Genomic DNA, 70,039 nt, shown 5'->3' with positions numbered 1-70,039 from the left:
GCAAGACTCAGTTCTGGCGGTTTTGGGGTAGGCTGAGAGCTGCCCGGTCCCTAAGATGGAGCTTCCTGTCCTGCCGCGCCCTCACAGGGCAGAGGGGGGGCCACGGAGGGCTGGGAGGGGGTACGAGGGGGCCACGGAGGGCTGGGAGGGGGTACGAGGGGGCCACAGAGGGCTGGGAGGGGGTACGAGGGGGCCGCAGGGGGCCGCATCCCCAGCACCGGCACGCTGGGTGACAGGCTCAGACCATGGCAGGTCTCCTTAGTTTTGCTCCTTGGGGTTGACCCTGGCCAAGGATTGGTTAGGGTGACGTTCTGGTAGGGTCATGGATAGCCATCAGTTGTGGCAGCGGAAGCCTGGAGTGTTCCAAATCCCAGGAGATCCTGAGAGATTTCAACCTGAAGTGAGGGCCGAGAGATGAGTGTTCTGAGTGGCTCTAAAGGCCGGGGGCAACACAGGCACACTCGCGTTGGTCTGCTCCAACGCTGGTCTCCGCACGAGCGGCTGGATTTCCCGAAGCCAGGCAGCTCCTCGGCACCCTTCGCGTTGCTTCCAGGCTCCAAAGTGGAACCAGGACGGCGAAGACTTGCTGTGTCTAAGGGGCCTTGTTTCAGCGTCTTCAGTGCACAGGCCAAGACCAGACAACCAAAGTCCCTTGGCCAGCTTCCCGCGGGAACTGAGTGACAGTGGCTGGAGGGGCCGTGGCCTGGCGCTTTTCCATCCAGCATTTTCCAGCTCTCTGTCCTGGGTCACCAGCAGGACTCTGTCCTCACAGTAAGTGCCAGCAGGTGTGTGCATCCCCCAAGGCTTCATTCCAGACACGCGTGGAATCACACCCAACCACGCCAACTCCATGTGATTGACATGCTTGGGCAAAGGGCACAGATCGTAGCCAAAGAGTGGTTTCTGGAGCTATTCCCGTGAGGCCAAGCTTCTCCACGCCCTTCCCGGGATCTCAACAACGGGAATTTCTTCATCCCAGCTACTCCAAGAAATTATTTTCAAATCATTTCCCCAAACACCTGTTCTTGATTCTGAAGGTTTATACCTTTTCTTTAAAAACCAGTGTTGTAATTCGATTATTACGTTTCCTCTACTTAATTCACAAGGAAACTCAGGAGGGAACAAAAGACAGTGTTTCCAGAGTTTAATGTGGGAGAGCATCTTTTCCTCTGGGTGTTTTAATGGGGCTTCACAGTACGCATCACGTGGGGGCACGTGTCCCAGTACCTAGAATTCTGAGATGTGTGAGTGAAGGCTCGGGCACAGTCTCCCAGTGGACACACACGTGGTCAAGGTCCCAGCTCCATTCATCGTCCCTGTTGTGACGCAGGCGCTGGGGGCAGGGCTGCCCCCACTCAGCTGTGAGCCACGTGGGCGTCCTGCCTCTGTTTCTGCCCCCAGCCCTGGAGGCACCTCGGTGGTGACAAATCACGAGGGAGAAGTTTCAAAGCAGGAGCAAAGCAGCTTTGAGAACAACAGGGATCGGCCGCGGTGTGGTCAAAGCCATCCCGATGTCACTTCCGAGGCCAGAGAGGCCCCGTGCCACCTGAGCAAAGAGGGAGCCCCTCTGGCCGTGGCCATCAGCCTCTGCCCTGGACGCTGGCTCCCTCTCTTCAGTGGCAGCCCCGGGGAGCCTCTGGCCCTCCGCTGGCTTCTGGTCACTTGTGAATCGAGGTGCTGAGGCCGTGACCTGAGGGTTTGAGCACCAGTATCTCGTGTTTCTGTGTCACAGATAAAAAGCATACTCCTTGGGGCCAGTGCTGTGGCGTAGCAGGTAAAGCCCCCACCTGCGGCACCAGCATCCCATATGCGCACCAGTTCAAGTCCCGGCTGCGCCTCTTCTGATCCAGCTCTCTGCTATGGCCTGGGAAAGCAGTAGAAGATGACCCAAGTCCTTAGGCCCCTGCATCTACGTGGGAGACCTGGAAGAAGCTCCTGGCTCCTGGCTCTGGATCAGCGCAGTTCCAGCCGTTGCGGCCATCTGGGGAGTGAACCAGTGGATGGAAAACCTCTCTCTCTGTCTCTCCTTTTCACTGTAACTCTACCTCTCAAATAAAATAAATTTTTTTAAAAAAGCATACTCCTTTCCACAGAATGTGATTCTAGAACCAGGTCCCTCTGGCATCAGCTGCCGTGTGTCCTACTGAAACCGCAGGATTCCTTACGATGTGCCCAGCGTGTTTCAGCCGGCGCACGTGTGGGAAATTCCACTTCTCTGGGTGAGACGTACACTGAGTCTCTTTAACCCAGGGGGGCTTAGCTCTCCACTCGGAATCTACATCCTCAAGTCCCAGCTCCCCTTCAAGGCCTGCGTCCTGCTCGCGTGCAGCCGGGGCACACTGGTGATCGCTCCAGCGGCCGAGTCCCCGGCTCCCGCGCGGGGCCCTGACTCGCTTCCCAGCTCGCGGCTTCAGCCTGGCCAGCACTGGCTGTTGCAGCCTTTTGGAGAGCGAACCAGCAGATAGACGTTCTCTCTGCCTTCCAAGTCAATATTTGTAAAAGTCTCTTAAAGGCACTCACGCCAACCTCAGTGTTTCCATCTCAGGGTCCCATTTTATCCCGAATGGTGGCGCTGAAGTTTAATTATAAACATTGCCAGTGAAAACACACACACCCAGTGACAATGCAGGTCTGTAACAACGCTCAAACAATGCAGCTCAGGTACAATCCATAGGCACCCATCTCAGCGCTTTGGAAATTGGTGGGGTGACTTTTTTCGTGGAAAAGCCAGTGCGAGCCGAGGTCTTTGTAATAAGCTCGATTCCTCTTTGACAGGGTCCAGCGCAGCAGCAGGGTCCCTGTCATTGTCCTCACGGTTGGGCACGTGACAGCTGACTTGCAGGTAGCCAGGGACACAGCCTGATGGGTATGTTGTTTGCATGAGCCATGGCCCTCCCTGGGGAGGGGCACCTTCTTGTCAAGGTCACCCCCAGTCTTCCTGCCCCTCACAATTCCAGCGGCTCCAGGAATGTCCATTCTGAGCCAAAGGCGTCCCTGGAAAAACACCAGTTAAACCCCAGCCAGCTGCTACGGGGCCGTGACGCGACTCAGCACCACAGCACCGCAGCAGACAAAGCCGAGCCAGGCGGGAGCCGCGGGTGCTGGGACAAAGGCCCCAGGGAGCTGCTCCGCTTCTCAGAGGCCCCTCCTGGTGCACCTCGCACCCTCCTCTTCTCCCTGCACCCGCCCTGCGCTCTGCACTCCTGGGATTCTGTTCTCCATTAGGAATGGGATCGAGGGAGGAGGCAGCATTTACTCTAAGGTCAGCCCAGAAAACTCTGGGGAGAGAGCCGGTCGTCACAGGGCAGGAGAGCGTGTGTTTTCTGAGGAAGAAATGGATAGCATGCTGGCCAGCCCCTGCACCCTGCCCCACACAGCGCCCTCTGCAGGCTGCTCTGCCTGCCCGCACCACCTTCCCGGCTCCCAGGACACAGCAGGCTGATAACACTGTTGATTTTTCCAAAACTCCAGTGGGAAGACAAGCTTGGGCTTTGATGAGATCATTCCCAGCACAGGTAGCCGGAACACTGATAAAGGCGCGCAGTGGACACGCTGTTCTTTGAACTATGGCCCTCACACAGAAGGCCCGATAGCACTTTAAAGGCACAAGGGTGCCTCTGGACAAGTCCTCGAGAGTGACGGCGTAGTAAACTGTCTCTGTAAGAGGCGTCGGATCGCGACAGCCAGGGCTGGGGGAGGAGAGCCATCTAAGTGTGACAGGTAAGCTGAATGTACGGCATTGGGAAGACGGCGCTTCTGCACGGCTGCTCTAATTACAGCTCAGAAGACGAGCTTGTCAGCTCCACCTTCGTGAACCTGTCTGGAGACGTCTCCATTAATTTTCATGATCGACGCCTCTCCAGGGAGCTCCAGTGCCCTGACATCACCCAGGCCCGCTGTGAGGCCATGGGTGGGGACAGAGCCCACCTGCCCCCACAGTGCTCAGTGGCCGGGGAGGGTCTCCAAATGAGGACTGAGGTCAATGGACATCTGCTCAGGCTCAGTGGCTCCACCTCTTGCCTGTGCCAGGCGCGCCATCTGCCCCAGGCCATGTCCGCAGCACCGGGCACCTGGGCACCGATCCCCGACATACATCGCTGTTGAGCTAGAGCCGTCTGACTCACTGATGCCTTTGTCATCTGATGCTTGCAAAGGACTACGTGCAGGGAACATTTGGACACACCTCTCAGAAAAGCCCAATAATACATGCAAATACATCCCCTCTGCCAGGTAGGGCCTGGCCCCACCCTGCCCCGTCCATTGTGGGCTCAGCGAGTGCCCCTCTTCCAAAGGGCAGCGCATGGACAGGGAAGGTAGTGACGTCACAATGGAAACCTGGCAGCCACCCCCAAGCCCAGCAATGTCACCGTGACTCCATGGCCCCCTGACCTGATGGAAAGGAACCTACCTTTGTGGTCGTCCTTCCAACAAATCCTCTGAAGCCCAGTGTGCACCAGAGGACAACAACAGAGAAGCAGATGAAGGGCCATTTATAAAGTCTCTACCCAGCATTCCCCCGACCTGCCCAGAGCAGGAGAAACGACAGGACAGAGAAGCCAGATGAAGGGCCATTTACGAAGTCTCTACCCAGCATTCCCCCGACCTGCCCAGAGCAGGAGAAACGACAGGACAGAGGAGACCAAGGGGACGCGGGGACGACACACCTGTGGCACCCCAGACAGGCCTCTATGCCAGACGTCAGCAGGAAAACTGGCGAAATCCCAAGAAAGGCTGGTGTCTGACTGTTGGTGACGTCTTAGCTCTGACCTCCGGACCATGGCCGGGTAAGGTATCAACACGCCCGGAAACTGCTGGGAGGGCAACGGAACAGAGCGAGGCGAGCGAGGAGAGCAAGGCATGGAGGGCGCCGCGTAAGGAGGTGCCTCTTTCCAGGATCCTGCCCCCTCCCAGCCCCGCAAGGACCCTGTCACCCTCTTTGGGTACAAAACAAATACCTTCTCGGCAAGAGGAAGAGGGTTGGCCACCTGCTGTCCCGTGAGCGGAGAGGGGCCGGGCAGGTGCACACAGACCTGCAGGCCAATGTGCAGCTTGCGTCACGATGCTGCCTGGGCCCCACATCAGAATCTCGGGTGCAGCTCGAGTAGGAGTTTCCCAGCTAAGGCTCTCATGTTTGAAATCAGCCACAGCAGGAGTCCTGCACTGGAGTCTTCTGTGCCCAACCAAAGCACCTGGGTATTCAGACTGTATGCACCGCCCCCCCCAGCCCCGGGTGATCACTGTGAGCTCAGGTTACAACTGCCGTTTTCTCCTGCTTCAAGGGGTACCCAAGCCCCACATCAGACACACAGCACCCAGTCAGGTCCTGTTTGGGAGGCCCACTGGTTTCACGGGGTCTGGGCCGGCTAGGCTGGCACCATTGCTCCCCATGGGACCCCCTGCCTACACAGCGGGACCACCCTCGTGATGCACCAGGCACAGCAGGGCTCTCTCCCTTCTCGCCCCACCTGCTCTTGCATCTTTCTGGGGACTGTGTTGTCCCCTCCACCGTGTCCTGAACACACCGCGAGCAGGCATGGGGCTCGCCGGAGAGGCAGGGAGAGGGGAGGGAGGAAGAGGAACCACCTCCTACTTGAGAGCGAAGACCGAGTTCTCCAGTGTGTGCCACACCACACAACTTCCAGTGCCATGGCACCCAGCACCCACACACGGAAAACACAGCTGCCCGTTCCTCCTCCACGGCCCAGCACTGGGAGCCAGGGCGCCAGTCACCCTGGGAGCAGCAGTGCCAACGTCCACGTGGACTTCACGTGGACTTCACGTGAACACAGAAGCGTGTTTGAAAATAGACGAGGTGCAAGAAGACTTTGGGTGGGCAAAGCGTGTCTTTGAGAAGCTGGATGTCGGCGAGGAGAAAGAACACTGAATAAACCGAAAATACATCTCAGGAACCCCCCAAAAACGCAAAACGCCTTCCGCGTGACGGCACATCTCTCTCTGCTAGAGCTGCCAGTTTTGAGTTTCTCACTATTTTTATTTTCTTGAGAAATGATCATTTTTATAAATAGCCTTTTAAATGTCAGACTCACTGGTTGAATAATTTCTCCCTACTCCTCATCCTGAGTAACTTAAACTGTGCTTCGTCTTCCGGGTGAAGCGAAAGGACCAGGGGAGGGGTCTCGGAAGGAAGCACGCGGACTAAAGCATGTGACACGCCCTCCTGCCGCTGCTGGTCCCCACTTCCGTGTCCTGTGTCTGCTTGCCTCTGGTCACAGTCCACGGTCGAGGTCAATGCAGACGAAGCACCGGGAAGCGACTCACCAGGGGCCCTGGGGGCCATAGCACGGCCTCAACTCTCACCCCGCAGAGCAGCAGGAGGCACCTCCGGGTGCACCTGCCCAGAGAGTGGTCAGGGCAGATACCTGCCCTCCTGCAGGCTCTGGACGCATTTCTCAGAACCAGCCGCGGGCTGAAGGGACCAGGAGGCTTAGGCTGGCCTGGGCCACACCACCGGCATGAGCAGGGACCCTGGGAAAGCGCAGAGTCTCGGGACCCCCTCCAGACCTGGTGGCCATCGGTGACAGAGCAAACCCTCCAGGCAGCTCCAACACACCCCCAAAGGCCAGAACCCCAGGACTACGTCCCCGGTTCCCAAACTTGGCAGCTCATTAAAACAATGCCGTCACCACCATCACCCGAGATTTTGACTCAGTGGATGGGATGTGGTGTGGATGTCCCTGATGGACAACATGAGCCTGACACCTCCCGCAACTCTGAGCCAGGTCCACCCCAGCGCCCGCACCTTGCTGACTTCTGGTCCCAAATGCTTTTCTTCTCTCTGAAGGCGCTAGATAAGGTTCACTGCTCTAGCTGCGCCCTGCGCAACCCAGGGAGACTGTGTCTTGTCTTTTCCGTGGGTGTTTTTAATCCTTATTTCCCGGGTGATCCAAGTGTGCCACCACGGGAGCAGTCAGGGTCTCCCCGGTGCCTATTCCCAGGTGGGGAGACTTTCTCCTCTCCCAGCAAGACCCCAGATTATCTCAGAGAATACCCAGGGGTTGCCAGTGCCACTCGTGGGCTGTCTGGGTCCAGGTCCTCATGGCTGATGTGTCCAGTGAGCCCCTGGCCCCGAGAACTCAGTCCCAGTGAACGGGGCCCTGTGGGGAACCCCTCCAGGCATATGCGGCCTTGACACCCCCCCCCCCCACGGAAAACTCCCTGCTCTCTCCTAGGGCCTGACTCCTCCAAGCACAGCAGGAGGAGCCTCCGCCCTGTTTGTAAGCAGGAACAACCTGGAGGGGGTAATTTTATGAAAATCCTCAAAATAAACAATCCCAGTCAGTTTCACTGTAATTAAGGGGTTCTGGTAGATGTGGATCACCTAGGGAGAAGTGAGTCCTGCTTAACTTTCTAAAGCAATCATGCACGTTCTTTTTAAATGTTTATTTGAAAAGGAGAGAGAGAGAGAGAGATCTTCCATTCACTGGTTTACTCCCCAGTGACTGAAAGAGCCACGGCTGGGCCAGGCCAAAGTCGGGAGCCAGGAACCCGTCCACATCTGCCCTGTGGGAGACAGGGACGCAAGCCCCTGGCCGCCCTCCTCTGCTGTCCAGGGCACATCAGCAGGGAGCTGGGCAGAAGCAGAGCAGCCGGTCTCCGACCCAGCACTCTGATTCGCTTAATCTGCGCTGGCCCCGCGAGTCCTTATTTAAAAGCTTCTCAGCCCAGCTCTCACCTCCACCAGGAAGCCCTCCCCAAACTCCAAGTCGATAAAACTTGTGGTGGAAGGCCTCCAGCTCTGGGGGCCTTTCCTCCTGTAGCCTGGAGGCATGGTGACCAGATTCCTCTCTGTCCCAGGGCAGGGTCTGGCCACGTGGCTCCCTGTGTTTGGGCAGAGCTTGGCCCAGTGGCGGGCACGGCTGTCATACAAGCAAAGGGCCATGCCTCCTGCCCCCGGGAGAAGGGAGCCTCCCTCCCTTCCCGACAGCTTGCCCTGCGAGGAGGAATGGCTGCACGTGACGCAGGGGAGCGTTCGGCCTCCCCGCGGGAATTGAACCCAGGACAGCCCTGCACCACGGGGCTGCTGGGGGTGTTTGCCCTGAGGGTCATGCTTGCTCAGGATGGCCTGGCACAAGGCAGGGAGCAGCAGTGGGGACAAGTCAGAGAGAGGCTGGGTGGGAGTGGCCGCGGCCCTCCGGATGGAAACGTGAGCGCTCTCTCTCTCTCTCTCAAATAAGTAAGTAAATAAATAAATACTTAAAATTTTTAGGGGTTGGCCCTGTGGCTTAGCGGGTAAAGCTGCCGCCTGCAGTGCCGACATCCCATATGGGCACCAGTTTGAATCCTGGGTGCTCCTCTTCTGATCAAGCTCTCTACTATGGCCTGGGAAAGCAGTAGAAGATGTCCCAAGTCCTTGGGCCCCTGCACCCGCGTGGGAGACCTGGAAGAAGCTCCTGGCTCCTGGCTTTGGTTCGGTGCAGCTCTGGCCATTGCAGCCAACTGGGGAGTGAACCAGTGATGGAAGATATCTCTCTCTCTCTCTCTCTCTCTCTATATATATATATATATATATATGTATACACACCTCTATAACTCATCTTTCAAATAAATAAAATAAATATTTTTTAAAAAAATTTTAAATCCTGCTGGTACATCAAAGTTATGGATGGTGGTACTAGCACTTGGGCACGATTTTCACCTTCTAAATTGATAACTATGGGGGTTGGTGCTGTGGTGCTATGGGTTAAACCGCTGCCTGCAATGCCAGCATCCCATGTCGGAGTGATGCTCTGAGTCCCGGCCGCCCTGCTTCCGATCCAGCTACGGGCTGGTTAGGTGAGCCCCTCTCCTGAGACTCCTCCATCCGCACACCAAGGCCAGGCCTGGAGCCCCGCCTTTGCCTGGGGCTGCAGCCGCCTGGAGCTCACTGTGTGCACGGCTGTGCTGAGCACCCGAGGAGCTGCCAGTCCCTTTGTCTGTCTTGCCTGGGGGAGAAGCTCTTATTCCTTTGAGAAAACAGGGGCACAAGGCGGACCATGGGGTCTGGCCCTCCTTCCACTGTAACCAGCTGTGGCACCCGGGAGACACCGAGCTCGCGAGGACAGCCAGTGTGGGGCCTTTCCCCCTGCCTCTTTCCTTCCAGCAGTCACACCGGTGAGGCCGGGGTCAGAGGTCAAAGCCTGGCCCTGGAGTTAAGCTGCTGCAGAGACCTGGGCCCAGGCAGCTCATGGCTCCAGGTCTTCATCTAAAACCCAGCGAAATGCAGATGATGTCCCAGGCCCCTTGGCAAGTGCAGCTCCGGTGCCCGGAGGCCCTTCCCAGAGGACCCCCAGGCAGGAGGCCGTCCTTGGGGTCCCTGGACAAGGAAGGCTGGCTCCAGCAGGGAGGGGTGTCTCCCAAGATGCACTTGGGAAAGTGGATCCTGGGGAGGTGGGGGTTCTGCAGGAGGACGGGCACTCATGGCTGCAGAGGGGTCGGCACAGGAAGGCAGCGTGAGTGGGCCACGGAGTTGCTGTCACACAGGCCAGGTGTCCACAGAGGAGGCTCCCACAGACCCTGCAGCCCTGGCGAGCCTGAAGAGCCACACTGTGGGCAGGACTCGGGTTCTGGGAAATGTCAGGCAGGTTCTCTGACCCCACTGCCCACTTACAGGAAAGCGAAAGGCAGGCACCCTGGGCAAAATAGGCTATTCGAGGATTTGCGCAGCACCCCAGTAGTCTCCTTCGGTGGCTCTGGGGGCAAGAGGAAAGGCAGGTGCAGGTGACAAAGCCATTGGTGGGGCCCAAGGCTTAGCTTCTGCATTGTCAGGATGCTTTCAAGCCCCACAAGCGTGGCCCTAGACCCAAGAGGACGCGCTGACGTATTTAAATGATTACCCGACTGAGTCTGTTTAAAACAAAGTCCGTGGGAGAAAGCAGAAAGGAAGGAAACCAGTAATCATTACCTCTCCAGTCAGCACTCGATAAAATTGGACAATCAATCTTATCACAACGCGGCGTAAATAAAAAATGAGGTCCCCAAGAAAAGGAGTGTTCTTCCGACTCCGGCTTGTCACCTTGGCACACCGTGACACGTCTTCCATCAGCAGCCGTGGCGAGAGCCCAGACATTCGCGCGGTAAACACGTCAGCCGATGGAGAGGCCCCTAATTACCCCAGGCAGGAGACCGGGCTGACCAAATTACATGTTTCCCAGCTCTGCATTTTAGGATTTCCTATCCGCTCCTGCGATGGCACACAAGCTCCGCTCTCTGCGGGTTTTTCAGCGACCAGGCTGCACCCAAATTCTCCCCCAAGCTTCGAGACGCCTCGTCTTTTCCTTTTTTTTTTTTCTTTTTTTCATAGCTCTAGCTAATAAAAATAGAGAGGGAAACAGCGCGGCTGCTGCTGTAAAGGGCACCTTCCCGTGGAATGTTTGCACATCCGCTGGCCTGTGACTGCCGCCACCTTGGCAGGGCTGAGAGCCTTGTGCCAGGCCTGGGCGGGACCCACAGAGAGGACAGCCCGGCTGGGGGTGCACCCCGGAAGCTGCGTCCCAGGTCCGCACTTCGCAGCCATGCCATGGACCTGCAGCGCGGGACTTGAGCATGGTCCTGGGGTCTGGACACTTGAAACCAGGGGTGAGAAGGACCCCGGCCCCTCTCAGGTTTCGAGGGAGCCCCATAGCCCAGCGTGCAGATGCCTCTGTCCCTGCCTCCTCCTCCCTCGTGTCTGGACACAGTGCACATTCCCCAGTGGAACCCCACGGCACAGGTTAAAAGCGCTCCCATTCGTCTCCAAGGACATGATCGGTCCACACAGCCAGGAGCTGTAGAACTAGGAAAATGGGGCCAGCACTGTGGCGCAGTGGGTTAACGCCCTGGATTGAAGCACCGGCATCCCATATGGGCGCAGGTTCAAGTCCCAGCTGTTCCACTTCCAATCCAGCTCTCTGTTATGGCCTGGGAAAGCAGTAGAAGATGGCCCAAGTCCTTGGGCCCCTGCACCTGCGTGGGAGACCCAGAAAAAGATCCTGGCTCCTGGCTCCTGGCTCCTGGCTCCTGGCTTCGGATCGGTGCAATTCTGGCCATTGCAGCCAACTGGGGAGTGAACCATCGGATGGAAGACCTCTTTCTCTCTGCCTCTCCTCTTTGTGTAACTCTGACTTTCAAATAAAATAAATAAACCTTAAAAAAAAAAAAAAAAGGAAAAAGACGGCATCTGCCCGATTCTTAAGCTCAAGCCCTTCCCAGCCCAACCTGCGCTTCCTCCTGCTTGGCTTTATCCTGTAATTACAGTAAATCCGCCTTAATTTATCTCTGATAAGCATCTGAGAGCTTCCAGAGCCGGCCAGGAACCCGTAGTGTCACAGATGTGCCTTCCAGAAGCTTCCTTTTTCAGTTTTGCACTTTTAACTTCAGGCCAAGCATTACCTTGAGTTATCTTACTAAATCCCATTAGGACGGGATTAGAGATTCTGTGTCTGATTGTCTTCTGGCTTTGTTAAGGGCAGAATTCCTCGCCTTCGGAGCAGGGGGTGGCGTGGCACTCACTGCTGAATCTCGGGGACTCCCAGGCCTGGGGCAGCCGTGCGGTGCCCGCCCGACTTGGAAGTGCAAACCCCAGATGAAGTCATCGCCTGCTCCCCGCGTGGCTTCTGCTCACCTTGACCCAGTTCCCCTGACCGTCCGAGCAAAACTCCACCTGGAAGACAGACCTGTCCGTGTAGATTCGGTCAGCCACACAACACCACGTGCACACGTGAGACAGCGTGGGATTGGAAACCAGGGCGGGGAGGGCTGGCAGGAGTCGGCGTCTCCGCCCAGCAGAGGGCCTCACTGTCCCCTGAGAGCTCCCTAATGCTGCTCCCCACCCTCCCCTTCCCAGTCCCTCCTCTGCAGGCCACCACGCCAATAAGATTCTTTTATTTCTCTTCCCCTGATGGGTTGAAGTGTGTCCTGTCCCCCTGCCACCCCCACCCTAAAATATATGCTGAAGTCTTAACCCCTGGCACGTGTGTGAACGTGGCCTCCTTTGGGTCTTTGCTGATGACGTCATGTGAAGACAGGGTGGCCTCCAATGCCATGACAAGAAGTCAGGGACACGGGGAAGAAGGTCACGTGGACAGCAGGGCTTGGAATGCAGCAGGTGAAAGAGAGCCGCTGGACCCCTGGGAGCCAGGCTCTGCACCCACCTTGTTCCCGGACTTCCAGTCCCCGGGCCTGGGGGAGGATCCATCCCCACCACCTGTAGGCAGCCCCGGGAGCCTCTCCTGTCTGCCTTGATCACCCTCCGTGGCAAGATTCCGCCCCTGCAGTGGTGAGGTGCGCGCAAACCCACTTCCAGGGGAAGGGGCGAGCAGTTCTCTGAGGGGGGAGGTGCCTGCTTTTGTCCTTTCCTGGTCTCTCCCACTGTTGTGATTTTCCACGTGGAGCTGCGATTGGGTGGGGCTCGAGGCCACGTGGTCCCAGGGACAGCCCTCAGGACCTCCATCAACGCCCCTGGCCTGGGAAGACCCCCAGGAGCCACCTGCCCTCAGGGGTAGGAGGTGACAGGGCGTTGTCCCAGGTGACAGGGCCAGGCGGAAACCCTGGATCAGCAGAGATGCAGGGACGCCCGTGCCCAGCCAGGCGCCTCTGGTGGGGGCAGTGTCCACACAGGGACCCCTCAAACCACCCACCCTGATCACGGAGGCCACATCACGGCCACGCAGGAGGCTCATGCGACGTGAGCACGTGCAGGCGTGCGTGTGGAAGGGCTGTGGCTCACTAAACAGGGGCCACGTGGGCTGTGAGAGGCCCTCCCTCGCCCTCCCCTGAGCGCCCGGCCCTCGGCACATCACAGAGGGAGATCTGCTTACTGCCTGTCTCACCAGCCCGGCCCCACTGTCCTCTAAGCCTGGGGACATCTCCCATCACCCATGCCTGAGCCTCACCCGGGAGCTCCTGCTTAACGGGCCCTCAGGGGCCAGGCAGCTCCAAGATGGCCCCACACTTGTGCAGACCCAAGCCCCAGCTCGCGGGAGCAGATGAAAGCCGGCGAGCAGGAGCGAGGGTGTGGAACACGATGCCTGGGAGTGGCGCGGCCAGCGCAGGGGCTGTGGGCCAGGCGCGGTGGGACGGGGTCCTGGCCCTTTCCCACTCTTTGTGCAGGAAGGGTGGTGGCTGGAGGACTTAGGTGTCCAGCGTCACACAATGGCATCTCACAAAATGCACACAGAAAGGACCTTCCTGGGAGCCAGAGAAGTGAGCCTGAAAGGGGTAAGCAGGGAATGAAGGAAGTGAGAGCGGATCGATGAGCTCGGCCGGGAGGCAGCCCCACGCTCCGCTTGGAGGACCCAGCAAGAGCACAGGAGAGGACAGACAGTGCCACTGCGCAAACAGGCCCCCCACTCACCTGAGTTCTCTTACGGAGACAGCAAGGTGGGGCTACCCATCCGTCCTGTTCCTTCACAGAAAGCTACGTATTCAACAATGTTCTTAGGGTCAGCTGCTCTCTTTGTTGGAGATACGCTGTAGGTCTACACTATGCGCCACTGGATTAAAATGTCTTCCTTCCTAGTATGTTCTGTGCCCAATGCCATTTTACCTAGAGTGTCTGATCTAAATTATATCATTTGTGATAATATACAATGTGTGTGTGTGTTATGTAAATAGCCTTGTATATTACAGAACTATGGACACTTAAAGATGTGTAATCTTTGAAGGGTGATCATATTGGGGCTCTAAGTCTGTCTGCACTTGACTAAGACACATTTAGCCTTGGTCTTGTAAAACAGGTCATCCCAGAGGGCCTTGACAGAGGGATGGATGAGTGGGTGGGAGGGTGGGTGGGTGGATGGATGGAATGGATGGAAGGGTGGATGGATGGATGAGTGGATGGATGGATGGGTGGGTGGGTGGGTGGGTGGGTGGGTGCAAGGAAAATTACTCCATATTCACAAAAAGCTAACACAGCTAAGAATAAATAAAGCCACAAACAAACAAAAAAATCACAAATAATGTTCCCAATGTCGTTGTCATGGGCAAACAGACTCTCTGGGGGACAGTGATGACCCTGACCTCAAGAACAACCATTCTTTTTTTTTTTTTTTTTTTTTTTTTGACAGGCAGAGTGGACAGTGAGAGAGAGAGAGACAGAGAGAAAGGTTTTCCTTTACCGTTGGTTCACCCTCCAATGGCTGCTGTGGCCAGCGCGCTGCGGCCGGCGCATCATGCTGATCTGAAGCCAGGAGCCAGGTGCTTTTCCTGGTCTCCCATGGGGTGCAGGGCCCAAGCACTTGGGCCATCCTCCACTGCACTCCCTGGCCACAGCAGAGAGCTGGCCTGGAAGAGGGGCAACCAGGACAGAATCCGGTGCCCCTACCGGGACTAGAACCCAGGGTGCCAGCACCGTCGGTGGAGGATCAGCCTAGTGAGCCGCGATGCCAGCCAAGAACAACCAGTCTTCTGAAACCACCTCCAGAGCAGGTCTGGCCTTACACTCAATAGTCCTATAGTCAATAGTCAATCAATCACTGTCCAGTTAATCTGAAGTTCCGGTTCTTTGGTCAAAAACAAAATTAGGTTGAATGGGTCAATGGGTTTTTCCAGGTTTGGCTGGGGAAAGAAGGGAGGGAGGGAGGGAGGGAGGGAGGGAGGAAGGGACAGAGGGAGGAAATTAAATTAAGCTGATTGCAGCTGAGTTAATCTAGGGGCGCTAGGACACTGGGCACTCACATCGGGAATAAGTCAGCAAGTCTCCTGCGGCATTTCTGGAAGCCTCCTTCAGACCAGGCACTTTTCCAAGGCTGTCGCCATTATTGCTAGTTCAATGCCATGTTCAAATCGGAATATTCTGATACTTTTCCCAAATGTGCCTATTTATAGACTGCACTGTTTCGTGAAACCCAGCAGATGCTGGGCCTTTAAATGATCAGCCTCCCTTGTGTCCTCACAGCCTGGGACTCGGTGACGGCTGCGCGTCGTCACAAGGTGCATCTTCCTGCTGCACTCGGACTCCGTCTGTGTCACCGCAGAGCTCTTATGCACATCTTTCTAAAATAGCCCACTTGGGTTCCAAGCCTGAGCTGGCTTGTCACTGCGCCTGCATCGCCTTGGAGAGCTTCCCAGGCTGGAGGCAGTGGCGACGTGCAGGGCCCTGCGGCACCCGGCCAGACGGAGCCCACGCGGGCTCAGGGGTGCTGCTGTCGGCCAGGGGACCCGGGCACCGCTTCTGCGGCAGCCTCCCAGGCCGATCTCGGGCCAGAATTGTTCCTTAGGAGCCTTAGATCCAGGCGGCAGGGGTGGGGGGCTCCTCCAGCTGTGAGACGGGGAGCAGCCAGCTCCCAGCCTCAGGGCTGATTCTCCAGGCACAGGAGTTCCCTGTTGAGCACCCATGGGTGCCAGGCACTCTGCTGGGCACTGGGGGGTGCAGGCAGTGCATAGCCCACTTGGGGGCAGAGAAAGAACAACAAAGTAGTTGTTGAACAACGGATGCTGCCGCCCCTTCCCGGGTCCCCTCTCGTGTTGGCCCCACGGCCTGGGACGTGCCCGGGGAAGTTGGCAGCAGCGGCAACCCAACAGAAAGTAGGGCAGCGCCTGAGACGGAGAGAGTGCGCAGAGCAGCCAGGACGCGACTCCACGTCTCCGCGTCTGAAAAGCTGCTGTGCGCAGTCTCGGGCTGTTACGTGTGACAGGACACAGCCGTGAGCTCTCTAACAGACGTTAGAGCTAACCTGGGCGACGCAGCGCTTCGCAAAGTCGGGTCCACCTGTCCTGTGTGCCGTTTGCCACACCAGCCGGGTAGGAAGGCTCCAGGTGTTTGCAGAAGCCTCAGCCGTCCAGAGTTAGCGAGGAGTCCACGTCAAACACCAAACGCCGCTTGGGTTCAAAGACGCCTTTGGGGGCAGAATGAGTCTGCTCAGGCTGCCACGCAAGTGCCCAGCCTGCGGCTGAGACCTCGGAATTCACCGTCTCGCAGCTCCAGGGGCCGGCGTCCAAGCTCAAGTGTGGACAGGCGGTTCTCCCCCCACCTCTCTCCGGGGCCTGCCTTCTTCCTTGTCCTCACCCGGTCGGCCCTGTGTGTGCCTGTGCCCTAACCCCTCTTACAGGTGTCACAGAGGGGGAGGGTCCAGCTTCAGGACCTGGCTTACCCCCTCAAGGCCCTGTCTGCAGACACAGCCACATTCTGACACAGTGGGCTTTAGGATTTCAGCACATGGAGTCGGGAACATCTATTGCTGCATCTGTGCTGTCCTAACACCTGGCCCTGGACACTTTATAAAGAAAAGAGGCTCCCTCAGCTCCATCCTGGTGGCTTCAAAGTCAAGAGCAGGCAGCCCCTTCTGTTCTGAGGGCCCCTGGCCACGTGACACCATGATGGGGAAGCTGAAATGGAACGGCCGTGTGTGCAAGCTGCTGCGGGGACAGAGGTAGGCAGGGAGGAGATGAGGTGTGCCGTCTCCTTGCTGACCTGCACAACAGCACTGGCTGGTGACTGACGGCTCCAGCCAAGCTGCAGCTGGACAGCTCCTTGCTGGCCCTAGAGACTGGGAGGCTCTGTGATTGACAGCTCAGGCAATTCGCATTTTGACAGCCACAGCTGGACCTGCCACAGGACAGCTGTCGCCCACCCATGCATCACCCAACCTTTCTTCCCTGCCTGGGCACAGGCCAAGCCTCCTTTCTGTGCCCAGGGCAGGCCCAGCCCCCTGCACCAGCTAGCTGTATCCCCTCCCCTTTTCCCAGGAGCAGAAGCCACACATTCCACAATGCTGGGACCGTGGAACCAGCACTAGCTGGAATTATCCAACATGGCTGCGGGATGCATCCCCCACAACCTTTGGGCCATTATAATGTCATTATAATAAAATTACCATGAGGCACACCCACTCCCATCATGCACCTGGTGCCATGACACTTCCTAAAAAGGACACAGATAAGGTTGGTGCTTGAGCCCTGGCCCAGACTCCGCCCCCTTCTCAATATGACCACCAGACTCCGCCCTTTCTCAATATGACCACCGGCTAAGCCTCAGTGGCCACAAAGGGAAGGCCCAAGCTTGTCGGACGTTTTTCCCTGGGGCGTTTGTTTGCCTTTGTGGCTGTTTGCTCTCGCGTGACATGGTTCCTGAGCTTGCACTCTGTTTCGCTCTGAATGAATCCTGCTGTCCTGCACCTCTCTGGGCCTCACCACACACGGAGAGAAGGGCCTGCAGTGACACCAAGCCAGGAGTTCCCAGCCTGCGACAGGGGACCATGGGCGTGGGTCCAGCTCCCTGCTAATGTGCCCAGGAAAGCCATGGAAGATGGCCCACGTACCTGGGCCCCTGCCCACCAAGTGGGATGCCCAGATGGTGTTCTGGGCTCCTGTCTTGGGCCTGAGCTAGCACTGGCTATTGCGGCCATTTGGGGAGTGAAACAGTAGGTGGAATCTACCTGTGAACCCTCTGCTGAGGGTTTCTCAGCCCTGAGAGCCCTGGCAGCTCCCACCTCTTACAGCTTCCAGCACACAAAGCTTTAAGGGACACAAGCAAACCACATGCAGACCGCAGCTGTGGGGACACGGCTCATCCCACCACAGGGGAAACTGTGCACACGTGTCTAGTATGTGTGTGTGGGGGGAGAGAGACACATCACCCCACTCCACGCGTGCTCCTTTAAACAGATAACTGGCACTCCTGTAGACCAGAGGAAACCAGGGAAGGCCAGCCAAAGACAACCTGGGGACAGGCGCAGGTCTCGACTTGAGGAATGAGGGGAACATTTGCAAGACCAGAGGACGGGAGCTAGGCAGGGGACAGATAGACAGACAGTGGGGGTGTACGGAGCAGCCCGACAGGAGGGAACAGTGGGGACAAGAGGTGGCAGTGAGGCCTGGGCCCCACACTGCTCCTGGAGCCCAAGTCGGCCCAGGTGTGTAGAGGCAGCAGGCGGCTCACCACGTGCACCGGATGTGAGTACGGAGGTGACCGGGATGGAAAAGGACCCGGCTTCCCACTGGAGACGCTCCTCCACCTCTCAGAGCCCGCCTCTCTGCAAGACGGTGCTCCACACCCCACATTTCTCCCGCTAGAACCAGAGTGCTGTTTACATAATGAGCTGGAAAATAAAAGGAAAATATTAGAAGAGGTTCTTCCTGAATTCTGATCAGGATATTATTCTGTTCCGAGGCACCCTAATTATAAAACCACACAATAAACCTCAATTCCAGCAGAGTTCTTCTCTATCAGGCAGATGGTAATTGCTTTAAAAAAATATATGTGCACAACTCATGTCTTATCTGTTGAAGTTATAGGTTTGGGGAAGTAATATCTATCTTTTTAAATTGCCTAACTTTTTTTTACTCTGCACAGGCTAACTCTGAATAAAATCTCTTTTCAGAAAAATATTGCTGGCCTAGGCAAAAAAGCAGCACTTTAAAAACAAAGGAATATTTTCTCGGAAAAGATGAGATTGCAAAGCACTAAGGCTCAGGGGGAAGTACTGCAAATGTTTGCTCCTCAGCTACTTGAGAAGGCACAGAGCAAAACAGGGCGTCGGGGCCGGCCGGGGCCAGCCGGGGCCAGACGGGGCCGGCTGGGGCCGGCAGGGCGGGCGAGGGAGAGGAATGACGCCCTGTGCCTGTTCCCACTGCGTGACCGGCACCATTCCCTTCCTACGCATCAGAGCCCAGAACGACGCCTTCGTGCCGACACACGGATATTGTGTGATGTGGGGGGGACAGGAGGCTGTTTTTATTGGAGGAAGATGATGCAGTAGGATTTCAACACGGCAGATCACACCCTAATAGAAGGCAGCAAATTACCAAGTCAGCATTTTCTTAAAACTGTGATGTTAGAACACCAGGACTGGATTAGGATAGGACAAATGAAAGAAGCCCAGTGCTTTTTTAAAATTTAATTCATAGTTTTAAATACTGGATTAACATGTAATACTTGTGTATTTTTGTAGGACACAGTGCAAGATTTCAACACTTATACACAGCATAAGCCAGTCCTACCAGACAATTAGCCTTTATGGCAAGTAAAATAAGCTAGACAGTAGGAAGACAAATACCGCGTGTAGAAGCTAAAAAAAAAAAAAAAAAAGAATTAGTCCACCTGAACATCAAATAGTGATTCCTAGAGGCTGGGAGGGTGGGTGGGGGCACTGGGGCCAGGCTGGACCCTGGGGATCAGAATGTACCCAGGTGGAAGGGACGGGTCCCAGCGTTCCTCAGTGCAGCAGGGTGACTGCGTCCACAGCGATGCATTCTGTTCCACGTAGCCAGCTGCACAGGGGGAGCTGGCAGGCTCCAACCCGCAGGAAAAGATCAGGAAATCACACAGTGCTGTGCTCGTGGGGAGGGAGGCAGCTGGTGTGAGGCTTTCAGGATCAGATACCGCACTCGGCTGTTCACTCACCCAACGCAGAGGTGGTCAATTTCACCTCCAGGCTGATCTGTGCCAAGACAACGCACACAGGAAGACCTGGAGGGTGGCTTAGAGGAGCAAGCGCCGCATCCCAGGGACCAGGAAGCTCCGTGGGAAGGGACGCACAGGACCAGAGGGCGAGACACAGAGCCCCTGCTTGGGTGGGTGCAGCAGGAGCAGCAGGCAGGCCAACTCAGCCTTGTTGTTGTCTCGGGAGCTGCTTCCAACAACGAGTGAAGCAAGGATGAAGCAGAGGAAGAAGGAGCAGCGTGGCACCCATGTGCCCTGAAATATGTATCTTTTCAAAACCGGAAATGAGGCATTGCAGCCATTTTCAGAGTCTGCTTACTTTTTCTTTAAGATTTATTTTATTTATTTGAAAGCTGGAGTTACAGAGAGAGAGATCTTCCACCCACTGGTTCACCCCCCAAAAGGCCACAGCAGCTGGTGCTGGTCCAGGTGGAAGCCATGAGCTCCTTCTGGGTCTCCCATGTGGGTGCAGGGACCATCTTCTGCTGCTTTCCCAGGCCATTAGCAGGGAGCTGGATCAAAAGCGGAGCAGCCGGGACTTGAACAGGTGCCCATATGTGATGCCGGCACTGAGGTAGCGGCTTTACCAGCTATACCACCATGCCATCCCCTCGATTCCATTTACTTCTGGTGAAATGCAATTGATTTCTGTTTCCCTGGTGCCTGTGGATGCTACAGCCCACACCCATACTCCTAGAGTCCAAAAATTACATAAAACCCTTGCAGAAAGGTATACAGCTAAAATTCCGACTTCTAACAGAATCAAAGGTGAAATGAAACTCCAATACGGGGGTGCAGAGGTAAAGAGGCAATGGGAGGCCATTCAGACAACCCAAATCTTTTACTTCTGGGGGAAATGTCTGGGTTCTGCAGCCACCAGCATCCGCCAGCCCCAGAGAGCCAGCTTCCACCGTAGAACAGCTACCCTCGCACTTGGGTGAGACAGGAAGAGCCGACAGCCTTAATCATGACTCTGTGCACCGCCGGAGTCACAAGTACATTTGATGCGTTCGGCTTTGCGCACATATTCCTCCTTAGTTAACATTTCATCTAGATTAAGCCAGACTTCAGTTTATTGCTCTCCAGCCTCAGCCCTGTCGCTGTATTGGGAAGGATTCAGCGCTGTCCTGCAGGCTGACGTGTCCATCGGAAGCGGCTCTACTGCACCCCAAGGACAAAGCCCTATTCTAGACCCTGTGTCGGGGGCTCTGGGAGAACAGAGCTCGGGAAAGCTGTGACATTGCGAGGTCTTTGGTGCCAAGTGGCAGGCACGGCTCGTTCCACCCCGGGACAATCAGGTGGCTTCCCTGCCCCATACTGCCTGTTAAAGGTCCAGCTGCCTGTGCGGAGACCATGGAGTCTCCCTCCCTAGGAAGCCGCTACAGGGGACCGCGTGGGCCTTGCAGCTGAAATGCCAGCCACAGCAAAGCAGGGCTCCAGTGAGTGAGGACTCACACAGGAAAAGCTGCCGATACGTCCCCCAAGGTGGTGTCGCCAGTGAGGACGGCTCTGCTCGGGACACAGCAACTTCTCCCCCATACTCATTCCAGGGTTAATTCACCCATGCAAGCATTCAACCAGTCATATGTATGTCTCCAGAAATGCTAGGCACTGAAACGGAACAGGCTCAAGTTCACCGCAATCTTTCGCGAAGATATTCACTGTGTACAGGAATACTCTCCCCCATTCCCCTCTCTCTCCACAGCTTCCTTCCCTGCTGCTCTGGTTAGCGATACTTTCCTGGTGCTGTGTCTCCTGTGATCGCAGTCTGCTTCCGAAGGTGGAATTAAATCTGAGCTTACTGTGGTGCACAAACATGTTGAAATTCGTGCGCTTTTCCCAGAGCACATATTCACGAACTTGTGGCAGACCCGTCCTATTGGACTGTCTGGGAATCTGCCCACAGTGGCTGGAGACTGCTTCTGTGATGGGGGATGGGAAGAAAGAACGGCTACTCCACACCTGGGTGGGAGTGTCCACTCCACAGTGCAGTCTCCAGATGCAGCGCCCCATCTGTCCACTGTGGGCACAGCAGGCAGCACCTTGGAGACGGCAGTCCCTGTCCTGTCCCTGTCCCTGTCCCTGTCCCGGTCTTTACCCCCACTCGCTCTGGGACAGCCCCGACCTCTCCTGCAGCACACACTCAGGACGGCTGTCTCTGGCTGTCAGCTCCATCTGCTATTGTCTTCTGGACCCCTTCCAAATGTCAGGTCCACAGGAGGCCCTCTTGCTTGTTTTCATGCAGCTTTGCTGGTGGAAAAAAGAGCGTGGATACTTCTTACAACTTAGAATAAGTGTCCAGCCTTTGATTCAGTCATTCTGCGCCCTAGCACTTATCCAAGGACATACACACGTGTGTCCTGAAAGACTTGCCGGTGAGTGTTCACAGAAGCTCCATGTACAACACCCCAAACCCGACGCCACCCAAATGTCCTTGGATCACCGTGCTTTCATACAATGCACACGACACAAAATCAAAGGGCCGACACACCTGGCCACCTGAACCAGAATCACCAGGTGATACATATAAATTCAAAGGCATTGGATATAAAAGAACACACTGTGTCATCACATTTGGGTACAGCTGGAAAACCAGCAAAAACGAATCGTGACAGAAATCAAAACGGAGAGCGCGTGTGGTGGGGGGCTGGGGTGGATTCCACTGGAAAGAAACGTGGGGGAGCTTCCTGGAGGGCTGAAAACATTGCACACTCCACAGAGGTGTAAGTCAAGTCACACACAAGTTTCAAAACCCGTTGAGTGTTTACTTAGGATCTGTGCAGTACACACCACATCAAACTTAAAATAGGCTTAAAAATTGGTACTATTTTTAAGCAGTGAAGTTGCAGAATTTTTTTAAATTACATTTTTCAAAGCTGACATTGGAGCAATAAGACATTTACTGTCATACACTTCTGGTAGGATTAATAGCAAAAAGATTACATTCGAATACCTGGAAAACTCATAATATACACATAATGCATGCTCTCAGTTTCAACTAATTATAATATTTCACTCAGCACCCTTGAGCTGAGCCAGGAAGTAGGATTGACTTTCTCTTGTCAGAACACCACATTTGGACCTATATTTAGACCTAATATTTAAGGCAGCAGTGAATAGAGACACCACCTTGACATACAATATCAGCTGTCATTTCACACTTCCACCCAACCAGAAAGTAACTGTCTTTGCCTCAAGCAAAGATGAAAAGGACAGGAAAAGTGAGATTATTATCTCTGGGAACCTCTTTAGGACCAGGAAGTCTCTTCTTGAGAGAAGAATGGGTGACTCATCTCATCACTCAAGAACTCCTTCAACTGCCAGAGAAAAATCTATATTCCAGCATTAGAGCAGCCGCCACAGGTCCCTGCTTCTCTGCTCCAATGGCCAAGCACAGCCCAGGAGGAGCCAGCCCACACAGGTCTTCCGGGGGCCCACCACCCTCTCCGCTTGCACGTTCCCGCTAGCTCCTGGCAGCTGGCAGTGAAGCCACTGTGGACTCAAGAGCCCCTGGTGACAACGCCTCTGGGGCTGCCGCGGCGCTGACAATCAGGGGCCGCCTTGCACTCTGGGAGGTCCTGGCGTGAAATCACAACGTCCCTCAACCTCCGTCCATCAGCACTACATTCCACAGTTCTTCTTTGGGGCCCGCTGAAACCCTTCTGTTGAAGCATCCAGCGCATGTCTGTGGTCTTGATTGGACCCGGACTAATCCAGGACTCAGTGCCAGGAGTGGGGTCAACGATTGGGAGGACTGGCTCGTCCACTTCGACCTTGAACCCTGTAATGGTGTCAGTGGAAAAGCTGCAGAGTGGTGGAAAGCGTGAAGCAGCATCCCACCTCCCGCTGTGGCTGCCTGGGAGAAGGACACCCCGAGAGGGAAGCTTGGGGAGAGCAGGCCCTGCTGCTCGTGGTGTTGATCTCACTGGCAGGAGCCTTGTGTCCTGCGGGGTGGCAGAGTGGAGGATTATTCCTGTGCGCAACAGACAATGCCGAATCAAGAGTGCGTCATCTCCAGCCCTTCATGTCACAGCTTGGCTTTCTGAAATCCAGCCACTAAAACAGTCCACCTAGGACAGGCATTTAGCATAGGGGTTAGGATGCCAGTCAAGATGCCAGCATTCCACATCAGGGTGCCTGGGTTTAAATCCTGGCTCTGGGTTCTAACTCCAGCTTCCTGCTAATGTGCCAAGACACAGTGAGTGATGGCTCCAGATCCCACTAAGCCAATCCATCACTACCCCTCACCTTATCTCAGCAACTATTTGTCCCACCTTAGCAACTGTCAACAGAGCTGCTGACGACCCTAAGACTCACCTTACGTGGTACCTGCCACGGCTCGGCCATCAGGTTTGCCCAAACAGCTTGTCTAGACCTCTCTGTCGTAACCTGTCCTTTGTTCTCCGGACATACCAGGAGCTGCCCCAGTCCGTGCACGCATCTCCCCAGTCACCACCTAGTCTTTGTTCCCAAACCAAGTCTCCCATACTGGAAATCCACCTCTCCAGGTCTGTCTGGATTTGGCAGAGGACAGCTTGCTGTGCCCCACAGTGACCGGAGCCTCCGCTGGCAGCCTCAAAGGCCGGCAGCAGAAACCATCAGAAGTTTTGATCCCTTGTGTGTCTACAGGGTGTCTGCAAAGACCTCAGCTGGGCTGACCGCCAGGACAGGCACACACGCTACTTGGGCTTCCTCACAACATGGCATCTGGGCTGCCCTGAGACCAGGCCAGTGGCAGCCACGTCTGTTGTTGACCTAACCTCCCAATGCACAGGGCATTCCAGCACCTCTGTACCCCACTGATTGGGGCAGCAGGAAACCACCCACCTCTCTGAGAGAGGAGTGACACTCAAAGCATATGGGATTGGATCAATGAGTTGGCGTGGCCACTTTTGGTAAGTACAACCTGCCCCGGGGGTGATTCTCCAAGCACACGAAGGGGGCACTATGATGGGCATGGGCCAGGGGCGGGACAAAGCCCTCCACCATGCAGCCCAGGTTGGCAGCTCTCTCCCACCCTGCCTGGCTTTCCCCTCCCAGATCCTCCTCCCCGCCTCTTCCTGTCCTTCTGCCCTTCACCCCTAGAGGGGGCTCAGGAGCTTGTGCAATTGCTTGGTGGGAACAGCCAGGGGAAAGGCAGCAGGATTCAGGGGTCCAGGCTCCCTCTCCCAAGATCTCTGCACGACTCCAAGAAGGTCACTGACTGCTGCCAGCTCAGAGGCCGGCACTGGGCTTCCAGTTCAGCCAGGGCAGATGCGGGTGTCCGTCCTGAGCAAATGCGGGGTGAGTGGGGCACGTGCCCTGCTGTCCGCCAGCTCGTGCTTCAGCGTCTGTAGAGCGATTATCTACAGCACAATTAGAGCGTAATAAAGATGTCCCTCTGGAAGCTCAGCGCCCCGGGGACGCGGCTTCCCTCGCGGAGGTCTCTGCAGGGACTGCCTGCCGGGCTGCTCACGGGGCAACAGTCATAAGCACCACCCGGAGCCGCAGCTCCGCGTTTGAATCTTGACTCTGCAGACTACTCACCCATTGCATTGGGCCAGGTCCTTAACTGCTCTGTGCCTCAGCTTACTCATCCATAAAGTAGGAATAAACAAGAGTGCGTGCTTGACAGTCCTGCTGTGAAAATCAAACAGATGGCACATATAAGATACGGGGAGCGCCATCTAAACGCTAGCTTTGCAGGCGGGGGAATCATGGCACGATAGGCGTGTGACCTGGTGAAATGGACATCGCAGAGCCGCGGCTCGCTGCTGCACAGGGAGTTCCCCTGGTAGACAGCGTGGTTCCGTCTCCACGGAGCTTCACACCCTGGGGAAGAGAGGAGGCCAGCATCACGCACGAGTGTGGGGCAGGTGCTCAGTGGTGGTGCCGTCCCTGTCTGGGTGACTGCAGATCGGGAGAGGGAACGGAAAAGGTCGGGAGGCAAAGAACAAATGGGAACCCCAGTTCTGTGCCTCTGTGAGAGGTGGCAGCTATTGGCTGCCGGCGCCATTCTCAGGTGTTAGGTACGGTGATGACCTGGGTGATGACCTGGGTGATGACCTGGGTGATGACCTGGGTCCCTCTCCCTCCTCTCAGGCTGGGCTGGCTCAGGGTCTCCAGCCATTTCCTTACCTTACCCCATCATCGCTGAGAATACAGGAGGAGCCAGAGACTCAAGATTTCCTTAGATTATTTTCTTTAACTAACGCACTCAAACTATCCCACTGTTGTACGCTTAATCTTCAACAATGTTTTTTTAAATTTGGTAGCTATTTTTTTTTGCTGTAACTACAATATACTCCTTTTCAGAATGTCTGAATATCACATAAAAGGGGGTGACCCTAACAGCAAAAGGCACCTTCTAGACCGCTACATTCTCCTGGTGAGGGGGACATTCTAGAATCTTCCGGGGGCAGGTTTATAAACCACTCAAGTCCCTCCTCCCACACCTGAACTTACTGTCCCATTATGCATCGATGTTTGGATCCATGGGCTGCAGAGGGTGAGAAAGTGGAGAAAATCCACCTGTGCTAACGCAACAACCAGCACCCTCACAACTCACCTTCCGGTCTTTCTCCTATGTATGCTGTAGTCTCATCTGGTTGTACCTACAGTGTAGACACACTGTAGTCTCGTCTGGTTGTATCTACAGTGCAGACACGCTGTAATCTCATCTGGTTGTATCTACAGCACAGACACACAGTAGTCTCGTCTAGTTGTACCTACAGCATAGACACACTGTAGTCTCATCTGGTTGTACCTACAGCGTAGGCACACTGTGGCCTAATCTGGTTGTACCTACAGCGTAGACACCCTGTAGTCTCATCCAGTTGTACCTACAGCATAGACACGCTGTAGTCTCATCTGGTTGTACCTACAGTGCAGACACACTGTAGTCTCATCTGATTGTACCTACAGCTTAGACACGCTGTAGTCTGATCTGGTTGTACCTGCAGCGTAGACACACTGTAGTCTGATCTGGTTGTACCTGCAGCGTAGGCACACTGTAGTCTCATCTGGTTGTACCTACAGCTTAGACACGCTGTAGTCTGATCTGGTTGTACCTGCAGCGTAGACACACTGTAGTCTGATCTGGTTGTACCTGCAGCGTAGGCACACTGTAGTCTCATCTGGTTGTACCTACAGCATAGACACACTGTAGTCTCATCTGGTTGTACCTACAGTGTAGACACAATTTTGCACTTTGCCTGGTCACTTAAAATTATTATGTGGCTCATAAATATATCCACTTGGCTATAGAATATTCACAAGTATAATGTTATTGCTGCATAATACACTCTCAGGTAGATTTGGCATAATTCACTCAACCCTTGCCCTCTTGTTGTCAATTTAGGTTGTTTCTAATTGAACCTAAATTTTTTTAAAGCTTTGCATGTTAATTTTGTTTACTTATTTGAGGGGCAGAGAGAGACAGAGAGTGCCCAGCCTCTGGCTCACTTCCTCAGTGACTGGGCCGGGCTGAAGCTGGGGCTGGGACCCTACTCCAGGTCTCCCACCTGGGTGGCAGAAACCCCACTACTTGCGCCATCTCCACAGCCTCCCAGGGTCTGCATTGGCAGGAAGCTGGAGTCAGTAGCCAGAACTGGGAATCAAACCCAGGCACTCTTATGTGGACGTGGGTATCCCAGGTGGCATCTTAGCTCTAGGCCAAATGGTAGCCCCTGAATCTACTTTGTAACTAACATTTGGCTTTAGCTTTGCCAGCAGTGGAGCCAAATGCTCTAAGTGTGGTGGAAAAAGGACAGGTGAGGCGACCACCATCTCAGGTTGACCTGTTGTCCCAACCGCAGTACTAATCACTGCCTTTTCCCTCTCAAAAACCACACTCACAATCAGATAGTGAGTTATGCAATCACCAACAAAAGCCCCAGCGGCAGCTGCCTGGGGTTTCGGCTAAGCCATTCCCAAGCCGTCTCGGTGGCACCCTGGTCTGTGGCACCCTGCTTCAGGGGAGTGGGCACCATCGCCGCCACAAAAAGCCCCTGGGAGGCACACAGAGTCAGCTGGTCCTGAGACCCAGGTAGCAATGCCCGCAGGCGGGGGCTGACCCTGCACCTGGGGGTCTGAGGCTGGCCTGGCGGCACTGGCCTAGAGGCACAGGGTCCTAGCGAAGGCCTGGACCCCAGCTGGGCCTCCCTTCTGAGCACCGAAGCCCTGGGCCGAGCCTCACTGGAACCAGGCTCTTCGCCAATAAAATGGGTCGGATAACACCTGGGAAGTTAAAAATTTAAACACCGAACCCCAGCCCCTCCTCCTTCAAGGTCAGCGTTCCACCTTCGTAGGCCCACAGCTCCCTGCAGGTAAATGACCCCACGAGGACACAGTGCCACCTCCCTTTTCTGGCTATCTTGAAAAAACAAAACACAGCCAGGCGGACAGAAGCGAACTGCGAGGGCAAACGAGAGACCAGGACAAGCATGTCTTCATTCTGCTGCAGCAGGCCCCTCGTCGCCAGCCTGCGGGGTGGGGTGGGAGGAGGCAGGTGCGCGGGCACCTCCTTCTCTTTCCACACTCGCTCTCCTGCTGGACGACGCCCCCAGACCCAACCCCTGGCCCCCCGAGGCCTCATGTGAACGTCAATCCCTCATCATCGGGGAAAGTGGAAGTGATAAAAAGATACCAGAAACAAGAGGCCGCCCTGCGCGCGCGCGTCACCGCCAACCTCAAAGGGCAGCAGCCAGGGGCTCCCCGCGAACGCCGCAGCCTCGCGGCGCCCGGCTCCTTCCAGTCCTTGGGGTCGGGCCTGGCTTTTTACCTGAAATTCCACCAGACTAAAATATGAGAGTTTGCACGGGTAAAGGGAGGAGGGGGTGGGAGATGAGAACTCCCGGCCGAGGGCGACCCCTGCCCTTCCGCTGGCGGTACCCGGGGGCGTGCGTCACCGGGAGGGGTCCGCGGACCGCAGCCCCGGCTGGCGAGGGCGATCGGCGAGCGAAGGGCACCGCATTCAGCCTTCGAGCAGTCATGGCCCTGGAGAGGTCTTGCGGCGGGCTCACTTCCCGCACCCCCTCCGCAAGACGGCCCCGCAGCCAAACGCTGCCGTGCGGGTACGCTGGGTCCCAACGCGCCCCGAACGAGTCAATCAACAGCCCCCTGGGATTGTCCCAACGAGGTTAAGTGGGGTCCGGGCCCAGGACCGGGCCGCGCACAGGGGCCCAGCATCTCCAAGCCCCCGCCCCACCACTGGTGCCCGCAGGCACAGCCCGGTCTCTGCCCCGCGTGGCGTGCGGCGCCCCCGCAGCCTCGGCGCCCGGCTGGCCCGGCGCGCGCCGCTGTCTCCCCCCAGCGGCCGAGCGCGGGGCGCCGCGGGAGCCGGGCGGCGGGGGCGGCGCGGCGCAGGCCAGCTCGCGGCTCCGCCCCGCGCGCCCCCCCTCCCGGCCGGCAGGGCCGCCCCCTCCGCGCCGCGCTCGGCTCAGACGGAGCAGCCGCCTCTGCAATGTCAGCAGCTGCAGCGGCCCGGGCCCCGCGGTAGCCGCCGGAGCCGCACGGCCCGGCAGACGCGCCCCGCGCCACACCGCCGCCGCCTCGCTGCCTCCGGGCGCTGCGCGCGGCTCTGCGAGCCCCGGCGCGCCGCTCGGTCTCGGGGCCGGCTCGGCCGCGGCCGCGCACAAAGAACCGCGGACAGCGGCGCTCCCGGGGCTGCGCCGAGGGACCGGCCGGGGACCGGCCGCGCCGCACCGCGCCTCCTCCGCGCCCGTCCTGCCGGGGCGGCCAGAGCCCAAGCGGGCCCCGTCCTAGGACGGCGGCCACGCTGCAGCCGGCGAGCGCGCGTGCTGCCCGCTCCGCTGCGCCACGGCCGCCGGCGGTGGCCCTCGCCGCGCCCCGCTGAGCCGCCGCCGCCCCGCGTCCCTGCCGAGGGGAGCCCCCGGCCGGCGCCGCGCCTAACATGGCCACGCTGCTCCGCAAAATCGGGCTGATCCGCCTGCACAACCGGGACACGGAGGACCCCAAACACCCGCACCACCACCGCGGCGGCGGCGGCCAGCAGAGCGCGTCGCTGCGCTTGGGCAAGGGCGCCAAAAGCGGCGGGCACAAGCCCCCACCGCAGCCGCAGCAGCAGCCGGGGGGCGCGGGCGACGCGAGCCCCGGGCCCGGCAAGGGCCGGCGCGCGGCGGAGCCGGCCCCGCAGCCGGCGGCGGGCGCGGCGGGCGCGGCGGGCGCGGCGGGCAGCGGGGGCCCCCGGGAGCGCGCGGCGGGCGCCAGGGCGGGGCCGGGCCCCGCGGCGGCGGCGGCGGCGGCGGCGGCGGCGGCCTCGGGCGGCAGCCTGGTGCCCGCCGCGCGCCAGCAGCACTGCACGCAGGTGCGCAGCCGGCGGCTCATGAAGGAGCTGCAGGACATCGCGCGCCTCAGCGACCGCTTCATCTCCGTGGAGCTGGTGGACGAGAGCCTGTTCGACTGGAACGTGAAGCTGCACCAGGTGGACAAGGACTCGGTGCTGTGGCAGGACATGAAAGAGACCAACACCGAGTTCATCCTGCTCAACCTCACCTTCCCCGACAACTTCCCCTTCTCGCCGCCCTTCATGCGGGTGCTCAGCCCGCGCCTCGAGAACGGCTACGTGCTGGACGGCGGCGCCATCTGCATGGAGCTGCTCACGCCGCGCGGCTGGTCCAGCGCCTACACCGTGGAGGCCGTCATGCGCCAGTTCGCCGCCAGCCTGGTCAAGGGCCAGGTAAGGCCGGCGGGCCGCCCAGGGGGCCCCGGGCGCGCGAGGAGCCGGCGCCGCCGCTCCGGGGCCTTTCCCTGCCTCTCCAGCCGGAACCCAGGCGAGCGCGTCTCGCTCTGCCGGCCTCTGGGGTCCCCGGCTTGCCCCCTTCCCGGGTCCAGTTCCCTCTCCGCCTCCTCCCCAGCCTCCTTCCGTCCTATCTCCCCTCTCTCCTCGCCCTGCCCCCTCTCCCCTCTTCTCCACCCCCACACCCCCCCCACCCCGGTTTCTGCCCCTCTCCCTCTCGCCTCCACTGCCTGTCTTGCGTCCCTGGGGTCTCCGTGAAGGCGGAGACTTCCCTCCAGCCTCGGGGCCGAGGGGCGCCACTCAGCGCATCCCTCCCACCCTGGCAGGCACCCTGAGCTCTGCTTCTGGGCCGGGGTGGGCTGCAGATGGGCGCTGTGCGCGGGGCCCTGCGCTCTCCTCTGAGGCGCACCTGTCCCTTGTCGGTGACATCTCGCTCTTGAGAACTCTCTAGAGGGTCACAGTGTGGTCTCAGTGGCAAGGCCAGACCCTGTCAAGGCGGTGCCTGTTAGCCCTCAGCGCGCTCCTCCCTCTGCCTTCCAGACTAACAGGTTTCTTTTTGCCCCTATCTTCCCCTCTTCGGGGGAGTTAAATCCTTTATCAGAGCTAAAAACCCCGCCTGAGCCTTCTCGCCTACTGCACCAGGTGGCGGCACAGAAACCGGGAGTATGTGAGGGCAGGGCATGGATGCATGGACGCTGTGGTCCCACAAGGGCCCTATAAAATCTTCCCCCAGGATACCGCCTTGGCCGTGTTCACCTTCCCTGGTGTTCTAATCAGTGTTAAACGTTACTCACTTATGGGCATCTTCCAGATTTATTTCAGTGTTTTCTGTAGAAGGCCCTGAATGACCTGGGCCAGCAGAGCAGAAGGGGTTGATTCTTCCCTGCCGCCTGCTGGCGTCTCCTACACTGCAGGACGTGGTGGGGGTGGCACCCCGGGACTCCAGACAGACAGCATCCCAACCCGGCAGAGGAGGCCTTGTCACCCGCGGTCCGCCCAGCGCACTTTGCTGGGTTAGAGTTGGGTGGGTGGAACAGCCCTGGAAGACATCTCTGTGTGAGGTTGAAGCCTTGAACACCAGCGGTTCTGCCCTTGACCCTGCAGGGGCACCCTGGCTCCGACGCAAGGTGCCAGTGAGGGGTGGGTGAGGGCTCAGTCGCTTTTCTAACCAGGATTTATGCAAATGAGGAGGGAGGCTGTTGTGTGGAATGTCTTGGTTGCTTGTTTCTTAGGTCATTGCCTAAGCACTGGGTGGCACTGGCTCTTGCTTCACAGGAAAGATGAGTTTGGGGCTGGGGGCTGGGGAGGGTCACTGTGCCTGCCTGTGGAACCACAGAATCATAGCATTTTACACTTGGGGGAGACTCAGGGCGTGCGAGGGGCACAGCCTTTATTGTGAAAGGTGCAGAAATGTAAAGATTTCAAATGAGGAGTGAGGAGATTCCTTTTAAAAAGAGAAACACCTTAGTACTTGCGGTGTTCTCTGTATTCGCGTTACTGCTATGAATCCTAATAGTTCTGCGGGTGTACCTGTGCTTCTGTTCAAACAGGTCCTGGGGTTGCACACTGCTTTTCTTTGTCGTCAAAACTGAGAGTGTGACATAGAGTGTGCACGTCAGGGGCTTCGTTTATCGATTTGATAAAATCTTAATGAAACTCCCTGCCCGCTACCTTGTGTATTGTATTATAGTATCTGCCCAGTATCTGAAATGAAAATTAAAAAAAAAAAAAAAAGTAGCACTTGTTCAAATACCGGTCCAGTCCCTTTGCGTTTTCCGTGCTGGCTTCAACATGCAGCTCTCGAAAAGGAAGCCGTGCATAACGCACATGAAATATTCAACATGCAGTGAAAGACTTGAAGCAGTGGGCAGCCATGCGCGGTCTAGGGTTCTGTGCGTGGAAGGGCGCTGGTGGTGTTGCAGGTAACCCGAGTGTGATCGTGCCTTTTTGTGTTGTTGTTCAGGGTGCACACGGCACTTATCCAATTATTTCCATAGTTAAAGGTAATATGCTTTGGGCAGGCAATCAAAATGCCTGATTAGACATTCAAAGAGAACTGGCACTGCTACCAAGCCAATAATTGCTTTGAAGGAAACAGTGGCTGTGTTGGAGCTCCGCTCCTCTGTTTATCGGGATTCCTTCGCTGAGATTCCTCTCCTTGAGCCACAAAGCTGGGAAGAGCTGGTTTGGCTCTTGCCTTACAGGGAAGCACTTACTAGCTGGTGTGGCGCTCTGAGTGGGGGGCGCAGTGGGTCTACAGCTTTAGAACATACTAGAGCGGTTTGCGGAGCTGTGTGTGTAATAGCGTGAGAAACCTGTGTGACAGCTTTGGGCACAGCCCATAAAGTTTAGGTTTGTCCCAGGGTAGGACAGATTCGGTCCCTTACTCGGGCTTGTACCAGACTGAACATCTGCCCTTGGTACCAGAATCTCTGGCGTATTATATTATGAATCGTGGTTGGTTTAAATTAATATTTAGATTTCTTGCCGAATACAGAGAGGATTAAAAATGGGCGGGGGGTGGAATTAATAGACAATGTGCATGTCCATGAGCTGCTGGACGCCTCTTGTAGTCTATGTAGAACTAGTGGCTCACATCTCTGCCTTATTTGCCTCTTACTACACCCTCTTTTGCTGAAACAGAGGCACTTGGGTGATCCTTTGGGTTCTCTGTAATTGAGTGGAAATTTTCTGTGCTTCAGAAACTAACTGGTTTCACATCATGGTTTGTATGTCTTATCATTCAGCCAAGTGAATGCAGTCTGTAGCTCCAGTGTAGCGTCTGTCTGTCTCTCGGCATTCCAAAGCTGTGAGATGTTGCTCTTGAAACCAAAGTAAACCCCTGTGCTGGCACTGTCCCTGGCCAGCGACTACAGAGAACAGACTCTGTGAGTCTTGCTGAGCGGCGTGCTAGCGTGCAGGGCCTAGCCATGGAGAACCTCGGAGCTCACCAGTTTCTGCTCTTGGGTGGAGCCCGAGACGGTTGTAGCTGGTGGAGTCCCTGTTCCTGCAACCCTGTGAGCAGCAGGGTCCCCAAAAGCCTTGGTGTGCCCCTTTGAATGACTTGGCCACCGCCAGGGGCAGGGAACCAGACTGCTCCTCCTGCCGCTCAGAGCCCACCACCCAGCTAGGCATGAAAATGACGTTGAAGTACTGACAGCATCAGCAGTTAGCATTTCCTGTTTGCTTGTGCCTAGCGCTGGGCTGGCTGTGCACACGGGATGTGCAGCCTCACTGGGTTCTCTGCGGCCGGCGGTCACTGCACAGATGAGGAAGCTGCCGCTCCCTGCCGTGGGGTTGAACTCACCCTGCACAGCTTCAGGCCTCGCGATAGCCACACCTGCTGGCATGAGGGCACCAGGCCTGGGGCCACCGAGGCACGCTGCTGTTTCCAGCAGCTGTGGATTCGTCTCGATCTGCACAAGAATCGCTTGTGTCTATGCAGAAGGGGTAGAGAAGCAGCCAGGAGCAGGAGACTCACACAGCGGCAGGCTCGTGTCTTCGTGTTTGGTGAGCAGTAGAAGACAGCATGTTTTAGCTGGCACTGCGGCTCAATAGGCTAATCCTCCATCTTGCGGCGCCGGCACACCGGGTTCTAGTCCCAGTCAGGGCGCCAGATTCTGTCCTGGTTGCCCCTCTTCCAGGCCAGCTCTCTGCTGTGGCCCAGGAAGGCAGTGGAGGATGGCCCAAGTACTTGGGCCCTGCACCCCATGGGAGACTAGGAGAAGCATCTGGCTCCTGGCTATGGATCAGCACGGTGCACCGGCTGCAGCACGCCAGCCGTGGCGGCCATTGGAGGGTGAACCAACGGCAAAGGAAGACCTTTCTCTCTGTCTCTCTCTCTCTCACTATCCACTCTGCCTGTCAAAAAAAAAAAAAAAAAGACAGCATGTTTGCCTGGTGGTGCTGGTTCCTGGGATCTCTTTGATAAAAGATAACTGGCCAATGTCACCGCCAGTCTGGGTATAACACAGAAGTGTGGGCTTTTCTGTAGCTTGGCTTGGGTCAATGATACGCATCACTAAGACCCACTCTCGGGCTTCAGGGGTCCACACCATGGCATCCCTGAGATGTACACAAGCACATGTGTGCATGATCATGTGTGCACACACACATGCTTTCACAAGGGTGTCAGTCCAGCCCAACTTCCAAGCAGCTTCCAAAGCCTTAGGCCTAGAAACAGCATTTGACTTATGACATTATGACTTATGACTGCTAGGTCTCACCAGGAAGTGACAGAGATGAGAAGCCCTCTCAGCTCCTGAAACCATGGGTTTCTCACCTACTGTAAAACACAACATGTTTTTTGTTTTGTTTTGTTTGACAGGCAGAATTAGACAGTGAGAGAGAGAGAGACAGAGAGAAAAGTCTTCCTTCCGTTGGTTCACCCCCCAAATGGCCACTACAGCGGGCGCTGCGCTGATCCAAAGCCAGGAGCCAGGTGCTTCCTCCTGGTCTCCCATGCGGGTGCAGGGCCCAAGCACTTGGGCCATCCTCCACTGCACTCCGGGGCCACAGCAGAGAGCTAGACTGGAAGAGGAGCAACCGGGACAGAATCCAGCGCCCCAACCAGGACTAGAACCCGGGGTTCTCTGCCATAGGTAGAGGATTAGCCTAGTGAGCCGTGGCACCGGCCAAAACACAACATTTGTAAAAGCAGGCTGCGCGGTGACGTGTCACGGATGGACTGTCTCGTGGTTCTGGAAGCTGCAGGGCGAAGTTCAAGGTGTCTGAAGGCTTGCTTGCTCCTGCAGCCTCCCTCCTCGGTTTCTGCACATTGCCCTCTCCAGGTGTCCTCCTGGAGTGGTCCCTCTGCCCAGTGGTCCCTGTGTCCCAGTCTCTTACAGACTCACCCATCATGGAGCATTAGGGCCCCCACCCCTGCCATGACCTCATTTAAACTTGTCCCCTCCTGGAGGCCCTTTCTCCAAGTAAGGCCACACTCTGGGGTGCTGAGGTTTAGGAGCTCAGCATAGAAACGGGGAGATGGCAGGGACCCCGTTCAACCCATGACAAGCCCAGACAGAGTTATGGACCAGTTCAAAGTTTGTTGGTCTATAGGTTGCTGGGTTTAGAGCAGCTTAAGCGAAACCACACAGAGGAAGGCACAGGATGACAAAGGTCACCTACAGCTTGAATGGAGAAACAGCCACTCATTGGAGGGGACCTGGGAGACGCTGGGGCGTAGCCAGTGCTGAGCAGGCAGCATAAGCCATCCGATTCACCAGGGATGGGGTGCAGGGTAGGGTTCCCGCACGTCACCGTGCACTGTGCCCAGGGCTGCGTGGAGGGCACAGAGATAATTAGCACTGGCAATGACGCTGCAGCCAGAGGTATCGATACGCCTGACTGCTCCCAGAAAAAAATAGCTACTTGCCCTTCCACCAAGTAGGACAGGCGGGAGGAGCAGGCAGGACTCTGAGTCCTAAAAATAGCCCCCCAGTGGAGCCCAGCGGCTCTCGCCGGTGAGGGCTGGCGTCCCATGGTCCAGCTGACAGTGCCCAGACTCTGAGCTTGCAAGATGTGGCTGCAAATGGGATTTTGTTTACTTTTCTGGTCTATGGAGGGGTTTGCTTTCATTTTAAGGTCTGGTGTGGGTTTGCTGCTTCATAGGACGTGTCCAGGTGCCCCGGAAGTTGAAGTTCCTAGGAAAGCCTGGCCCCTACAATCCCAAGTCTCCCTGCTTTTCCTCGGGGCCAGGCTCAGCTGGCTCCAGATGTAGAAGTGAGGGGAGAGACCAGGAAGCAGCTAGACGGTGGTTCTCTGTGCCACGCTCAGGTCTCTCGCTGCCCTAGACACGTCGACCAGGTGGAGGGGAGGGGTGGTGAGGGTGGGCGATGCAGGTGTTAGCCCTGTCCCCTGTGCCAGTGGTTCCCAGTGTTAATTAGGTGCCCTGGGGAGCCTGCCAGTTATCCCAGCACCAGGGCCCTGTGGGCGGAGAGCCAGACTTCACGGCCTAGGGCCCGCCTCTGGCAGGGGCTTATTGGAAAAGCTCCTTGGTGTTCCAGTGGGCAGCCAGGTTGGAAGGGCTGCCCTGTGCCACTCAGGGCACCTTTGTCCTCTGCTCCAGCAGTGCAGGTATAGCCTGACCGCCGGCCCTCCCCCACCTTGACCCCACCCACTGCCCTGGGTGCACCTTGCTCTGCAGCCCAGCTGTCTTTGGTGCAGAAGGCCATCCCGAAACCCAGCCTTCCCACCTGGGCCACTGTTCATATGAGAAAGGAAGTGGCCTCAGCCAAGGGGCCGGGCCACCCGGGCTGTCACAGGGCCATCCGTCGCTGAGCTCGGCACAGGGACCCAGGGCCCACCCCACCCAGGACCTTCCTAGGCAGCCATGGTGGGCAGGTGCGGCTGGTAGGACAGTGCACAGCCCACTCTCGTTGGTCTCTGCCTGCTGGGCAGCTCCGCAGTGACGTTCTCGTCACTCCCTGGTGACGTGCTCTTTCCTCAGCTGTCCGTCACCCCAGCAGTTGACAGAGGCCTGGGCGAGCACCGAGAAGACTTGGGTGAGGTGGGGTCCCTCTGCTCCACGGTGGGCTTCACTCATCCTCATGGGGGATGGTCAGGTGCTTTTCTGAACAGTGTCGCATTGTTAGTGAGAGGACAGGTGTGTCCCAGCACCCACCACGAAGCTGTCGTGATGGTGGGAGAGTGACCACAGTTTCCCACCTACCGAGTCAGGAAGGAGGACTTCATTAAGCCAGGGCCAGACTGCACGGCACAGTGCTCCTGCGTTGCCCCACAGCTCGGTCACCCGTTCATCCAGCCCCTCCTGTGGGGTCCACCCGTGATCCGAGTGCAGCAGCGCCCCCCTCAGAAAGCCCGTGGCCGTGCTTCCCTGTTCTGGGTCCTGTCCCTCGCCCAGTGGTCAGCTGAGGCCGGAGGGAAACAGGATGAGCGGGAAGACCCAGGCCCCGGAGTGGGAAGGCGGGGGAGGAAGCCGATTTGGGAGCAGCCAGGTGGCAACAGACGGGGAGATGAGGGCGGGTGGACTGAACAAGAGCCGGGCCAGGTGTGGGGAGGAGCTGGTGTGCACAGAGACTGTGCCGTGCACGCCCTCACCTGGTGTGCACCGAGACTGTGCCGTGCACGCCCTCACCTGGTGTGCACAGAGACTGTGCCGTGCACGCCCTCGCCTGGTGTGCACAGAGACTGTGCCGTGCACGCCCTCGCCTGGTGTGCACAGAGACTGTGCCGTGCACGCCCTCGCCTGGTGTGCACAGAGACTGTGCCGTGCACGCCCTCGCCTGGTGTGCACAGAGACTGTGCCGTGCACGTCCTCACCTGGTGTGCACAGAGACTGTGCCGTGCACGCCCTCGCCTGGTGTGCACAGAGACTGTGCCGTGCACGCCCTCGCCTGGTGTGCACAGAGACTGTGCCGTGCACGCCCTCGCCTGGTGTGCACAGAGACTGTGCCGTGCACGTCCTCACCTGGTGTGCACAGAGACTGTGCCGTGCACGTCCTCACCTGGTGTGCACAGAGACTGTGCCGTGCACGCCCTCGCCTGGTGTGCACAGAGACTGTGCCGTGCACGCCCTCGCCTGGTGTGCACAGAGACTGTGCCGTGCACGTCCTCGCCTGGTGTGCACAGAGACTGTGCCGTGCACGCCCTCGCCTGGTGTGCACAGAGACTGTGCCGTGCACGCCCTCGCCTGGTGTGCACAGAGACTGTGCCGTGCACGTCCTCACCTGGTGTGCACAGAGACTGTGCCGTGCACGCCCTCACCTGGTGTGCACAGAGACTGTGCCGTGCACGCCCTCGCCTGGTGTGCACAGAGACTGTGCCGTGCACGCCCTCGCCTGGTGTGCACAGAGACTGTGCCGTGCACGCCCTTGCCTGGTGTGCACAGAGACTGTGCCGTGCATGCCCCTGCCTGGTGTGCACCGAGGCTGTGCCATGCACGCCCTCGCCTGGTGTGCACAGAGACTGCCGTGCACGCCCTCGCCTGGTGTGCACAGAGACTGTGCTGTGCACGTCCCCTGCCTGGTGTGCACAGAGTGTGCCGTGCACGGCCCTCGCCTGGTGTGCACAGAGACTGTGCCGTGCACACACACCCCCCCCCCCCGGCGCTGCCACCTCCCCCTCTGCTGGCCATCTGCCTGGCTTCCAGCAATGCCCTCCCCCAGACCCCCGTCCCTTCCCTGCTGTTCCACTAAAATGCACACCTGGCTTTCTCACACTCCTGACCGTGAGCCGTACAGAGCAGGGCTGTGTACCCCAGCACAGCCCACCCATGACACCCCTCCATCTGCCAGGACCCCTGCACAGCTCCTCTCCCAGCAGCCCTGCCTGGAAGGCCCTCCCGCTCCTGCTCCCCAGGGCTGGGAGGCCTGGCCATCAATCAGAGCCCTGCCAGGACTCCCAAGCCCTCTGCAAGTGGCCCTCTCCTGCCCCTGTAGCTGGGTCAGCCACTTCCTCCTGGAAGCCCTCCTTCTGCGCATATCCTGCCAGCCTGCATTTACGTGTTAACAACACCATAGCCCCTTCTCTGCACCAGACACAAGATGGGTTTATCTGAGCAGACGCCACTCCCGTTTGCCTTGCCCCTTCCATCAGTGCCGCGTGAGAGTTGGAGGCGTGGATCTGATGCTTACTGTGGGCCAGCAGCTGGGCTGCAAGCTTCGCGCCCATCAGCTGATTCCATCCTTGCAGGAGCCTGGGAGGTGGGTGCTGCCATTACCCCCATTTCTCAGGAAAGGAAACAAGCTCACTGAGGTCGAAACACATGCCAGAGACACACGAGTAGCGAGAAGCCCGCCTGAGCACTGCCAAGCAGTCCAGTGCCAGGGCCCCCAGGTCCAGGGAGCTGTCTCGCTGGCAAGTAGAAGCCCCTCCCCGCCAACCCCATCCCCTAACCAAGTGTGGTGCAGCCTGGTTGTTCCCTGCAGGTACCCCTGGGTGTCAGGAGCATCTTGGTGGCCACAGTAGGCATTCAGGCACCTGGAGAGACGTCCACATCCATCAAGCCTAATGTGGTGCTCCGTGCTCAGCCAAGCTGGGCAAATGTCTCGGTCCAAACTCAGCACCGGCTCATTGTGTCTGTCGAGTAAAGGAAAGGAGGTTTTAATTCTTTCAGACTGTAGGGGAGGGATAATTATTGCTGTTTTTTTTTCTCCCATACACAAAAGGGAAAAGCATTTTAAAGATTCTGAAAATAACTCGAGAGATAAATGCTTGTTGAGCATAATTATTACATTGGTAGAATCACTCAGATTGAAGAAATTACTACTTTAAAAATAATTTCTGGAAAATAAATACTAGTTCTCCATCACAATATTTGGCAAGCATTGCTGAGGTTTTGTTTTTTTTTTTTTTTTTTTATCGAGTCCTTTGATGAAGGAGATAAGGCAATACTGTTTCCTCAAGGACCAGCTTGCTTGGGAATTGAAGGGAACTTTTCCGGAAAGACATTGTAAGGAAGCCTCCCGATTTTTGATCTGGAAAATCGGACATTTCCAAATATTAGGGTATGGAGTATGGGGTTCGTTATTTTCTTGTTACAGGGAAAGGTGGCTGCTAGTACTGGTTTAACGTGGATGTCCAGTGATGCTGGACCTACCCGTACTCACACACAGGGGCGGCGTTTGAAGTCAGGCTGGGGCCCTCGCTGCTCCCCAAGAGCTGCCCGTCAGGAATGAGCTGTAATTGTGCTAAATGGATATCATCGCCACAAGGGTTCTTCTGTGCTGGGGTCCTCTGTGATGGATGCATGCCCTACTCAACTCTGCTTCCCAGGGAGGAAAGAGTAGGATACCACAGGAGAAACCTAACCAGAGTCGAATTTGTTGCAAGCTTCGTGTAATCGGAAGTAGCTGGATATGGCAAGCCTGTAAACTGTTACCTTTTGAGAGTCATGAGAACACTCAGAACACTCAGTGAGTCCCCAGGGTTTGTTTGTTTGTTTGTTTGTTTTGGACAGGCAGAGTGGATAGTGAGAGAGAGAGACAGAGAGAAAGGTCTTCCTTTGCTGTTAGTTCACCCTCCAATGGCCGCCACGGCTGGTGCGCTGCGGCCGGCGCACCATGCTGATCCAAACGCAGGAGCCAGGTGCTTCTCCTGGTCTCCCATGGGGTGCAGGGCCCAAGCACTTGGGCCATCCTCCACTGCACTCCCTGGCCACAGCAGAGAGCTGGCCTGGAAGAGGGGCAACCGGGACAGAATCCGGCGCCCCGACCGGGACTAGAACCTGGTGTGCCGGCGCCGCTAGGCGGAGGATTAGCCTAGTGAGCCGCGGCGCCGGTCCTTGAGAGTCATGAGAACACTCAGTGAGTGCCCAGGTCTTTAACCTCAGGGTTTGCAGGGAGGACCTTCTTCCTCAAAGCCTTCCCTGTAGCTCAGGTGTGCACCTGCCCCGCCCCTCCTCACCCTCCACCCCCAGGTTGAGTGTGCAGCCAGGAGCCGCGCCCACAGTGGCAGGGCAGGGTCTTCCAGGGAGGACGCCCTCCTGTGATTCCAGCAATGCCTAAAGCCAGCTCAGGCTCGCTGCCCAGAGTGGCATCTGTGAGCCTGCCCCTCGGGACCTGCCGCCTGAGCACCTCTGAGCACTTCCAATGCACGTTGTGAAACGTCTGAATCTTAGAGAATGCCTGGGAGGTTGTTACTCTAACCATTGAGGATCAACCAGTGAAATTAGATAAAGCTTAAAAGACATTATCATGATTCATAAATAAAACTAATCCAATAAAAAGTGAGTTTGAACTCTGCTGAATCGAATTAGGGTGATGAGTTTATTAGTAATTTTATTTAAAGGGGGATTCTGGCATCTGCCTTTTCATAAGTTAGAGAGATGGAGAACTGTAGTTATTCTTGGAAGATCAAAGAGCAGTGGGAGCCCCAGGAGCCCCTTCCTGCTCTGTCTGACCCCCATCCGGCCACCCTCCTGGGACCTGGGACACCTGTGGACAACCTCTTCAGAGCAGTGCTTTTAATGCACAAAATACAATGCACAGGACTCCAAAGGAAAGCAATTAGACAAGTTCAGTTATCACATTTCTTAAAATGTGACAAAAAGAAATGTGATCATAAAAACACCTCATTAACACACTAAATGTCGAGATCTAGGATCAAGGCTAACAACTCCCCTGACCTGGCAGTAATGAGCAGCAGTGCCATTTCAGAATGTCTGCCGCTAGGATGTGACTTCCTAAAATCTGGATTCCTACTGGAGACGAAGCCCAGGCACTATTAAAACTGCCGTTTGTTGACTCTCAGTCACACTTAAAGGAAGTGCTAAACTGCAGTTGGAGGTGAGTGACAATAAAGACTTTTTTCCAATCCAAATTTACGGTCTCCTGCAGGTGCGTGGGTCCTAGGTTGGGACAGCAGGTGGCGCATGGCTCAGAATGTTGGCGGGTGTCTTGGGAAAGATCTTAAAGCTTATTCTGCGCTCACGGCCAGACCCTCTGGGAATAAGCTCTAGGAGCCCAGTGGGGTCTCGGTTCTGCCGTGTGTCTGATGGGGAGTGCGTGGGGCTGGAGGCAGAAGCAGGGCTCCTGTCCTGTTCCTCCCCCCGAGCGTGGCTCCCTGCTGGTGCCTCAGCTGAACACGAGGAGCACAGGCCCCACCGCACAGGTGAAGCGTCATGCACAAAGGAAGTGGCATGCGCAGCTTCCTTGCACGGAGGAGCTGCGACAGCTAGTCCTTCCTTTAAAGAAGTGGAACGTTATTGAAATAACCATGTAAGTCCTCCTGCAGTGCCGACATCCCACGTGGGTGCCAATTCGAGTCCTGGCTGCTCCTGTTACAAGCCAGCTCCTTGCTAATGGCCTGGGAAAGCAGTAGAAGATGGCCTCAGTGCTTGGACCCCTGCATCCGTGTGAGAGACCCAGATGAAGCTCCTGGCTCCTGGCTTCTGATCAGCCCAGCTCTGGCCATTGTGGCCATTTGGGGAGTGAACCAGTGGATGGAAGACTCTCTCTCTCTGACTGTAACTCTGCCTCTTAAATAAATATTTTAAAAATATTTCATTTATTTAAAAAAAGAAATAGCTATAAGGGAGTATGACCCAACCCCCCAACATTACGCTTACAGTCAACAAAGAGCAAAGCGCTCTGTGTGTCTATTAGTATTCCAGGGCCATAATCACATCCGGCTGACTCCAGTTTCTCCGTAATCTTAGATATTCACAAGAAAGCTAGGATGGCCTCCTTTTAACCCGCTCAACGTTGCTGCGTCTCTCCGCGGAGCCTGGGATGCCTCTGCTGGGTTTCCATCGTCCCCTCAGTGTGCATCATCAGGAGTCGGCTTCTGATAACTACCATGATCATGTTAGAATCCTACCAGGCCAGCGCCGTAGCTCACTAGGCTAATCCTCCGCCTTGCGGCGCCGGCACCCTGGGTTCTAGTCCTGGTCGGGGCGCCAGATTCTGTCCCGGTTGCCCCTCTTCCAGGCCAGCTCTATGCTGTGGCCTGGGAGTGCAGTGGAGGATGGCCCAGGTGCTTGGGCCCTGCACCCCATGGGAGACCAGGAGAAGCACCTGGCTCCTGGCTTCGGATCAGCGCGGTGTGCCAGCCACAGTGCGCCGGCCGCGGCGGCCATTGGAGGGTGAACTAACAGCAAAGGAAGACCTTTCTCTCTGTCTCTCTCTCTCACTGTCCACTCTGCCTGTCAAAAAAAAAAAAGAAAAAAAGCATCCTACCACAGATGGATTGTGGATGCTCCACTTTCTCAGCATTGGTCTCTTAATCCCGTTTTATTCAGGCCATCTTGAAAGTAGCTTGATTTCCTTTGCTGGTTTAACGTAGAAAACTACGTAACACACTGTTGTTACTTCAAACATTTACCTCTGTCATCTGTAAATTCATGCCAAATATCCTTGTTATCTGTTAAACGTTGTTGTAATTTCTTTTCTTTTTTTTTTTTTTTTTTTGACAGGCAGAGTGGACAGTGAGAGAGAGAGACAGAGAGAAAGGTCTTCCTTTTGCCGTTGGTTCACCCTCCAATGGCCGCCGCGGCCGGTGCGCTGCGGCCGGCGCACCGCGCTGATCCGATGGCAGGAGCCAGGAGCCAGGTGCTTATCCTGGTCTCCCATGGGGTGCAGGGCCCAAGCACCTGGGCCATCCTCCACTGCACTCCCGGGCCACAGCAGAGAGCTGGCCTGGAAGAGGGGCAACCAGAACAGAATCCGGCACCCCAACCGGGACTAGAACCCGGTGTGTCGGCGCCGCTAGGCGGAGGATTAGCCTAGAGAGCCGCGGCGCCGGCTGTTGTAATTTCTTCTTCACAGAATACGACATCCACTTGAATACGTTTTCACTACCATTTGTTTCAAGGTTAAAACCAACTCATACATCAATTTTTTAAAGATTTATTTATTTGAAAGAGTTGGAGAGAGGGAGAGGGGGCAGAGAGAGAGAGATTCCATCGCTGGTTCACTCCCCAGATAAGTGCAACAGCCGGGGCTGGGCTGATCCAAAGCCAGGAGCCAGAAGCATCTTCCAGGTCTCCCACGTGGGTGCAGGAGCCCAAGGACTTGGACCATCTTCCACTGCTTTCCTGGTACATTAGCATAGAGCTAGATTGGAAGTGCAGCAGCCAGGACTTGAACCGGCACCCACGTGGGATGCCGGCATCACAGGCCATGGCTGTACCCACCACACCACAACACTGGCCCCCTACATCATAGTTAAAAATCTGTAAAAAGTTGTGGATTCCGGGAATCACCACAGGTCACACGGAACACATATGAGTTGCCACGGTACAGTTGAAGGACTGTCGCTGCCAACAGTTCCGTTTTACCATTCTGGTACTTTTAGAAAGCATGCTTTCTGGAGTGGAATGCAAGGGAACTCCTGGAATTGTGGACTTCCCTCAGAAATGCCCGTGAGGTTCTAGACGCTACAGTGGCAGGCCGAGGCTCATTGCAATGAGATAGCCAGGCCTGCCTCACTGCCCCTGGGAGCTGGGGCCCTGCAGGCTGGCCCAAGTCTCGGGTTAGGCTCCCGCACTGGGGACGTTGACCCTGACTCGAGCATTGCCCCCAGCTTGCTGGCCAGGCAGGTGCAGCCATCCGTCTCACAGGACAGGAGTTGGAGGACACTGACTCAGCCCGGTTCTCCAACGTGTGGCCACACTGCAGCTCCCTCAGCCGAGGTTCCTGCGGGCACGGGGCACCCTCTCATCCCCAGCGCTGCTCAGCCTGCCCACGCACCCTTCTAAGAGGGGACAGTATCTTTCATGTGCAAATAGAGCCTACCACAAACTCTACATCAGCTGATGCGGCCGGAGTGCTGTTGCCATAGCTACTACTGGTTTTGGCCTCTCGGTTGGCCAGTAGACATGGTCACACCCAGCAGCTCGACTGTCTCATCGTCACGTTTGTCCCTTTCCGCTGTGTCAAATACGTTGTTTGCTGTCATCCAAGCTCTTTGCTGAGAACCTTCACTGGCTCATCCTAAGACAGATCTTGAAGGTCCTCCTCCCCACCTTGACCCCTGACCACAACACACCTTGGGGACGAGGACTCTGTGCCACGCACGGCTGCCCGGCTCCACCAGGTGCCCCATCCATGTCAGCCATGGGGCTGCCCAACCCCCAGCTCTCCCAAGCTGTGTTCAAAGGGGAAAGCTACTGGTTTCATGGCCACTAGAACTGGGCTTTATTACTGCTGGGGGCCAGGAGGCTGGGCACGCAGAAGCAGGGGTAACGTGGTCTAACCCTTCCAGGCTGTCAGACGAGCCACACCAACTCTGTGGCCAGGAGGTGCTCAGGGACTTCAGAACCGGGTCTTGGTCAGCTCCCAACTGGGACAGACACCCACACTCCAGGACCTAAAACCCAGTTGTGGGAGGTGGTGTGTGAAGGATGCAGCTGACCGGCTTGCCAAACCCGTGGATCTGGTCTCAAAGGAGTGCGGACTTGGCCAGCAGGTGGGGGCGGAGCAGAAGAGGCCCCGTAACCCCCGAGTCTGAGTTCAGCTTTGCGGCTTAGAAAGCACACGTGGCCCTCCGGAAGGCTTGGCAGTCGGGAGGGGCCAGGCAAGCAGCATGTTTTCTGGTGACCAAGTGACTACGTCTCGGGTAGCTCCCAGGGGCCTGGCTTGCTCTCCTTTCTGCCTGGTGTGAGTTTCGGGGGATCGTCTTCCCTCTGCGCCGTCTCACGTTGAGGCATCAACCAGCAGGAACTGCCGAAGCTCGGCCTTAGCGAGGCGACCAGTTAGAAGACAGTGCGGTGTGGGACCCAGTGAACCTCTGAGAGGACTCGGCCGTGAAAGACTCGCTGAGCGTGCAGAATTCCCGGGGGTCTCAACAGAGACTCCTCCCTTAGCATTGAACGAAGCTGCCCATAGGTTGAGGGTGATGTTAAGATCTGTGCGGCACGGCTATTCCAGCATTCCCAGCTCCTGAACCCACCATGAAAGGCTCTTGAGTCTTGTGTTTGTTCTCAACTGAAAGTAATTAGCAGCAGCCGGCGCTGTGGCAAAGCCGGTAAAGCCGCTGCCTGTAGTGCCGGCATCCCATATGGGCACAGATTCTAGTCCTGGCTGCTCCACTTCCGATCCAGCTCTCTGCTATGGCCTGGGAAAGCAGTAGAAGATGGCCCAAGTCCTTGGGCCCCTGCACCCATGTGGGAGACCCAGAAGGAGCTCTTGGCTCCTGGCTTCAGATCAGCCCAGCTCCGGCCGTTGTGTGGCCAATTGGAGGAGTGAACCAGTGAATGGAAGACCTCTCTCTCTCTCTCTCTCTCTCTCTCTCTGCTTCTCCTTCTCTCTGTGTGTAACTCTTTCAAATAACTAAATAAATCTTAAAAAAAAAAAAAAAAAAGAACGTAATGCACTGATGTTGATGCCTGCTCCAAGTGGAGCCCCGCTGGGTGAATGACAAGAGGATGGGAGCCTTCGAGTTCTTCAAGGTCAGACCCTGGGTCAGGCCAGCCCGTCAGCTGCATCCGTCACATCCGGATCACTCACCGCTGTGCTATTGAACGTTCCCCTTCCCTTTTCATGTTTTCTCATGCACCGAGTTTCATTCTCTTCATCTCTCTTCAGTCTCATTTAGTTACTATTTCCAATATTTACAGATTGCCAGTGTTTTAGAAAACATTTCTAAATATTCCAGAAGGTTCTAAAAGTCACATCATGCAAACCTTGAGAACACACTGGATTTCAATACAGAAGACAGTCTGGGGCAGACCACACGTTCGGGGGACAGCGGCTGGAAGCCAGAAGATGGTGGGTGGGTTTCCTCAGAACATGGCCTCCATGGGCAGTGCCCTGGCGGCTTCTGCTCTTCGAGGGTCAGTGGATGACTGTGTGGCCATGAGCACTGGGCACCAGGACCCAGGCTTTGATCCGAAAATCTTCCAAAGCCCACTTCGGCTTAGTATTTGTGCTCTGAGTTTATACGGAATTTTTGATCCAGAGTATTCTAAGGCTGCTTTTGAAAACACGTAGTTGAGCAGAGTAGGAAAGGCAGGCATGGCGACCCAGGGTGCTGTGTGCCAGGCCTGCGGCACCTGTTGAGCTGTGAGGACATTGGTACTTTCTCCTCCCAGTACAGTAGTCTTCAAACTCTGCGGTAGCCGACGCCATGGAAGATCTGTAATCCCACTTCAGACCAAATTCCAGATTCAGGGTGGCAGGATGCTGTCGCTGAAGGAGCAGGAGCGGGAGGTGGCTCCCAGTCAGGGCCAGCAGTGGGGTCACACACCCCTCCTGCTGTAGCCTGGCCCTGTCTCCCAGCTAGCAGGGGACTCGGACGACAGGGCGGGGCAGAGAGGAATCGAGGCGACTGCTTGGGCTGCCAGCTCCGCCTCGTGAGCCCCACACTGGGACGTCACGGCCGGAAGGTGCATGTAGGTGGTGGGGAGGGCCGGTGGCCTTGGCATTGAGCACCACTGGGGGTTCCCAGCATGCCTCAGGGCACCCCCGAGGAGTCTGAACACCTGAATACTGGTCCGAGACAGATTCATCTGGACCTGGGGGAGCAGCTGCTGCAGCTCCAGACACTTGAAGCTTGCAAGCATGGCCTTTGTGGCTGTGAGGGACATCTGTCCCATGCGGGGTGAGGAGCCGTGACCTCTGCTGTTTTCCCAGACTCTTAATGAGTGCTCACCTTGCAATTTCAGAGCTGAGTGAGGAAACTGGGTGGTGATGACACAATGAACAGAAAGCCAGCCAAGGCTCGAGAGCAGAATTCTCACCGAGCTGCTAGCTCGGGCCCCGCCGCCCAGTGCCTGCGGCTGCCCTGCCCCGTGGCAGCACAGCGGCTGTGTGCCGGGCTCTCGGTGATGGCCCACGGTGCCCCTCCCCTGCCCTCCTGCCCCTTCCTGCGCACCCTGGCCCCTGAACGGTGCAGAGCGGCGTGTGGGCAGGGAGCTTGCACAGCTGGCTTGGGCCTCTGGCGGTGCCACCCACGATGTCTTAGCTGAACAACAGTGCACCTCCAGCCCCGGGGAGGCCCAAGGTCCTGTGTGGGAGGACTTAGCTCAGCACTCAGCACGTGGGAGCTGCTTACTCCCCACTTCAGCCACACACAGGTGTCGTGTGGGAGCATCCACCCATCCACCCAGGCCCATTCCCACACCCCCCCGTCCCCACTCCAGCCGAGCCAGCTGTCCCTTCCAGCCCCTGGAGCGCCCTGCTTCCGGCTGTGTGGGGGCACCTGCACTTCCTCGGGGAGCTGTGCCAGGTGTCCCCGCGGTAGGAGAAGGGCAGTATGGCTCCCGGCAGGTGAGTGCGGGCCCAGCCCTTCACAGTGGAGTGAAGCCAAGGCCGTGCCCTCCACGCCCGGTGAGATCGCGAATCATCAAGGGCAGATGAAAGGTGTTGAGTACGTCGTAATTACAGCCTCAGAAAATGGACATTTTTAGCAACGAAGAGACACCAGTGCAAAGGCGTCTTGGGGTTGACACGCGCACACAGCAAGTCCGCCCCCACACCGTGTGCGGTCCCGGTGGGTGGAAGCTTCTGTTTCCCTCTGAACGTCAGATTTAGCAGCCGTGGTGTTTGGTTTTATGGGGGTTTGGTTTCAGCCGTGTGCCCTTGAAGTGTCGTCACACTGTTTGTCTGAAAACACAGCAGGTGGGTGGTGGGTGCAGGCCGCATCTGGAGCCCGCAGGCCAGCAGTGCCCTCAGCCGCGGGTTCTGGTGGCCCTCCGGGGAGCAGTGTGGTGTGGAGGGTGTTGTTACTTAAAGAACTTCCCTGAAGACACCTTTGGTTTCATGTCCGCGGTCCCTTGCTGATCTGAGATGCTACTGTGTGGCTTCCTCCTCCTCTGCCTCCCCCCTCCCTCTTTTTCTGTCCCCACCCCTCCTCTCCCCTCCTCTCCCCTCCCCTCCCCACCCCTCCCCTCCTGTCCCCTATCCTCTCCTCCCCTCCCATCCTCTCCCCTCCCCTCCCCACCCCTCCCCTCCTGTCCCCTTTTCAATTCAGCTGTGACTCTGTTATTGGAGCCTGTGTAATTAGCGGAGGGCTCGCGAACACAGTGCACAGAAATCTTATCTCCATTCTGGAGGCTGAAGTTCAAGCTCAAGGTGTGGGCAGAGTTCACTGCCCAAGAGGCCTCTCTCCCTGGCCTGCAGATACCGTCTTCTCCCTGTGCCTCCACAGGGCCTTCTGGCTGTGTGTCTGTGTCCTGGTTCCCTTTCCAACTGGAGCACCAGTCACGGTAGGTTAGGGCCCTAAGGACCCCCTGTGCACGTAGTCACTTCTATAAAGACCCCATCTACAAAAACGCAGTCCCTTTCTGTCATGCTGGGGCTTGGGTCTTCAACTCCCAGGGTCCACAGAGGGTGGCAGCCTGTGGTGCCATCGCCATGGCTGCCACGTCCTGTCACGTGATTTCTGTGTGGAGGGGTGCGCAGCTGGGCCAGAGGCACAAAGCCTCGTCTCCGCTCTCGGTGGCCACGGCTGGTTCCCGGAGCACAGGGATTTTCTGTGCACTCCACAAACGTGGAATTATCATTAGGGCGGCATCCTTCCTGTCTGTCTAATGCCAGGGTTCATGTGCAGTGAAAATGCGTGTTTAAGTATTCAGGTGAATTTTTATACCCTTAGATGGTTATGTTTTCATCGCAGAATGACGTCCCCAGCTTTTACAATATCACGCTTGAAATGATCTCTAGGCTTTTTATCTCCCTCCACATGCACTGAACACACACACACACACACACACACACACAAGCAAATTAAATGAGAAGTAATACAAATGGATTTTCTGTGCCTGCTGACTTTGATCTGCCCCTACGCTAGTAGCAATTTGTTAGAGACGTGGATTGCTCTGTTTCGGTTCAAGTTCACAAGCAGTGTCAGGTTGGAATCAGATGTCCTTCTCCGAGGAGGGTGGACATAAGAGGTGTTTTAGGACACACTCAGGACACTGTCCTGGTCTGGGGAGATTAAAGACCAAGAGCAGGGTGACTGAGCCGCGTGTGCAGGCATCACAAGGAAGTCCTGTGTGCGTGGGCCAGTGCCAAGCACAGAACTCCTGCAAAGAGTCACAGCTGTCTCTATGACTTCGACCTGGGAATGAAGGCCCAGAGGACCTGTGCTTCCCAGAGGGCAGTGCTGGGTGTGTGTCCCTTCCCGTCCACGCCGGCGGTGAGTCGATCCCTTCTTGACATGGCTGTGATTTTTGCTGTCCCATGACCCCTGCCAGGCACCGCCTGTGCCTTGGTGTTTCGTGAACAAGCAGGGAAAAGCATCATGGGTGTGATCATGTGCAAACTGCCCTGTGCGAGGCTGTCCCCCTTCCAACACCCTCAAGTCTTCTCTGCTCATGGGGCACGCCTGTTGCACAGCACATATGCAGTACCAGAAGGTACGAGGCAGACAGGACCAGCTCCACGGTCCATCGCCAGAGGTAAGGGCTGCCTCCCTGGACATGTGAGTGCATGCGTGCACATGCGTGCGCACACACACACCCATACACACTGACCCAGGTGTCAGCAACTTTGTCCAGTAGCAGGATCTTGCTCTGTGTCATAGCCCAAAGTGCATGCGACTTTCTCTACAAGTACACTGCTTTCAGGTCCACTAACTCTTTTTTTTTTTTTTCAAAAAAGATTTATTTTATTTATTTGAAAGATAGAATTACAGAGAGGTAGAGACAGAGAGAGAGGTCTTCCATCCAGTGGTTCACTCCCCAGTTGGCAGGAACGGCCGGAGCTGCACTGATCTGAAACCAGGAGCCAGGAGCTTCTTCCGGGTCTCCCACATGGGTGCAGGGGCCCAAGCGCTTGGGCCATCTTCTACTGCTTTCCCAGGCCATAGCAGAGAGCTGGATTGGAAGAGGAGCAGCCAGGACTAGAACCAGCGCCCATATGGGATGCCAGTGCTTCAGGCCAGGGCTTTAACCACTGCGCCACAGCGCCGGCCCCCACTAACTCTTTAGAAGCCTGCCAAGCCCCCTGAATCCTTCTCACTTGCGGGTTTGCCTCACTGAGGGCTAGCAGGTGGGTTTCTGATGTGGTTTGGGGAGGGGTTGCCTCTGGAGTTTATTTCGTTCCTTTCCCATTTGTTGCTGGGTGGTTCCTTTACTTTCTTAGCTTTAGGAACATTCTCTGTCCAGCTGCTTCCGGGGCCTCTGTATTGGTTTCCCAGCACTGCATGACAAACTGCCCCCAAATGCAGTGACCTAAATCAGCCGACATTGGGCCAGCGCCATGGCTCGCTTGGTTAATCTTCCGCCTGTGGCACCGGCATCCCTTGTGGGTGCCAGGTTCTGGTCCCGGTTGCCCCTCTTCCAGTCCAGCTCTCTGCTGTGGCCTGGGAGTGCAGTGGAGGATGGCCCAAGTGCTTGGGCCCCTGCACCCGCATGGGAGACCAGGAGAAGCACCTGGCTCCTGCCTTCAGATAGGCACAGCACCGGCCGTAGCAGTCATTTGGGGAGTAAACCAATGGAAGGAAGACCTTTCTTTCTGTCTCTCTCTCTCTCACTGTCTAACTCTGTAAAGTAAAAATTAAAAATAAATAAATAGATCAACCGACACCTCCCATCTCACAGCTTCCGTAGTTGGGAGGCTGAGCACACCTGGCTGGGAACCTCGGGCTCTGGGTCTGTCGTGACGCTGCACTTGAACCCTGGGCTGGGGCTGCTGTCTCATCTGACGGTTTGGCTGAGGGGCGTCCACTTCTGGGTCATTCTGGTGGAGACCAGCAGGGTTGGTTTCTGGCTGGAGGCTCTTGGGCCCTCCCAGGGCAGCTCACAGCAGGGCGGCTGCTCCCTCCCGAGTGAGACTGTGAGAGAATGGCAGGAGCAGCTAAAATGGAGAACACCCCCTCTGTCTCAGAAGGGACACCCAGTGCCCCGTCTGTTCTCTGGTCCTGCCCACACGGGAGTATGGTATCCCACAGGGATCTGTGACCACCGGGCCACTTAGAGGTGTCCAACACAGATGACCTGTGAGTGAGATCTTCTTTTTAAAAAATAAAGTTTTATTTAATTGAAAATCAGAGTTACAGAGAGAGAGACAGAGAGAGATCTTCCATCCACTGGTTCATACACTAAATGGTCTCAACTGCCAGGACAGAGCCAGGACAAAGCCAGGAGCCAGGAGCTTCATCCAGGTCTCTCACATGGGTGCAGGGGCCCAAGCACTTGGGCCATCTTTTGCTGCTTTCCCAGGAGCATTAGCAGGGAGATGGATCAGAAGTGGAGCAGCCGAGACTCGAACCAGCGCCCATGTGGGATGCCGCTGTCACTGATGGCGGCTTCTGTGCCTCAGCACTGGCCCCAATGAGTGTCATCTTTTTTTTTTTCAAAGGTTTATTTATTTATTGAAAGGCAGAGTTGCAGAAAAGCAGGGGGTGGGGGGGAGACAGAGAGGTCTTCCATCTGCTGGTTCACTCCCCAAATGAGAGAGAGAGAGGTCTTCCATCTGCTGGTTCACTCCCCAAATGACCACAATGACCACAATGGCTGGTGCTGAGTGGATCCAAAACCAGGAGCTTCTTTCAGGACTCCCACGCAGGTGCAGGGGCCCAAGCACTCAGGCCATCTTCTCCTGCTTTCCCAGGCCACAGCAGAGAGCTGGATCAGAAATGGGGCAGCCGGGATTCGAACTGGCGACCACATGGGATGCCGGCACTGAAGGGGGTGGCCTTCCCCACTATGCCATAGCACCGGCCCCATTGAGTGACATCATCTTTACATAACATGTCCTAACCTGTTACTGTGAAGACTAAACGATCAGACTTCCCAAAGGCGTAGGAAGCGTCTGTAGATAAATTGAAATAAAGCCGACTCGCGTCATGACTGCGACTGCGGGTGTGAATCGGGTGCAGCAGAGTTGATGAGCAGCACTCATGGTGGTCTGTGCAGGGCTCTTCCCGCCCAGGAGAGCCCGCCGGGTTCCTCCAGGTGTTCTGATGTGGGCAGCCACCTGGTAGCACACACAGCTTGTCACTCTGCGCGTGTGGGCCTTTCGCTGGAGGGATGGTCTTGTACCTGTGCCACGCTCTGAGTCTTGGTTAAGACACCCGGCACTGGGTCCCGTGAGCAGCACACCTGCTTCTTGATGAGGTCAGACACATTCTGCTCATCGCTTCCCTCGCCGGGAGCCCCAGAACGCCCCATCTCCCTGTTGTCACACAAACACAGTAGCTCAAGTCCACAGCAGGTCTTCAAAACACGCATGCAAGCCTCCGGCCTGCATGCACGGAGGCCCTGCCCACCAATCTGCACACATTTGCAATCTTTAGAGTTCACTTGGGTGCAAGCAAAAATCTGAAATATAAACATAGGAGGCATCATTAACAAGTTCAAGGACAACGTTATGAAAAATTATACTTGGACATCAAAGAATTTTGCACCAAAATAAACTTTCTTCAATTCCATTTTTTGTTTTCCATAAGCTTTTTTTTTAATTTGAGAGGCACAGAGACAAAGACACAGAGAGGAAGAGCTTCCATCCCGTGGTGTCCGTAACGGCCGAGCCTGATTTGGAACCAGGAGCTGGAAACTCAATGCAGGCCTGCCACTTGCACGGCAGGAACCCAACTGCTTGAGCCACTGCTGCTGCCTCCCAGGGTCGGCGTTAGCAGGAAGTGGAGTTCAGGAGTTGGAGTCAAGAACAAAGCCAGGCGTTCTGAGGCAGGACACAGGTCACCAGGAAACTAAAAGCCCACTCACTCCTTGAACTTCTTGTAGATGATAGAATCGCCTGTCAGAAAATCCTGAAGGCCCAGCTCTGTTTGAAGAACTGGACCTGTTAGAGAGCTCCATAAATACTCCATGCATAGCCTTGTTTTAATGTGCATTAGTTGCTGTTTAGAGTTCTAGACAGTGAGAGAGGGAGGCAGAGAGAAAGGTCTTCCTTCCGTTGGTTCACTCCCCAAATGGCCGCTATGGCCGGCGCTGTGCTGATCTGGAGCCAGGAGCCAGGTGCTTCTTCCTGGTCTCCCATGGGGTGCAGGGCCCAAGCACTTGGGCCATCCTCCACTGCACTCCCAGGCCACAGCAGAGAGCTGGACTGGAAGAGGAGCAACCGGGACCAGAACCCAGTGCCCATATGGGATGCCAGCACCCCAGACAGAGGATTAACCAAGTGAGCCTCGGCGCCGGCCCCCAATTTTCTCTTCTTCAAACGTCCAGTTCAACTCATCTCCCTGCATTACAATGCTTGGCTTTTTCCTGTCGATTTTCAGGAATTCGGTTCTGCAGAGAACAGTTCCCTGTGTGGGTTTTAGAAATGTCAAGTTCCTGCTCCCAGAGTTTTCTCCTTCTTGTCCCTTCCCTTTCTCATCTTCACTAGGACAAAACAAAACAAAACAAAACAGAACAAAACCTTCCTGATTTGGAAGTCGTTGTTTTCGGCCGTTTTCTGATCGTCCCCACACAGAGGTGTGTGGGGAGCAACTGAGACTAGACTAAATTACCGGAATTGCTAAGACTAATTCTATGCATCTGATCTCCCACAATATGGCGCTGAGAGAGAGCAAACAACTTCCACACAGCTGCCTCGCCAATTCAACTAACAAGCTGCAGGAGCTGATCCTGCTCCTGATTGGAGGAGAGCAGCATGCTTGGCATGTGGGCAGCAGAGTTGGGATTGGTGGAAGAGGACTATAAAGGAGGAGAGAGACAACATGCACCAGGAACATCTGAGGAACCCCCGAGAGAGCCGGCCGGCGGTGTGCCGCTCCTCCGTGGAAGCGGGGAAAGCGGCGGGGTTGCCGCCCCTCTGCGGAGGCAGGGGGGCCGGCAGCAAACCCGGGAAGGGTTGGACAAAAAGAACAGCGCAGGGTCCAGTGTCGTTCCTCCGCGAGTGGGGGAGCGATGGAGGTGCACCTGTGCTTTCTCCCGCCGGCTTTCTGGATTCGTCCTCTGCATTTAGCGTCCGCCCCGGGACCCCTCCTTGGTGCTTGCTGCTGGGTGGGAGCTCCCGTCATTTCTCTGCCTGCGGTGAGCAACTTCCCCCAGCCCCATCTACTGGGCCCTTCTCCGCGGCTGTGTGGTGCCTGTTTCATTCCATGACAGTCCCACATAAATATTCTCTCTTCCGTCCTGCTCACCTGCTTTCATGCACCATACAAGTGTTCCACTGTGTGTGGGATACGGCTTCCTTGTCAAATTCCCAGCAGGCCAGGGCCCTGTCTTGGTACTTGCTTTCCAGAACCATCTTAGCTTTGCTGGATCATGACAATTTATCAATTAGCTGTCAAGCCTTTTACTCAGGAGTGATGAACCCTAGTTTCCACGGATGATCTTGCCTGCCTTGGAATCCCAATGGTTTAGCCCAGTAGGTGTGTGTTTCACGCACGTGGGATGCAGGTTGGTGCCTCCAAGGTCACAGCAAAAGGGGATGAGAACGGGGTGGCAGTGCGTCAGCTCTAAACAGCCCCCACTAGAACAGATGCCCATCGCTTCAGCTTCCTGTCCACACCTCACAGCCACGGTCTGGGTGCAAAAGAGACAGAAGTGTAAGGAAACCCAAGGCTAGTTATGGGGTATTTATGGAGCTCTCTATCAGCTCAAGTTCTGCAAAGACAGCCGAGCTTCTAGGATTGTCTGTGCAGGCGATTCTACCTGCAGATTGTCTGTGCAGGTGATTCTACCATCTGCACATCACGAGGGCAACAGAACACTGCATGCATTGCAGTGATGCAGAAAACCCCTCACCCCACGAGGGAGCAGACAGAGCCGGAGCAAAGCCGTGTGTTTTTGCCACTTCCACTATAAAGACAGAGCAGGCATGATTTTTATTATCTTTGGATCATCATACAAGTCAGCACACATATCACAGAAACAAAGCAAAGAAACTTAATTCATGAAATTGTTTGTATGCCGTTCAAAATACCTGTGCAAGATCCACCCAGGGCTAGCTTCTCCATTCCTTGGGAAAGGGCCGTCTTAGCAAGTTGCTCCGCGATGTCTATGTCAGCGTCCTCCCCGGTAGATCCTCTGCAGCGCTGTTGCTGCAAGCCTAACGTGTGACACCGTCAGTCACCTTGAAAGGTGGCACTTTGGAAATCCAGTGTTCTGAGCATGCGCGCTTCGTAAAGGACGTTCACTGGGAAGCTGGGACCGGAGTGTGGGTGCTGGCCGAAGGCTTGAGCCCCTAATGCTGAAATGATGTCTGCCACGACCATGGGATCTCACTGCCCTCATCTCTCACTTCACGTGGCTTCCTGATCCCGCACGGGGCACTGGCTTCTGGGTTGTTCGTTATGACGAGGACAAGCGTGGGGGGCATTCCCGGTCTTGTAAGGGTGGGAAGTCCCAGCCGTTGAGAAGGTGCCGAGAAGTCCTGGGCGCCAACAGCTGCTACCGCGTCCTGAGCTGTCGGGCATCAGAAGGTCCGACTCCGATTCCAGGTTGCAGCTCGGTTGCCAAGGAGCTCTGCCAGTACGGCCGTGGCCACCGAGGAGTCTCGCGTCTCTCGATTCTCCATGTGATGCTTTGTAGAACTGTCAGTGTGCCGACCTCCTGGGTGCCATGTGTGTGCAATAGCGTGTGGGAGGCATTCTGGAAGACGGCACCGCGTGCCGCCATCCTTTCTTTGGAATTCTGAGGCGTGAATGCCAGGGGTGACAACTGCGCAAGATGCATCATTCATTCTTCAGTGAGCATGGGCTCCCACAGAGCTCCAGGCGGCAGGTGGGCGATGCAGGCAGTGGGACCTGAGAACTCAAGATAGGCGTGGAGGTGCCTAGGCTGGGGTCTCGCTGTCACTTGTCATGAGAAGGGGCCAGGAGCAAGGACCCAGGAACCAGCTTTGCAAGTTCAGGTCCCGCTCTGCCACCTACCAGCTGCGAGACCTTGTGTGCTTTCAGTCTGTGCCTCAGTTTCCCCCTCATAAGGTGAGGCTGTGACAGCCTTGCCTTGGAGAGGATTGAGCAAAATTAAAGTCCTCAGCACAGAGGCTGGCACAGTCTTTCCCAATATTCTGCTGTGTAGTGTGTATTAACTGAAGATTTCCGGCAATGCTGCGAAACTCACCGATGGCATCCTTTTCTCTTATTGTAATTCGCACTCAGAAAGCAAAGATCATGTTGCAACGGTCTTCTATGCAAATTAGAGAATTAAAATCAGAACATCACCCAAAGTAATGACCTACAAGTAATAATAGCCACCCTAGTTGCTTGTAGAAAGTCTCTCCTCAGTTTTATTAGGTCAAACAAAATCAGCCCCTGAGCCTTCTAAGCTCTCCAACGAGAGACTGGAAATTCGACTTTGGAATCAGCTTCCTGTCCGGCTCACAAACATAACGCTCTCTCCTGGTAAGAGAGCCCCACCTTTGCACCAAGACCCCAACTTGCCTCGCCCACCGGGAGTTGGCTGCCCCGTGCCACTTCTCTGCCCCAGGCTTTGATGCAGACAGAAGGGCTGTGCTCTGGGTTTGTCTACACTGGCAGCGTAGCGCAGAGCTGGGGGTGGAATGACGGCACAGGACCCTGCAGAGGTTTGGATCCTTCCCCTTTCTCTAGGACTTGTCGCGCCCTGCCAGGTGGGCTCTCGCGTGTTAGAAAGGAGGTGGGGGGGGAGGGGGTGGGAGTGAGAGGGAACTGGAGGAGGCAGGGACACCACAGGGCCCCCGGAAGCGACTGCTTGATTGGCGCCTGCGTTGGGAGAGGCAAGTCTGGCAGCCAGTGAGAGCAGCAGGCGCTCAGGGAGCAGGAATGCTCAGGCCTCCCAGTGCCGGCCCCTGCCAGCGGGCACTGGTTTTACCACGAGACCCGGCAGAAAGCGCCCTTTATCAGAGATCTCACTTCTTAGTCACCTGCGTTGGGGTTGCTTGTGTTGACTTCGTTGTGCCTAGTGCAGTGGGGCAAAGCATGCTGGGACACTGGAAACCAAGACAGCAGGTGGCTTCTGGACATGGCCCTGGCTTCTCTCCCTCCCAGTGGGTAGAGTCTGCAGCCGGAGCCCAGTCCTGACCCTCCACTAGGGCCTCACTCGAAGCTGCTGCACGGACAACCAAAATGGTCTTCTCAGGCAGTGCACTGAGCCTGGTTCAAGTTCATTGTGAGGGGGTTGGTTGGTAAGTCTCCCAGCACCTGGAGGGCTAGGTGTCCCCAAGGGGCACGCTCCATCGCCTCTGGGTCCTGCTCGGTGAGAACCTCCTGAAGGGAGCAGTCTGGGGGCCAGGTACAGGTGCCTGCTCCTCGGCTTAGGAAATAGTATTTGTAAAAGTGCTGCAGAGGGACCAGAGCGCCCCGTGAGTGCGTTACGTGCACGTGTGCTCATCCTCTAACATCTGGCCGTCACGTTCGGCGCCGTCAGGGCAACAGTGCCTGCTGGCGTTTTGCTTGCTGAGCAGGAGAAGGCAGTTGGTGCTTACAGACGCAACCTGCAGCTGTCTTCAGTGGACAGGAGTTGCCACCCACAACCACTGGTCATTCGCAGGGGCACGTGTGAAAAACAGCGACCCCAGCTCCAGGGGTCCAGAATGCCCACTCCACGGGAGACATCATGCTTGAGCCTGGGGGTGCAGACCCATGGCCACGTGAGGGGCCGCAGTCCCTGGGGAGGAGACCACCCTATGGGTGGGGGACAGGACAGCAGGCGGATGCTCATCCACCCCCACCCATGTGAGCCACCCACAGCCCTCAGGGTGCAGTGACTGATACTTTCTGATCCTACACATCCACGGGCTGTCCCCCCTCACCTCCACGTGCGACCACACCCTCTGTGTGCCCACTGCATCCAGGAACCGACTCTCTCTCCACGTCTGCCACAGCCTCCATGCAGCCACAGCAGCCCCATGATCCCAGGGCAGCTTCCAGATACCCCCATGCCAGCCTCCACACACCCACGCCAGCCTCCACACACCCACCCCAGCCTCCACGCACTCACCCCAGCCTCCACGAACTTACCCCAGCCTCCACGAACTTACCCCAGCCTGCACACACCCACGCCAGCCTCCACACACCCACGCCAGCCTCCACACACCCACGCCAGCCTCCACACACCCACGCCAGCCTCCACGCACTCACCCCAGCCTGCACACACCCACCCCAGCCTCCACACACCCACACCAGCCTCCACACACCCACACCAGCCTGCACACACCCCCAGCCTTCATGCACCCACCCCAGCCTCCATGCACCCACCCCAGCCACACATCTGCCCCAATCCTGGAACCCATTCTGGCTCGTGGGGCCCCACAGATGGAGCTAGGCCCCAGTGCGGCTTCCCCTCAGTCACACGGGAGTGTTAGACCTATTTGTGGTCTCCAGCACACTGAGGACTCCAGGCAAATCCACCAGGGCCCACCCCTTGCGCTGGAGCCAGCCTGCTGGATGTGCCATGGTTGAGACTCCCGGAGGCCACCTCACTCCCCCAGCCACAATCAGCTGTGGCTGGAGTCCCTGCTGGTCACTTCCTGGCCGAGGCGCAGGGCTCTTGCTGGCATCACAGACCACAGGGCAAAGGTCACTGCAGTTTGCTGGGCTTTGTCCACAAAAGGGAGTGGAAGTCAGTAGCTAACTCTCAGTACCATCCACGTGGAGAAAGGGTGGCTGGCGTGGCCCCCGTGTCCAGTGGGAGGTGGGGCTGAGGCATTAATGGCAGCATCACACGTGGCATCTGTGGACCAGAGACCACGGAGACCCTCGCTGGGATCCATGTGGCTCTGTGGGGTCAGGCTGAGTGCCAGGGCTCCCCTGGCAGGCTTCATCCTTGTCCCCAAAGCACGAGTCCCGGCACCCGTCTGACTCAAGGCAGGCCCTGGTCCACCAGCACCATGTCCTTGGCTGGGACGAGGACCGCGGCCCGGCTGCTGGCTGTCTGAGCGCCGTTCCTCTCTGGAAAGCTCAGGCGGGCAGGTGACGCACCCATGCAGTCTCATCACTGCTGTGTTGCTGCAGCTCAACGGCCTGTCCTAAACAACAGGCTGTATTTCACATTATCTGTGTCTGAATCGTAACATTTTCACACGCAGCTTTTTCCAGAAACCGTATCTCAAGACTCCCGATCATCACAAAGCCTCAGTAGCCCTGTTTGTTAAAGCTGCAGACTTTGCTTTTGCACTGTAAGACTGGCGCTCACTGTGCGACGTGGACTGTCTCCATCATTAGGAGGCCATGGCTTGGGAAACAGTGGAGCCATGAAACTCACCATCAGGTGCAAAGATGGCAGGGGCGGGGGGTGGAGCACCAGGAGCACCTCACCTCGGCTGCCTGGGAAAAGCCCATCTTCCCTTTGATGCGACTTTTCCAGAACAAGTGGGGGTTATTTTGTCAAGCTCTGCAGGGGCTAAGCGAGCAACGTGGGCCCTCTCTCTGTCACACGAATTCCCGGTGCTCATCCCTGTCCCATTTTCTGGTGACATTCTCAGCCTCCCTCATTTCTCCAAGGTGTCCCGCAAAGCCGTGGCCAGGACTGTGATCTGTGCTAAGAGAACTGTCGCCACAGCAACACTGAGAGACGGGAGTCCTGAAACAAACAAAGCGGTGTCCGCTTAGCTGAGCATGGAGGGCAGAGGGTCAGCCACACACTGCCAGCGAGGGCTGAGGGCCGCGGGCTGGGCGGTGGGAAATGGGGGACGCTGGGAGACTTGAGCCCCTCTCATCTCCAGGCACCATGATCTCAGCCGCTGCTCCCCAGCCGTGCAGGGCCTTTGTCCACTCCCGTGCAGGGCGAGTGAGGCTTGCCCTCTTCCCCAGAGCTACCCCTTGGCTGCAGCCCTTTTATCATGGTCAGGTGCAGCATCAAGGGGGCAGGGGACCCCAGGCCTCATCCGCCAATCAGGGCTGCCCAGTGGACGCAGCTGTGTGCGTCGTAGGGTGCAGCAGGTGGACGGCCACAGGTTAGCATGAGAGGAATCGCACCCCAGGGCAGGTGAGCAGCAGTGGGAATTAAGTGGCAAGATGAGTGGGCCAGCAGCTCCTGGAGCACTGGGGGAGAACCTTGATTCTCTTCCTTTGCAAAAAGTGTTCTGACAGGCCGGTGCCAGGGCTCACTAAGCTAATTCTCCGCCTGCGGCGCCGGCACCCCAGGTTCTAGTCCCGGTTGCCCCTCTTCCAGGCCAGCTCTCTGCTGTGGCCCGGGAAGGCAGTGGAGGATGGCCCAAGTGCTTGGGCCCTGCACCCACATGGGAGACCAGGAAGAAGCACCTGGCTCCTGGCTTCGGATCGGCGCAGCGCTGGCCATAGTGTGCCAGCCGTAGTGGCCATTTGGAGGGTGAACCAATGGAAGGAAGACCTTTCTCTCTGACTCTCTCTCTCTCACTGTCTAACTCTGCCTGTCAAAAAAAAAAAAAAAAAAGTGTTCCGAGGGGCCAGCGTTGTGGCACAGCAGGTTGAGCTGCTGCCTGCAATCCTGGCACCCCCTTTTGGAGCACAAGTTCGAGTCCTGGCTGCTCCACTTCTGATCCAGCTCCCCGCTGATGCGCCTGGGAAGCAGCAGACGATGGCCCAAGAACCTGGGCCCTTGCCCCCCGTGTGGGAGACCTGAACAGAGTTCCTGACTCCTGGCAGCCTGTCCCAGCCTTGGCTGTTGTGGCCACTTGGAGAGTGAGCCAGCAAATGAAGATTCTCTCTCTCTCCCTCTCCCTTTCTTTCTGCCATTCTGCCTTTCAAATAAATAGCTCTTTTTTAAAGAGAGACAAGTTCCTAGAAGGTGAAGCATGGTGCCCTGAGGAAGATCAGGTGTGTAGGGAAGAGGGTGGGGCTGGATCCTGAGCCACGGTCAGGTTAGGTAGGAAAACATCATCATTTCTTGCAAATCCCTTCTAAGTTAGGAGCAAAGAGGGTCATCTTCCGTTTGGGGTTGCAGATGCAAATTCTGTGAACCCAAACCTAAATGCAGCCAGGGCCACAGAAGAGGCCGCGCTGTCTGCAGCATGTAATGTGTTCGCCGACGGGGAGCCTGCAGGTGGACAGAATAATGCAGACATGAGAGCATCCCACAAAAGCCGGGCTGTTGGCCGGCGCCGCGGCTCAATAGGCTAATCCTCCGCCTGCAGCGCCTGCACACCAGGTTCTAGTCCCGGTCGGGGCGCCGGATTTTGTCCCGGTTGCCCCCCTTCCAGGCCAGCTCTCTGCTGTGGCCCGGGAGTGCAGTGGAGGATGGCCCAAGTGCTTGGGCCCTGCACCCCATGGGAGACCAGGAGAAGCACCTGGCTCCTGCCATCGGATCAGCACAGTGCGCCGGCCACAGAGGCCATTGGGGGGTGAACCCATGGAAGGAAGACCTTTCTCTCTGTCTCTCTCTCTCTCTCTCTCTCTGTCCACTCTGCCTGTCAAACAAAAAAAAGAAAGAAAAAAAAAAGCCAGGCTGCGGTTCTGGGGAAGCGGAAGGGGCTTGGATCTGCCAATGCCATTCACTCGTTCCCTCATCCACGCATCCATTCACTCGACCAAAGCCCCGCCACCCGCAGGTATGGCTCCTGTGTGCTAATTCAGGGCTGCAGCCTTGAAACTGGAGCACAGCGTCCTTGGCTTGACCCGGAGAAGCCGCTCCCTTTTCGGTCTACATCTCATGGACATGAGAGGCACAGAGTTGCCTGTTCTCTTGGAGCAGGGAATGCGCAAGAAAGCCACCCCCCCCCCACCCCACCGGGGCAGGCACACCTGTGCATCTCCTGAGGGAGCTCGGGTGCCGGGCCATGAGGGCAAGGGCAGGGGCAGGGCCTGGCCAGGCTCATGGTTGACAGGACTATGGTATCCACTGGGAGGCAGGCGTATGCTCCCAGCATTGGAGAGGGGACAGCCAGGGTCCAGTGCTGAGGACGGTCGTGCATCCAGGGTTGGCAGAGCCAGAGCGGCCACCATCTCAGCAGTGCACTTGCCTCCTGGTCAACCTGTGCCCTGTCCGTGTCTGTGGGGTCCACAGCATGACCTCCAAAGCCAGGGACTTCTGCACGGGCATCCGGGCCTGCAGCCACTGCCCACCTGGGTGGTGGCAGCACCTCGTCACCTCTTCTTGCCCCTGTTTCCTTACTGGTGACATAGGGCTGTTGCCACAGAGCTCCCTGTGAGGTCTGATGGGAGCATCTGTCCCATCCCAAGACGGGGGCCCGGAACAGCCTCTGTGACTGCCCACACTTCCCTGTCATCAGGTGCATGAGGCTGGTCAGCAGGAGGTGGGATGCCCCCTTCTAGGACACAGCGGCAGAAGCAGCTTGGTGACGCAGCAGCGACCGCAGTGCCCGTGGTGGCTTTCAAGCCCAGCCTTTCACTGGGCAGTATTTCCACAGCCGACTGAGAGGACGGAGGTCTGTCCTTGTGGGTGTAAGACACGGCACACGAGACTGCAGCCCGACGTGGAGAGTTACACACAGGAGCACTGGCCCTCCGGCTGCTGAGCGGACCGAGGCCTGGGCTTCGTAGCCCTCTCAGGGAAGAACAGGCCACAGAAGAGGGCCTGTTCCCTTGGGCTTTGTTGGTTGTTTCTTGCAGCAATAGAGACTTTTACAAAGAATGGCCAAGTGCATGTCCACACCAGCAGCGATAGATTGTCCAAGGTTATTATGAGCCAGTATTTGCCTAGCTACTTCTAGTTTAGAATTCCCAACTCAGACCATGAATCTTCAGTGTTGGAAGAATGATGGAGATGGTTAAGCATGCATCTCTTCCAAAAGCTGCAGCCCTTGGCATCTGCATAGACTGATGCCCACATCTCTGCAAAGATGCATTTGTTTAAGGGAATGACTTTGGCCTTTGGTCTCAACCCATGGTGACGATGTGGATAAATGTATCCGCTCTTGAGAGTCCCTTCGACACCACATAAGCCCAGTACGAGGTTAAAAATTGTAAGCAGGAGTCGTGTCCTGGTGAGGCGTGGGGAAGTTTCTAGAAGTCAGTAAATGGTTCTTTCAGTCCTCTCTGCCAGTTGTCTTTGAGCCACTGCAGCCCATCTGACGCGAGCCCAGCGGGCATCACTGCCCTTGATTGCACGTGGGAAAGCTAAGCCACAGAGGGTCTGGAGGAGGCAGGGCCCCATCACCCTGGATTTCTGACCCCCCCGCAATGAGGGAATGATCTGTTAAATTCTGAATTTAAAGGTGCAAAATGGTCCCCAGCCCCAGGTTCTGTGGGTTGGGTGCCACCTGCCCAGTGGGCATGCAGCCAGTGCAGCTGTCTTCCCACTGGAGTTAACAGGGGTTATCAGAGAGTGCTGAGATGGGGGAACCTTGCCCAGCTATGGCCACAGAGACCTGGGCAGCTTCTGCCCTCCCTGCTGGCCCAAGAGAGAGGCTGTGGTGTGGTGTGCGAGAGCACTGGGCGGGAGGCCTGCTCCCAGGTCAACTCACAGTTGAGCTATGGCAAAAACAGCACAGTCGGGAGTGGAGCAGGCCTGTTCAGAGCGAATCAACTGTCAGGAGCCGTGGCCGCAGGAGAGAGGCGGTTGTAGCGTGTGCACCTGCCAATAGGTAAAACTCAGCCAGTCTTTGGGGGTGCTTCTGCCCCCTCCACACAACACTCAGGGAGTGCTCAGGAAGACAAGTGGGCATTGCTGGAGAGTCTGCAGGCGGTGACGCGTGAGTGACTGCCCACAGGACCAGGGTGCCCCGCAGGGGACCTCTGGAGATAAGCTTCAGGAAGGAGAGCCTTTGAGGTGGGACTAGTGAGACTAAAAGCTGACGCAGCCGAGGCCCAGCCTCGCAGCCCGTGACGGCCATCCACCTGCCGGGACCCTCTGATGCCAAATGAACCACGTTGCCCAGGGCCTCCAGGTCACCGTCAGGCCAGCAGTGACACCTGCCTCCTCCTTTCTCATGGTCTCGAAGGGGTGGGGAACCTTTCTTCTGCCAAGGGCCTTTGCATGTTCCTAAGCTCCTTCGCAGGCCCTGCAGAACTATCAACTCAAAAATTAGCCGGCTGGCGGTGGACTCTCCAGTCCTGCCTGTGGTCGCCTTGGGGCACAGACCTGTGGGCCTGTGATGGGACCGGGCCTCCGTTCCCCTGCCTTGGGCTAGAACCTCCTCTTGCCCTCTGAAGGTGGGCCATTCCTTCCTGTCCTCTGTCCCTCAGGCCAGCCCACAGCCCAGGTGGTCACTGCGAGGGGGCAGCCCCGGGTCCTGGCCCTCTCCCCCTGAGCTGGTGCAACCGTGCCCCAGCCCTGACCCCGGCCCCTCCCTCAGGATGCCAGGACAGCCCTCCTCTGTGGAGACGCCTGCGTCATCTTGAGATGGCCGTGCAGTGACACAGGTCCCCGGAATCCACGGAGAGTTAAGTGTGTGCGCGCGCACAGATCCCTGTGTCAGCGTCCTCGTGTCTGTCCACTGTTCTCAGACAGGAGTTGTTAGACTCACAGGCATCTTCTGTGGGAGGGAAGGAGTTGGATCCACCGAATGCATCAGACAAGCTGGCCCTTCCGCGGGTCTTGGGTGCGCGGGCAAGGGCTGGCTCTCCACACCTGTACCCAGCTGGTGCTGGGGGCTGGGAAGGGAGCCGCCCCGAACCCTTGACCCCAGCGCCCTGCCTCACTCTCGGCAGGTTTTCCAGCCCCTGGCTCCTGCCTCACTTCTGCTCGGGTCAGCTGTGCAAGGATACGCACCCCGGCTGGCCCTGGCACGCGGGGACAAACAGGGGCGCCAGCCAAGAGCTCACCTGGCTTTGCTTTTCCTCTCCCGCAGGGACGGATCTGCAGGAAAGCCGGCAAATCCAAAAAGTCCTTCAGCCGCAAGGAAGCCGAAGCCACCTTCAAGAGCCTGGTGAAGACACACGAGAAGTACGGCTGGGTCACCCCGCCCGTGTCTGACGGCTGACGCCGGCGCCCTGCCCGCGCGCCGGGGCCGCCCGCCCTCCGCTCCCTGGCACCTCCTCCTCCACGCTGCGCATCCTCCATCCTTTTTTACTCCAGCCAGGACTGCATCCGGAATGCGAAGGAGCTGTTTCAGTTATTTAGGGACAGACGTGTTGACAGAGAGAGAGAGAGGCAGCCGCCGCTGCCGGGCTTCTGCTCCGGTTAGGAGCCAGTGAGCATCCCCAAGTCGCTTCAGAACCAGAGTTGCGGTGGTGACGCTTCCCGGCCTGCACGCCCGTCCGCCAGCCCGGTCCCATTGCCCTCGCTTCTCTCCATGGCAACACTCCCAGGAGCCAGCAGGAGCCCCACCCTTGCTCGCTCCAGGTCCACGCCAGCGGCGGCCGCTCGCTGCGCCTTTCTCTCTTTCTCTTCCCGGCAGGTCACCGTAACTCAACATCGTGTCTTTCCGTGGCGCGTGGTCCATAGGGACCTCATTCATGCTCTGACTTTCGGCTCATGAAAACACAGATTTAACACGGCCGGGTTCTACAACCCGTGCTCCACGTGCTGATTTTGTGGTGTGCTGCTGTCCCCAGGGGAGCCAGTGCCACTGGACACAAGGCAGGGCTGCTGTGGCCTCCCGGGCAGGCAGGGGTGCAGACGCCAGGTGCACGCCCCGGGGCTCAGAGCCGCGGACAGCCAGGTGCGAGCAAGCTTTTCCGAGGACAGCGCGTTTGTGTTCGTGTCTTCTCCCCACCGCTGGAAGTCAAAGACCACCTCCCATTCCCTGCAGGGTCCTCTGCCTCAGCCTGTCCCCGAGTGCTAGCGACAGGGAATGCCCGAGCTGCCAAAGTACAGCGCGTGATCCTCCGAGGATTTGCATGACCGGGGCCATTGCTCCGCCCGGAAGTCCCTGTGTGTCCCGAGGCCGAGTCGCGTGAGCCCCGTGCTGTGATGTCCACTTCCTGTTATTTAATCTCCCCCCACGATTTCGTTTGTCTCTTCTGTTAAGTTGCTTGGAACTTTCTGAGAAACTCCGTGCGATGAGGACATACGGTTTATAACATGATGCGGAAAGAGGTCAAATGTCATTGCCAGTGAGAACCCTGATTGGACACATTTTAAATAAAATCATGCATTACTTGATACGCTGCCTCAAGAATCCAGTCACTGCGGGCCATCTTCCACTCAGAGTATCGCGCCTGTATGTGAAACTTGAGTTCCCAACAGGACACAGGGGCAGCGTCCGACAGCCGGGTGCAGGAGAGGGTCTTAGGACCCTGTGCCCTCGCAGTACCCCGTAGGTGAGGACGGTCCGGAAGCAGCCAGGAGGGGGAGTTGGAGGTGTTTGGCAGCGCTCAGGAGACCAGCTGTGTTTGCCTCTATGAAACCAGAGCGAGCGTCCAGCCGACTACAGGTGGTTCTCGGTCTGCGGCTTCCCAGTGGCCTGTGCTTTGTCCAGGGGTTTGCAGAGACCTCAAAGGACAGGGATCAGCTCCTCCCTTCTGTGTCGCTTTCCTTTTTTGCCGCTTGCCCTTTGTCCCCAACACACAGTGCAGCTCCACTTGGCCAGAACGCCCAGGTAGTGAGACTGCTGGGGTCCTGCATGGCGTGATGGTGGAGTAGAGTGAGCTCCCAGCTCTCACCCACCGGGTGGTCATCCGAGGCGGAGTCTGCATCCCTGAAGCCCAGCGTGTCGCTCCTGGGCTGCAGACCCTGGGCTTTGGCTGTGCTGGAATGTCACTGTGGCTGTCCAGTGGCTGGGGCAGAAAGACCTTCGCGGGGGGAGCACCTGAGGTGGCCGCCTTCCAGATCTTTCCTGTTCTAATGCAGAAGCTACGGCAATGTCTTTTTCTAGGAAATAAATTAAGCTGATCCACTCATGGGTTGTTTAGTGGCCGATTAGCAAGCGTGTCCACAGCTGCCTCGGGGACAGCTGTGCCAGAAGATGCGGGTGGCAGAGCTGTAACCACCCCGGGGGGGGGGGCAGGTCACGGCCAGCAGCCAGGTGGGGAGACTCAGCGCCACTGCACCCTGTGTATGCCCACACGTGGATACTTCTTGCGTGGCATTTCCATCCGGTTTGTTAGAAACCTGTAGAAGAAACTGACTCTCTAGTCCAAGAAATGCCATTGTCTTCACTTAGATTGCTAAGAATTTAAAAATGTAAAACCAGAGGGAAATCGTTTAGATTATGACCGCTACTTGACTCATTCACAGGCAAGAATTCTCTGCCTCCAAGGCCACTGCAAGCCTCATTCCCCCCCTCTGAAGCAGACACCTGCCTGAGGAGCCCAGTGCTAGGAGGCTGGAGCCGGGGGCCCCATTCAGACAGACAGCAAAGGGACACGTGATTGGACAGGGAGCGCTCCAGGCTCCACCCCACTTGTCAGTGGGAACTTACATCAAGCCAGAGGCTGCAGCGCCAAAGCAATAGAAAAATGGAAGCTCCTTGCACTTCTCCATGCAAAATCCTTTCCCCCAGTAGTTCTCGCGGCCTGAGTGTCCACTTCTCCCTGGGCACTGCGGGCTTGCCAAGCCTGTGGGTGAGATCTGCACGTGGCTTAACAGCCGTCTTGCTAGGAGGTTGGAAATTACTTAGTTGTAGGAAGTCCCACATGAGCAACAAAATTATCAGCCCGTTTCCTGTCATGTATGCACGTGCACCCTCACACACACACACACACACACACACACTACCCCCAGTGAAGAACCACAGCTCTCAGATTCACTACTCAGAAAAACCAGGGTTTAGGACTAAATTTTTCAGCTCCGAAGTTCATTCCATCAATCAAATTTGACCTTTGGCCTCATGGTTTGAGATGAAAACGTGTGGGTGAATGAAAAAAGACGCAGGATTGAAATGCAGAAGTCCACATAGGCTGGGTGATCCGGCGATGGCTTCAGCTCCAGAGCTCAGCTCCCTCTCGCTGCGTAGCTGTGAAAATGGACCTGAATGATGGAGGGAAAGCACTCTGGGAGCCAGGACGGCTGTATGAACCTGACACGTCAGGAAATTACACGCAACCACAGGCGTCAGAACCCACGCGGACGCTGGCTCAGAATTCCATGCTTAAATGCAAGTACCTTACTTGCAGCCATACCCTTAGTTTCTGTTCCCAGTCCCCTGCACTAAGTCCACTAACTGCACTCCTGGGCCATCTGTGCGCCCACTCAGCGTCTTTCTCTTGGATGCCAGGAGTGCCGATGTTCCCTTCCCAGGGGAGGAACTCAGAGATCAACCTGCAGCGAGTGAGACAAGTGCCAGGCTGCACTGCAGAAGTCAGACACGGTGCAAGTCCAGACCGGGAAGGAGCCATAGAGTGAATGAGGCTTGAACTATGGCTGGGCACGGGGAGAAGAAAGGCAAGTGCAGAAATGAAAGAGGCAGAGGACACCCCACGGAGGGCCCAGAAGGGGAGAGCTGGCCCCGTCCCTAGGCCTGATGTTAGAAGACAGGACGCAGCCTAGCCCCACGGCCTGGAGTGGCGTGTGGGTCTCACCCCACGCGTAGGTATTATGTCTCAGCATTTTAACTTAACCCTTTTACAACACAGAAATGTTAAGGATTCACTCCCTTGAGAAGCAGAACTGGCTTCCTGTCTGTCTGAGGGTGGCGCCGTCACGTCTAGGGGGCCCCTTGGCCTGACTTCATACCTACTGGAGCGAAGGAGTCTGTGCAGCTTGTCCAGGGTCAGCTGGGGCGGGGGAGCCGAGGCCACTGACCCTTCCTGGTGCTTCTCTCGAGGACATTAGACAAGGCGCAGGACCCTACCCTAGCACACACTTCTCACCTCCCCGGGGAGTCCCAACAGCCAAGGGTCTTCCAAGGTGCCTGGGAGACACCCAGGGTCACCCACTTTGTGCCAAAATCAAGGCGGTGCCAAGGGCAGAGGCTTATTCACATTGCTGTGGACGCCTTGGCCTCGGCCTGTGTGATCACGGTCAGCACTCTCTACATTTCTCTCCAGAGGCGTTGGAACAGCATGGAGCTGCATGCTACGCTCCCCTGTATCTCTCATTTTGTGCAGCCTCCAGTTCACGTAGTATTGCGTATCCCTCAACCCCAGGGTTCACCTGACCCGCAGAATGTGGCCAACCAACTGGAAAGGCCAAACAAGCACTGTTGACATTCAGGAAGGCCGTCGGTAATGTCAGCGTGGTTCCAGAAGAAACACAGGGGCAAGGTGTGCTGGCCAAACAGAAATCACCGAAGCCCAGTGCAGGTCCAAAGGGAAGTGAGATATTATTTCAGGATTGCACTGGACTTTGACAAGTAGCAGCATGGAGTGAGAGGAGGGGCACGGGCCAGTCTTGGGTTGCTAGGGCAGTGTGCCACGAGGGAACAGCTCCATGCGCTGCCTAACTTGCAGCCACGGAATCATCTTGTACCTCTAGATCGTGGGCAATCCCTGGTCATGATATCAACGGGGCTGAGATAGGAGCTGCCACAACCCAGCTGCTTGGCCTCACTGCCGCTTGCCTTCTCCAAGCGTGATCTGGCTTCGTGACCGTGTTTGCCGTGATGACGATGGTAGGATGTGCTGCTGCGTGGGGTTACTGTAAACTTGCGAACCATCACCACAATTCGCGTGGAGACTTTGGTGTGTTCTCTTCCCAAAGCTGTCCTGTTCTGTGATCCTCAAAAGGAGAGAGAAAATGCATGTGCCGTAAACTTAACGGGTAGGAAATGTTTGCTGTCGGAACGTGGTGAATGCATGTGTCCTGTCACCTGGAGGCGCTGCCCTCACGGGGAGCAATCATTCTGGAAAGCAAGACTTTAAAACCAATAAACGTCTTTACGTGCACGGCTCGTGTGTCTTGGCATGGTCTGTGTTGAGTAACCGGGCGCCCCTCATGTGTGGCC

At 56.6% G+C, this 70,039-nt stretch overlaps 1 protein-coding gene across 1 annotated transcript; it reads left to right on the top strand.

Moving 5' to 3' along the window:
- Positions 1-28,765: 28,765 nt before the first annotated feature.
- UBE2QL1 (ubiquitin conjugating enzyme E2 QL1) lies at positions 28,766-66,318 on the top strand. Its single transcript, XM_008248835.4, has 2 exons — positions 28,766-30,035; positions 65,063-66,318. The coding sequence occupies exons 1-2, from the start codon at positions 29,250-29,252 to the stop codon at positions 65,192-65,194; spliced, it is 918 nt and encodes a 305-aa protein (XP_008247057.4). The 5' UTR covers positions 28,766-29,249; the 3' UTR covers positions 65,195-66,318.
- The last annotated feature ends 3,721 nt before the right edge of the window (positions 66,319-70,039 follow it).

Source organism: Oryctolagus cuniculus, chromosome 14 (genome assembly GCF_051225735.1).
Source record: "Oryctolagus cuniculus isolate XC-2025 breed Fujian yellow rabbit chromosome 14, ASM5122573v1, whole genome shotgun sequence".
In the NCBI taxonomy this organism is placed as follows: domain Eukaryota; kingdom Metazoa; phylum Chordata; class Mammalia; order Lagomorpha; family Leporidae; genus Oryctolagus; species Oryctolagus cuniculus.
This window is presented reverse-complemented; position numbering and strand designations above follow the sequence as displayed.

Coding starts and splice junctions, on each gene's coding strand:
- UBE2QL1 (XM_008248835.4), top strand. CDS start 29,250: ATGGCCACGCTGCTCCGCAAAATCGGGCTGATCCGCCTGCACAACCGG. Junction 30,036..65,062: donor CCAGCCTGGTCAAGGGCCAG/GTAAGGCCGGCG, acceptor CCTCTCCCGCAG/GGACGGATCTGCAGGAAAGC.